This window comes from Aegilops tauschii, chromosome 6 (genome assembly GCF_002575655.3).
Source record: "Aegilops tauschii subsp. strangulata cultivar AL8/78 chromosome 6, Aet v6.0, whole genome shotgun sequence".
Lineage (NCBI taxonomy): Eukaryota > Viridiplantae > Streptophyta > Magnoliopsida > Poales > Poaceae > Aegilops > Aegilops tauschii.
This window is the reverse complement of record NC_053040.3, coordinates 375,448,548-375,520,636: the sequence shown is the minus strand read 5'-3', so window position 1 is coordinate 375,520,636 and position 72,089 is coordinate 375,448,548. Positions and strand designations below refer to the sequence as shown.

At 45.5% G+C, this 72,089-nt stretch overlaps 1 protein-coding gene across 4 annotated transcripts; it reads right to left on the bottom strand.

Moving 5' to 3' along the window:
* Nucleotides 1–35,595: 35,595 nt before the first annotated feature.
* Nucleotides 35,596–42,545, bottom strand: LOC109741488 (lysine-specific demethylase JMJ706). Of its 4 annotated transcripts, XM_045229976.2 has the most exons (13): nt 42,237–42,545; nt 40,600–40,958; nt 39,531–39,687; nt 39,235–39,454; nt 38,880–38,933; nt 38,727–38,806; nt 38,348–38,625; nt 37,835–38,239; nt 37,413–37,756; nt 37,247–37,329; nt 37,081–37,159; nt 36,672–36,758; nt 35,596–36,412 (listed from the first exon to the last, which is right to left on the bottom strand). In XM_045229976.2, exons 2-13 carry the CDS (start codon nt 40,853–40,855, stop codon nt 36,038–36,040), a joined length of 2,418 nt encoding a protein of 805 aa, XP_045085911.1. In that variant the 5' UTR covers nt 40,856–40,958; nt 42,237–42,545; the 3' UTR covers nt 35,596–36,037. The 4 variants fall into 4 exon arrangements, with proteins under 4 accessions (XP_045085911.1, XP_045085910.1, XP_020156169.1 ...); XM_045229975.2 differs by having other exon boundaries at nt 37,081–37,329; nt 42,237–42,541; XM_020300580.4 differs by lacking the exon at nt 36,672–36,758 and having other exon boundaries at nt 42,237–42,541.
* Between the last annotated feature and the right edge of the window lie 29,544 nt (nt 42,546–72,089).

The following is a 72,089-nucleotide window of genomic DNA, read 5'->3' as shown; positions in this document are numbered from 1 at the left end:
TCCCTTATTGCATATTCATGTCGTATATGAATAACCTGCTTGCGTGCATCATGGATTTTTATTTCGTGACTGACGTTGTGATCATAGAATATTTCAGAGCATGATTACCATTTGTTATGTTATACCTGTGTTCATAATGTTTGCAAGTACATTCAAAAGTACTCACTGGCTTGTCCCTGGCTATTGTCTTGGCCAGATTGCTTGCATGGAGAAGAGCGTTGCGATGATAGCCCCGGAACCCATGCAAAGGTGATAGCAGCCTCGCGAAGATAGGAGTTATCCTGGTCAGCTGTTCCTGTGGGAAATGAAGTCCCATAGACGCAGATGAACCACAAACCGCTTCCGCCATCAACCACTAGAAACCAATTGTTGTACTCATGGGCCACAATGGTCTTGTACTACATATCTTGTACTTTGCTTGGAATTTCTGTATCAAGTTGGTGCCTCATCAGCTAACAGAAATCCTGGGGCTGGTGAGCACAAGGATCATTTTCTGGGAAAATATATCCCGAAAACCCAGTCCTGACAAACTTGGTATCAGAGCCAGGCTGACCATTGGCTGATCCTATCTTAGCCAGGTCAATAAACCTAGGTTAACCAACCCACCAGACCTTAACCTAACCCCGGCCAAGCTTCCCGTGTAAGATAGCCACACAGTGACCCCGACGCTTTTGGCAGTCGGTGCCCAACCTATCAGCCTAGCCTGTCGATCACGCGCCAGTTACCGACACCTAATTTGTCTCATTCGCAAGCGTGCGAAGGAAGACTCCGTCCCCTTTTCTATAAAAAGGGCACGCTAGCCTCAACACAGCACAGCACAGCCTCTTCCCCCAACTCGAGGCATAATGCCTGGCCCTATTGTGCACAATGAGACCACAGCCACCAACCTTGGAGGTTTTGTGACCGTGCTCGCAAACCTCACCCGCCGTGCCTATGCATTAGAAGAGCCCCCAGAATATGTTGTGTACCAAGGACCCATGAGCGGTGAGAGCCGTCAATTCTGGGCCACTGTACACATCTATGGTAGGGGTCTATCGCCAGAACGCCCCTACAGGTTCACTGGAAGGACAACTTCCTTTGAGCCACAAGCCATCCAGCTAGCAGCTCGAGAGGCTATAGTTCAACTCCGGCACTTGTCGCCCAGAGTTAACTGTCGCTCGTTCTACTACTACCCTAGCCGTGACGGGTATGGTAGGCCGCCCCAGGTTACCAACGGAGATCACGAGACGGATCCTACATTGTTGCATCTGGTGCGCTATGTAAGTGCACTAGAGGAACTGTTCGATCAGATCACCCTTGATCTGATCGCAGCTCGTGGAGAACTGGTTCGCCGAGCCCCGGCAAGAAGAGAAGATGAGCCCGACGCCGACAACCCAGTCGTGCTGTTCGGACAACCGATCGAGTCCTTGAGGACTTCCCCAGCCATCGGCCAAAATGCTTTGGTGTCCCCAGAAGTGCTTCGTCGCCTTTTGGGAACACGCTCCAACGGGATTGTGGCCAACAACCCCCGCGATGGTCATCATCGCTACCCCGACCCTGCAGCCCCTCAACCTCATCTAGCTAATCCCGACGGTGAAACCCGTGGAGAAGCCTTGACGTCCACAAGGCAAGCCCGCTTAGATATTAACGAAGTAGACTAAGTCACTCGAGTAGTACCGAGCCTTAGTATTTCTACGCCTTGTAATTGTGTGATCCTGTATCACCATAATTAAATGATGTCTGCTTGTGCGCCCCTATTTTTGAATAATAGCCATGCATGAGTACGTTAGCGTACAGTTGCATTTTTAAACTCCGGGCGCAGCTACCAAAACCACCCCGACGACACCCACAGTAATGCGTCACTTTGTGAGATATGTATATCCGTAGCTTTGACCCCGACCCCCATAAGAGCAGAACTGACAAACTAGTTACCTTTCACCGCGATAAATGACCCCGCCCAGATGCTATATAAAAGGCCACCTCGTGACCTTGCCAAGTATCCCTCATCTGGTGCACAACTTTCACAGCCATTTCTTGCCATGCCGAGCCCTAGTTTTTAATCTGAGAACCCCAGATGCCACCCCAGGTAGTTTTGTCAAAATATTGTGGGACTTTACCTGCAGTACCATGAGTGCCATCCATCCACCCCAGTACGAGTTGCTCAAATCGAGGATCACCCCATCCACCTCGAAATATTGGGCAGTAGTGCACATCCCTCCCACAAACCCAAACCAAGACCCAACGGAAGTCTCCTTTGTGGGGAAATCTATGTCGACTCCGCAAATGGCCATAGAAGCTGCTGCATACGAAGCACTTGCTCGCCTTCGATTCGCGGTGCCCTATGCCAGCGAACGGGGGTATTATTATTTCCCGAGCCGTGCGGCACCCGGAGAAGTAGCATCTTTTCCCGGTGGACGAATTGAGAGAGACCCGGTACTGGCCAACCTTGCCCAGTATGTTATCACTCAAGAGCGTTTGACTGAGCGGGTAATGGGTTATCTCCAGAGCCTCGCTGATTTAAATCCTCAGATCGCTATTGGCAGACCACTGAGGCCCGACCAGGAGAGACGCATTCATCGGCTAGTCAATCCGCTTCCCCCGATAGAAGAGGAGTGTGCCCCAGTACCAGAGACGTATTCTCAGGACCCTATTGTTGGAAATATGCCCTAGAGGCAATAATAAAATGGTTATTATTAAATTTCCTTGTTCATGATAATTGTCTATTGTTCATGCTATAATTGTGTTATCCGGAAATCGTAATACATGTGTGAATACATAGACCACAACATGTCCCTAGTGAGCCTCTAGTTGACTAGCTCGTTGATCAATAGATAGTCATGGTTTCCTGACTATGGACATTGGATGTCATTGATAACGGGATCACATCATTAGGAGAATGATGTGATGGACAAGACCCAATCCTAAGCATAGCGCAAAGATCGTGTAGTTCGTTTGCTAGAGCTTTTCCAATGTCAAGTATCTTTTCCTTAGACCATGAGATCGTGTAACTTCCGGATGCCGTAGGAGTGCTTTGGGTGTACCAAACGTCACAACGTAACTGGGTGACTATAAAGGTACACTACAGGTATCTCTGAAAGTGTCTGTTGGGTTGACACGGATCGAGACTGGGATTTGTCACTCTGTATGACGGAGAGGTATCTCTGGGCCCACTTGGTAATGCATCATCATAATGAGCTCAATGTGACTAAGGAGTTAGCCACGGGATCATGCATTACGGTACGAGTAAAGAGACTTGCCGGTAACGAGATTGAACAAGGTATTGGGATACCGACGATCGAATCTCGGGCAAGTAACATACCGATTGACAAAGGGAATTGTATACGGGATTGATTGAATCCTCGACATCGTGGTTCATTCGATGAGATCATCGTGGAACATGTGGGGGCCAACATGGGTATCCAGATCCCGCTGTTGGTTATTGACCGGAGAGTCGTCTCGGTCATGTCTGCATGTCTCCCGAACCCGTAGGGTCTACACACTTAAGGTTCGATGATGCTAGGGTTGTAGAGATATTAGTATGCGGTAACCCGAAAGTTGTTTGGAGTCCCGGATGAGAACCCGGACGTCACGAGGAGTTCCGGAATGGTCCGGAGGTAAAGAATTGTATATAGGAAGTCCAGTTTCGGCCACCGGGAAAGTTTCGGGGGTCACCGGTATTGTACCGGGACCACCAGAAGGGTCCCGGGGGTCCACCGGGTGGGGCCACCTATCCCGGAGGGCCCCATGGGCTCAAGTGGGGAGGGGAACCAGCCACTGGTGGGCTGGTGCGCCCCCCTTGGGCCTCCCCTGCGCCTAGGTTTGGAAACCCTGGGGGTGGGGGGCGCCCCACTTGGCTTGGGGGGCAAGCCACCCCCCTTGGCCGCCGCCCCCTGGAGATTGGATCTCCCAGGGGCCGGCACCCCCCAGGGCCCCTATATATAGTGGGGGGAGGGAGGGCAGCAGCACCCTAGCCCCTGGCGCCTCCCTCTCCCTCCTATGACACCTCTCCCTCCTGCTAGCGCTTGGCGAAGCCCTGCCGGGATCCCGCTACTTCCACCACCACGCCGTCGTGCTGCTGGATCTCCATCAACCTCTCCTTTCCCCTTGCTGGATCAAGAAGGAGGAGACATCTTCCCAACCGTACCTGTGTTGAACACGGAGGTGCCGTCCGTTCGGCGCTCGGTCATCGGTGATTTGGATCACGACGAGTACGACTCCATCAACCCCGTTCACTTGAACGCTTCCGCTCGCGATCTACAAGGGTATGTAGATGCACTCCTCTCTCTCGTTGCTAGATGACTCCATAGATTGATCTTGGTGATGCGTAGAAAATTTTAAATTTCTGCTACGATCCCCAACAGTGGCATCATGAGCTAGGTCTATGCGTAGTTTCTATGCACGAGTAGAACACAAACTTGTTGTGGGCGTAGATGTTGTCAATTTTCTTGCCACTACTAGTCTTATCTTGTTTCGGCGGCATCGTGGGATGAAGCGGCTCGGACCGACCTTACACGTACGCTTACGTGAGACAGGTTCCACCGACTGACATGCACTAGTTGCATAAGGTGGCTAGCGGGTGTCTGTCTCTCCCACTTTAGTCGGAACGGATTCGATGAAAAGGGTCCTTATGAAGGGTAAATAGAAATTGGCATATCACGTTGTGGTTTTACGTAGGTAAGAAACGTTCTTGCTAGAAACCTATAGAAGCCACATAAAAACATGCAACAACAATTAGAGGACGTCTAACTTGTTTTTGCAGCATATGCCTTGTGATGTGATATGGCCAAATGGATGCGATGAATGAAATATATGTGATGTATGAGATTGATCATGTTCTTGTAATAGGAATCACGACTTGCATGTCGATGAGTATGACAACTGGCAGGAGCCATAGGAGTTGTCTTTATTTTTGTATGACCTGCATGTCATTGAATAACGCCATGTAAATTACTTTACTTTATTGCTAAACGTGTTAGCCATGGAAGTAGAAGTAATCGTTGGCGTGACAACTTCATGGACACACGATGATGGAGATCAAGATGATGGAGATCATGGTGTCATGCCGGTGACGAAGATGATCATGGCGCCCCGAAGATGGAGATCAAAAGGAGCAAAATGATATTGGCCATATCATGTCACTATTTGATTGCATGTGATGTTTATCATGTTTTACATCTTATTTGCTTAGAATGACGGTAGCTTAAATAAGATGATCCCTCGCAATAATTTCAAGAAAGTGTTCCCCCTAACTGTGCACCGTTGCGAAGGTTCGTTGTTTCGAAGCACCACGTGATGATCGGGTGTGATAGATTCTAACGTTCGCATACAACGGGTGTTGACGAGCCTAGCATGTACAGACATGGCCTCGGAACACACGCAATACACTTAGGTTGACTTGACAAGCCTAGCATGTACAGACATGGCCTCGGAACACGGAAGACGGAAAGGTCGAGCATGAGTCGTATAGAAGATACGATCAACATGAAGATGTTCACCGATGTTGACTAGTCCGTCTCACGTGATGATCGGACACGGCCTAGTTGACTCGGATCATGTTTCACTTAGATGACTAGAGGGAAGTCTATCTGAGTGGGAGTTCATTGAATAATTTGATTAGATGAACTTAATTATCATGAACTTAGTCTAAAATCTTTACAATATGTCTTGTAGATCAAATGGCCCATGTTGCCCTCAACTTCAACGCGTTCCTAGAGAAAACCAAGCTGAAAGATGATGGCAGCAACTATACGGACTGGGTCCGGAACCTGAGGATCATCCTCATAGCTGCCAAGAAAGATTATGTCCTAGAAGCACTGCTAGGTGACGCACCCATCCCAGAGAACCAAGACGTTATGAACACTTGGCAATCACGTGCTGATGATTACTCCCTCGTTCAGTGCGGCATGCTTTACAGCTTAGAACCGGGGCTCCAAAAGCGTTTTGAGAAACACGGAGCATATGAGATGTTCGAAGAGCTGAAAATGGTTTTCCAAGCTCATGCCCGAGTCGAGAGATATGAAGTCTCCGACAAGTTCTTCAGTTGTAAAATGGAGGAAAATAGTTCTGTCAGTGAGCACATACTCAAAATGTCTGGGTTACACAACCGCTTGTCTCAGCTGGGAGTTAATCTCCCGGATGATGCGGTCATTGACAGAATCCTTCAGTCGCTTCCACCGAGCTACAAGAGCTTTGTGATGAACTTCAATATGCAGGGGATGGAAAAGACCATTCCTGAGGTATATTCAATGCTGAAATCAGCGGAGGTGGAGATCAAAAAGGAACATCAAGTGTTGATGGTGAATAAAACCACTAAGTTCAAGAAAGGCAAGGGTAAGAAAAACTTCAAGAAAGACGGCAAGGGAGTTGCCGCGCCCGGTAAGCCAGTTGCCGGGAAGAAGCCAAGGAATGGACCCAAGCCTGAGACTGAGTGCTTTTATTGCAAGGGAAGTGGTCACTGGAAGCGGAACTGCCCCAAATACTTAGCGGACAAGAAGGCCGGCAACACCAAAGGTATATGTGATATACATGTAATTGATGTGTACCTTACCGGCACTCGTAGTAGCTCCTGGGTATTTGATACCGGTGCGGTTGCTCATATTTGTAACTCAAAACAGGAGCTGCGGAATAAGCGGAGACTGGCGAAGGACGAGGTGACGATGCGCGTCGGGAATGGTTCCAAGGTCGATGTGATCGCCGTCGGCACGCTACCTCCATTTACCTACGGGATTAGTTTTAAACCTCAATAATTGTTATTTAGTGCCAGCTTTGAGCATGAACATTGTATCAGGATCTCGTTTAATGCGAGATGGCTACTCATTTAAATCCGAGAATAATGGTTGTTCTATTTATATGAGAGATATGTTTTATGGTCATGCCCCGCTAGTCAATGGTTTATTCTTAATGAATCTCGAACGTGATGTTACACATATTGATAGTGTGAATACCAAAAGATGTAAAGTTGATAACGATAGTCCCACATACTTGTGGCATTGCCGCCTTGGTCACATTGGTGTCAAGCGCATGAAGAAGCTCCATGCTGATGGACTTTTGGAGTCTCTTGATTACGAATCATTTGACACGTGCGAACCATGCCTCATGGGTAAGATGACCAAGACTCCGTTCTCCGGAACAATGGAGCGAGTAACCAACTTATTGGAAATCATACATACCGATGTGTGCGGTCCAATGAGTGTTGAGGCTCGCGGTGGCTATCGTTATGTTCTCACTCTCACTGATGACTTGAGTAGATATGGGTATGTCTACCTAATGAAACACAAGTCTGAGACCTTTGAAAAGTTCAAGGAATTTCAGAATGAGGTGGAGAATCAACGTGACCGAAAGATAAAGTTCTTACGATCAGATCGTGGGGGGGGGGGTATTTAAGTCACGAATTTGGTACGCACTTAAGGAAATGTGGAATCGTTTCACAACTCACGCCGCCTGGAACACCTCAGCGAAATGGTGTGTCCGAACGTCGTAATCGCACTCTATTGGATATGGTGCGATCTATGATGTCTCTTACCGATCTACCGCTCTCATTTTGGGGCTATGCTTTAGAGACCGCCGCATTCACTTTAAATAGGGCTCCATCGAAATCCGTTGAGACGACACCGTATGAATTATGGTTTGGGAAGAAACCTAAGCTGTCGTTTCTGAAAGTTTGGGGATGCGATGCTTATGTCAAGAAACTTCAACCTGAAAAGCTCGAACCCAAATCGGAAAAATGCGTCTTCATAGGATACCCTAAGGAAACTATTGGGTATACCTTCTACCTCAGATCCGAAGGCAAGATCTTCGTTGCCTAGAACGGGTCCTTTCTGGAGAAAGAGTTTCTCTCGAAAGAAATAAGTCGGAGGAAAGTGGAACTTGATGAGGTGATAGTCACCCCTTCCGAACCGGAAAGTAGCGCAGCGCGGGAAGATGTTCCTGTGGTGCCTACACCGACTGGGGAGGAAGTTAATGATGATGATCATGAAGCTTCGGATCAAGTTACTGCTGAACTTCGTAGGTCCACAAGGACATGTTCCGCACCAGAGTGGTATGGCAACCCAGTCCTGGAAATCATGTTGTTAGACAACGGTGAACCTTCGAACTATGAAGAAGCAATGGCGGGCCCAGATTACGACAAATGGCTAGAAGCCGTGAAATCCGAGATAGGATCCATGTATGAAAACGAAGTATGAACTTTGACTGACTTGCTCGATGATCGGCGAGCCATAAAAAATAAATGCATCTTTAAGAAGAAGACAGACGCAGATGGTAATGTGACCATCTATAAGGCTCGACTTGTCGCTAAGGGTTATCGACAAGTTCAAGGGGTTGACTACGATGAGACTTTCTCACCCGTAGCGAAGCTGAAGTCCGTCCAAATCATGTTAGCAATTGCCGCATTCTATGATTATGAGATATGGCAAATGGACGTCAAAATGGCATTCCTCAATGGCTTCCTTAAGGACGAATTGTATATGATGCAGCCGGAAGGTTTTGTCGATCCTAAGAATGCTGACAAAGTATGCAAGCTCCAGCGCTCAATCTATGGGCTGGTGCAAGCATCTCGGAGTTGGAACATTCACTTTGATGAGATGATCAAAGCGTTTGGGTTTACACAGACTTATGGAGAAGCCTGTGTTTACAAGAAAGTGAGTGGGAGCTCTGTAGCATTTCTCATATTATATGTGGATGACATACTATTGATGGGAAATGATATAGAATTCTTGGAAAGTATAAAGGCCTATTTGAATAACTGTTTTTCAATGAAGGACCTTGGAGAAGCTGCTTATATATTAGGCATCAAGATCTATAGAGATAGATCAAGACACCTCATTGGTCTTTCACAGAGTACGTACCTTGACAAGATATTGAAGAAGTTCAATATGGATCAGTCCAAGAAGGGGTTCTTGCCTGTATTGCAAGGTGTGCAATTGAGCACGGCTCAATGCCCGACCACGGCAGAAGATAGAGCAAAGATGAGTGTCATCCCCTATGCCTCGGCCATAGGGTCTATTATGTATGCCATGCTGTGTACCAGACCTGATGTAAACCTTGCCGTAAGTTTGGTAGGAAGGTACCAAAGTAATCCCGGCATGGAACACAGGACAGCGGTCAAGAACATCCTGAAGTACCTGAAAAGGACTAAGCATATGTTTCTCGTGTATGGAGGTGACGAAGACCTCGTCGTAAAGGGTTACGTCGATGCTAGCTTCGACACAGATCTGGATGACTCAAAGTCACAAACCGGATACGTGTATATTTTCAATGAAGGGGCAGTAAGCTGGTGCAGTTGCAAGCAAAGCGTCGTGGCGGGATCTACATGTGAAGCAGAGTACATGGCGGCCACAGAGGCAGCACAAGAAGCAATCTGGATAAAGGAGTTCATTACCGACCTAGGGGTGATTCCCAATGCGTCGGGCCCGATGACTCTCTTCTGTGACAACACTGGAGCTATTGCCCTTGCCAAGGAGCCCAGGTTTCACAGGAAGACCAGGCATATCAAGCGTCGCTTCAACTCCATTCGTGAAAATGTTCAAAATGGAGACATAGATATTTGTAAAGTACATATGGACCTGAATGTAGCAGATCTGTTGACTAAACCTCTCCCTAGAGCAAAACATGATCAACACCAGAACTCTATGGGTGTTCGATTCATCACAATGTAATTAGATTATTGACTCTAGTGCAAGTGGGAGACTGTTGGAAATATGCCCTAGAGACAATAATAAAATGGTAATTATTATATTTCCTTGTTCATGATAATTGTCTATTGTTCATGCTATAATTGTGTTATCCGGAAATCGTAATACATGTGTGAATACATATACCACAACATGTCCCTAGTGATCCTCTAGTTGACTAGCTCGTTGATCAACAGATAGTCATGGTTTCCTGACTATGGACATTGGATGTCATTGATAACGGGATCACATCATTAGGAGAATGATGTGATGGACAAGACCCAATCCTAAGCATAGCGCAAAGATCGTGTAGTTCGTTTGCTAGAGCTTTTCCAATGTCAAGTATCTTTTCCTTAGACCATGAGATCGTGTAACTCCCGGATGCCGTAGGAGTGCTTTGGGTGTACCAAACGTCACAACGTAACTGGGTGACTATAAAGGTACACTACAGGTATCTCTGAAAGTGTCTATTGGGTTGACACGGATCGAGACTGGGATTTGTCACTCCGTATGACGTAGAGGGATCTCTGGGCCCACTCGGTAATGCATCATCATAATGAGCTCAATGTGACTAAGGAGTTAGCCACGGGATCATGCATTATGGTACGAGTAAAGAGACTTGCCGGTAACAAGATTGAACAAGGTATTGGGATACCGACGATCGAATCTCGGGCAAGTAACATACCGATTGACAAAGGGAATTGTATACGGGATTGATTGAATCCTCGACATCGTGGTTCATCCGATGAGATCATCGTGGAACATGTGGGAGCCAACATGGGTATCCAGATCCCGCTGTTGGTTATTGACCGGAGAGTCGTCTCGGTCATGTCTGCATGTCTCCCGAACCCGTAGGGTCTACACACTTAAGGTTCGGTGACGCTAGGGTTGTAGAGATATTAGTATGCGGTAACCCGAAAGTTGTTCGGAGTCCCAGATGAGATCCCGGACGTCACGAGTTCCGGAATGGTCCGGAAGTAAAGAATTGTATATAGGAAGTCCAGTTTCGGCCACCGGGAAAGTTTCGGGGGTCACCGGTATTGTACCGGGACCACCGGAAGGGTCCCGGGGGTCCACCGGGTGGGGCCACCTATCCCGGAGGGCCCCATGGGCTCAAGTGAGGAGGGGAACCAGCCATTGGTGGGCTGGTGCGCCCCCCTTGGGCCTCCCCTGCGCCTAGGGTTGGAAACCCTGGGGGTGGGGGGCGCCCCACTTGGCTTGGGGGCAAGCCACCCCCCTTGGCCGCCGCCCCCCCTGGAGATTGGATCTCCCAGGGGCCGGCGCCCCCCAGGGCCCCTATATATAGTGGGGGGAGGGAGGGCAGCAGCACCCTAGCCCCTGGCGCCTCCCTCTCCCTCCCGTGACACCTCTTCCTCCCGCTTGCGCTTGGCGAAGCCCTGCCGGGATCCCGCTACTTCCACCACCACGCCGTCGTGCTGCTGGATCTCCATCAACCTCTCCTTTCCCCTTGCTGGATCAAGAAGGAGGAGACGTCTTCCCAACCGTACGTGTGTTGAACACGGAGGTGCCGTCCGTTCGGCGCTCGGTCATCGGTGATTTGGATCACGACGAGTACGACTCCATCAACCCCGTTCACTTGAACGCTTCCGCTCGCGATCTACAAGGGTATGTAGATGCACTCCTCTCTCCCGTTGCTAGATGACTCCATAGATTGATCTTGGTGATGCGTAGAAAATTTTAAATTTCTGCTATGATCCCCAACACCTATCCATTTACCGTTATCATTGTAGACGTCACTGCTATGTTCATTGTCTCAGCATTTATTTCTATGTCGCAACTCATGCGTGGTATCCTAAAATTGTGCAATGAATTAAATTTTTAGTTTCAATTAATGTGAGTGGTTTTTTTCTTACTGCTGTTAATTTTTATTAACCGTTTTCACTCTCGGTAATTCTGAAGTGAGATTTTTCCCGGAATCGTTGCGGCATATATCTCTTCACGACGTAGATTTTTATTCACGCAGCACCACAGCAGACTCACAACCGCAACCACTCGACCTCGTGCACTAATTGCTAATGCACATACACATGTTACACCTAACTGATCACCTCTGAAGGAGAGGTTAGTGGGTAATCACTCGGGTACAAGCTGCCTCCAACACACTGACAACAGTTAGCGCCCGACACCACACTTAATTCTCATGATCACCGCCACCGCGAAGGGCTAACACTCGAGCGGCAGCATCACGACAATCATCGAGGATCATCACGCACAGGAGCACGGAGAACCCCAGCAACGCCGCCAACCCTCCGCACATCAGGACCACGTACCAGTCCGGCATCACCTCCGCCATTAGAGCCTCGTCTCGAGCTCCTGCAAACCGAAATGGAGGAGAAGGAAGGAGAAGGAGAAGCGAGGCCAGGTGTGAGGAAGAAGAAAGGAGCACCGCGATCATTTTATAGCTCGAGATCGGTGTACGGTGGGCGAGGTCCACCAGCGCCGCTCGTCGCTCGATCGCCGGTGTTCGAAGGCGAACCCGCGAGCAGTGCCGACAGTGCACTGGCCCACGAGGTGAGTGCACGCTGCACCGGCAGCTAGCACGCCGCGCACTACCGCAGTACGGCCTAGATGCCCTACGCGCTAGACGTCGCCGGTGGGGAAAGCGCGGGAAAGCACGCGGGAGAGAGGAAGAGGAGAGAGCCAGAGGTAGAAGAAGAGGCCGACAGTGGGCCCCGGGTCCACCTGTCAGCCAGAGGGAGCACTGTGCTCTCGGGTACGACCAGCGTATTTTAGAAATTTAGAATTTATTCTAAATTTACTATATCCAACGTAGAAATCTCTCGTTTTCCCCAAACCATGGATTTTTCCCACACAGCCCACACTGTAGTTTTACACCACTTATTGCCCTCTCACTGTAGATACATTTTATTGCATAAGTAGGATGATTTTTTTTTGGTAAGAGCAATGTTTGTTCAAAACAGCTTTTAGCAAATCTCGAGGACGAAATTTTTCTTAAGGGGGGTAGTGTTGTAATACCCCAAAATTTTGACCTTGTTTTATTAATTAAAATTTTGCCAGGAAATTTAATTTTTATTTTCGGGATTTATCTTTTGGTTGCAGAACCTCCCTTTTCTTGGATATTGTGGAGTTTTCCCCCCAAGTGAGAACTTTCCAAAAATATTATTGGACTTGTATACCCTCTCAAGAAAACATTTCTTTTATCTGTGGAATTATTTATATAATTATTATTTTTTTCTGAGCCTTATTTCTTTTGAAATGATTTTTATAAGTTTTAGAGGCTCCTTTGCACTACAACCCTTTTATAGATTCATTTAAAAATTTCACCAAAATTTGGGGATGACATTTGGAGTATATAATTCAACTATATGCATTAACCCACTGGTGTTCTTTGAAAAATTTGAGCAAAACGTCCTCTTTTGCTCTCTGGCTCAGTTTGGTATTTTCTACTGCAACCATATTTTAACTTGCCCTTTTACCCTTCATTCTTTCTCCTGCTTATAGTCCTCCCTGCAAAACCCTTAAGTCCAGGAGAATGGACCCATTGGAGTATTTTTGGTCCATGAAACTATGCCCTTTACTTTCTGTCCAGAATTGGTTTTCTCAAAAACTTGCACTAACAAGTTTTTGTTTCTAACAAACTAACCTTGCCACCCTCACCTATATCTAAAGAGACTTTGATCTGGAGGCTTTGGCCAGCAGAAGAGATGCCTAGATGCCCTTGGCATTTCATCAAGCAGGTTAAGGGCATGGCCAGTTTTGGCATGCTTTTAGACTTGCATTAGGAAGTTGCTCTAATGGCCTTACCAGCATGTCTATTAGCTCTCACATAATCATTAGCCTAGTTCTGTTTAGTTACAGGGGCATCAGAGAGGCCTAGAACGCGTTGGCATTGCGTCGAGCACCTGGCGTGCGTGCGCCGGGCGCGCCCAGAGCGCACGTTTTGCACGCGCGCGCACCGAGTCGCCGCGTCCCACTGCCGCCTCCCCGCGCTCGTTCTGGCCACTCCCCTCGCACAGCCTGCACGCCCGACCCCTCCCTCGCCGCAGAGCCGCCCTGGCCCCCTCCTGGCGCCCTATAGCGCCGCCGTCAGGTCGGCCATGGCAGCAAGCGGGCGGCCGCAGCAGCCCCTTCCATGGACGGCGCCGCCCGAGCCATACGCGTGCGCCAGCTGCCCTCTGGAGCAGTCCGAGCTTATCCAAGAACGCGTCCGCTAGAGCCCGTCGCCACCACGCACCCCCCTGCTGCAACAGAGTGGCGGTTCGCCGGTGTTCTTATCCACGGCCGCGGAACCGACCTAGTTGCGCTATAAATGGAGGCCCCGAGCTCATCCAAACACCCAGGCAGCCTCAGGCCATCTCTCTAGAGCCCCCCTCCCCCCCCCCCTGTAGGCCAGAAGCCCTTCCCTTCCCCGTCTCCGGCCAGTTCGGCCGCCGCTGCCCTCCGGTCCAGTTCGTCGCAAGTAGAGCTCCTCCCGTCCTTCTAGCACCACCACCCGACTCCCCTTGACCGTGCGGAGCTGCCCAGCACCTCAAACTCGCTCGAGAACCGCCGTAACCCAAAGCCCCAATTCACCCGAGGTCGCCGTCCGCCGCAGAACTCGCCGCCGGCGATTCCCTCCACCCCCGCCGACCTAGCGACCATCGGGAGGACCGCCCTAGACTGGCGGATCCATCCCCGCCCTCAGAACCCTGCGGGGAGCCGTCGTTCACCGGCGTCGATCGCCGGAGCCCCGCCTCTGTTCGGCCAGAGGAGGAAGGAGGCGGGGGGGCGACTGGTCAAACCTGACCAGTGGGCCCCCTGGACCCACTGTCAGTGACCACGGGCCGGTCCACGCTGGCGTAAGTGGAGGCGTAAAACTCAAAGTATGTCTCCTGCGTGTATCTATTCGAAACGTTTTTCCTCTTTTTCTGTTTTATTTTTAAAAACAGAAATTTGACTAAACTTTGACTGGCCATAACTTTTTAAATATAAGTCCAAATGACTTGATTCTTTTTTTGTTGTTTCTCAAATTCTGTCTAGTTTATTTTCATATTTATTTGAAAATTTTCCAGACACCTTTTTTTACTGTTTTAAAATTATGTGTTAATTGAAATTTCCTCAAAATAGGATTTTGGAGAGAGAAGAAAACTTTCAAAAAGTTTTTGGGATGCACCCTGCCTCTCCACAACTTGAAGGCAAGCATTCTGAACCCTGGCTTAATATGGTGTGTGTTGTTTGATACGGTTACAACACCACCTCAACACGAAGTATTCGTTATTTTATGTGATGATATGATCATACTCATGAGTGCATAATGAATATTCCTTACTGTTGGAATTTGATATACGTGTGATAGTAATCACCCTCGTATGCCTTTCATACCTATCGGAGGGAATCCGGGAAAGCCTCTGTCTTGGGTAGACACGAGCTTGTCTCCAGTCTCCGTCGAGACGGTTGTGTCCGGTATGGCATAGTAAGGTATGATGAGTGGGGATTCTGTCTGTTGGTTGAAACACATTTGCTATGCTAATCATGCAGGGAATACTTAAACCTCCTGAGTCGGCCGTAGATCGAGTCTTGTTCCAGTAACCCCCATACTTGTTTCGTACTACCACTTGTCCCTGCCATAGGTAGGGTACGGTTCAGTAAGTTGTCAACCCCTTACCCAGCACACACCGTACAGAGAGGCCATGGTGGAAGATACCGGAGGCATCCGGTAGGCATGCCACCTGGTCCGGGGGCATGGGTGTTTCGGTTGTAGCCGAAGGGGTAGCTCCCCTAGTTTGCGCGCGGTATAAATTTTGTGATCCCATGCTAAGTCGAGGTCGTAGCCTCCCCACTTAGAGTTTCGCTTAACGGGTGTCGTGGGTGATTCCAGACACCGGTAAGTTAGGCTGGTGTGTGCGGTTAGGTGTGTTCTCAATTAAAAGACCGTAGACGGAATTAGTCCCGATGGACTAAAGAAATCCGTTACCCGTGGGTAAAGAGTACACCCTCTGTAGAGATTATACATCTATTCGAATAGCCGTGTCCATGGGTAAGGACTACAGTCTGGGATGGGTCAAGTGTCGGTCTTCGGAGGAAAAAAATTGCTAAACCAGAACATGGATCATGACTTGTGACTCATGATGATTATGATCACTATTATTATGGACTAACCATTTACATTATTTGAATTATTGAGTATCCCTGGGACGGTTCTACCTCCTGGATATTCACTGTGATCATTCTCTTATAAGCCCTTTATGTGGCGTCGCTCAGACGCCCGACTGTGGCATGCTTATTATTTAAATTACTTATAAGCCCTTTATGTGGTGTCGCTCAGACGCCCGACTGTGGCATGCTTGTTATTTAAATTATTTATAAGCCCTTTATGTGGTGTCGCACAGACGCCCGACTGTGGCATGCTTGTTATTTCTATTATTTATAAGCCCTTTATGTGGTGTCGCATAGACGCCCGACTGTGGCATGCTTGTTATTTCTTTTATTTATAAGCCCTTTATGTGGTGTCGCTCAAACGCCCGACTGAGGCATGATTTATCTTATTATCCTTTCGAGGCGTCGCTTTAGACACCCGATCGGTGCATTCTATGTCTACTCCCTTATTGCATATTCATGTCGTATATGAATAACCTGCTTGCGTGCATCATGGATTTTTATTTCGTGACTGACGTTGTGATCATAGAATATTTCAGAGCATGATTACCATTTGTTATGTTATACCTGTGTTCATAATGTTTGCGAGTACATTCAAAAGTACTCACTGGCTTGTCCCTGGCTATTGTCTTGGCCAGATTGCTTGCATGGAGAAGAGCGTTGCGATGATAGCCCCGGAACCCATGCAAAGGTGATAGCAGCCTCGCGAAGATAGGAGTTATCCTGGTCAGCTATTCCTGTGGGAAATGGAGTCCCATAGACGCAGATGAACGACAAACCGCTTCCGCCATCAACCACTAGAAACCAATTGTTGTACTCATGGGCCACAATGGTCTTGTACTACATATCTTGTACTTTGCTTGGAATTTCTGTATCAAGTTGGTGCCTCATCAGCTAACAGAAATCCTGGGGCTGGTGAGCACAATGATCATTTTCTGGGAAAATATATCCCGAAAACCCGGTCCTGACAATAGATCACACCATATCTAATAAAGTACGGTTACGATGTTCGGACACACCATTACGCTGTGGTGTTCCAGGTGGTGTGAGTTGTGCAACTATTCCACATTGTTTTAAATGAAGGCCAAACTCGTAACTCAAATATTCGCCTCCGCGATCAGATCATAGAAACTTTATTTTCTTGTTACGATGATTCTCCACTTCACTCTAAAATTCTTTGAACTTTTCAAATGTTTTAGACTTGTGTTTCATTAAGTAGATATACCCATATCTGCTCAAATCATCTGTGAATGTCAGAAAATAACGATACCCGCCGCGAGCCTCAACACTCATTGGACCGTATACATCGGTATGTCTTATTTCCAATAAGTCGGTATCTCGCTCCATTGTTCCGCAGAACGGAGTTTTAGTCATCTTGCCCATGAGGCATGGTTCGTAAGCATCAAATGATTCATAATCAAGTGATTCCAAAAGTCCATCCGCATGGAGTTTCTTCATGCGCTTTACACCAATATGACCTAAACGGCAGTGCCACAAATATGTTGCACTATCATTATCAACTTTGCATCTTTTGGCATCAATATTATGAATATGTGTATCACCACGATCGAGATTTAATAAAAATAGACCACTCTTCAAGGGTGCATGACCATAAAAGATATTACTCATAAAAATAGAACAACCATTATTCTCTGATTTAAATGAATAACCGTCTCGCATTAAACAAGATCCAGATATAATGTTCATGCTCAACGCTGGCACCAAATAACAATTATTCGGGTCTAAAACTAATCCCGAAGGTAGATGTAGAGGTAGCGTGCCGACGGCGATCATGTCGACCTTGGAACCATTCCCGACGCGCATCATCACCTCGTCCTTAGCCAATCTTTGTTTAATCCGTAGTCCCTGTTTCGAGTTACAAATATGAGCAACCGAACCGGTATCAACTACCCAGGCACTACTACGAGCATTAGTAAGGTACACATCAATAATATGTATATAAAATATACCATTGTTCACTTTGCCATCCTTCTTATCCGCTAAATACTTGGGGCAGTTCCGCTTCTGGTGACCAATCCCTTTGCAGTAGAAGCACTTAGTTTCAGGCTTAGGTCCAGACTTGGGCTTCTTCCCGGGAATGGCAACTTGCTTGCCATTCTTCTTGAAGTTTCCCTTCTTTCCTTTGCCCTTTTTCTTGAAACTAGTGGTCTTGTTAACCATCGACACTTGATGCTCCTTCTTGATTTCTACCTCCGTAGCTTTGAGCATTGCAAAGAGCTGGGGAATAGTCTTCTCCATCCTTGCATATTATAGCTCATCACGAAGCCTTTATAGCTTGGTGGCAGTGATTGAAGAACTCTATCAATAACACTATCATCTGGAAGATTAACTCCCAGCTGAGTCAAGTGGTTATGATACCCAGACATTCTGAGTATGTGTTCACTGACAGAACTGTTCTCCTCCATCTTGCAGCTATAGAACTTGTTGGAGACTTCATATCTCTCAACTCGGGCATTTGCTTGAAATATTAACTTCAACTCCTGGAACATCACATATGTTCCATGACATTCAAAACGTCTTTGAAGTCCCGATTCTAAGCCGTAAAGCATGGCACACTGAACTATCGAGTAGTCCTCAGATCGAGCTTGCCAGACGTTCATAACATCAGCATCTGCTCCTGCAGCAGGCCTTTCACCTAGCGGTGCATCAAGGACATAATTCTTCTGTGCAGCAATGAGGATAATCCTCAAGTTATGGACCAAGTCCGTGTAGTTGCTACCATCATCTTTCAACTTAGTTTTCTCTAGGAACGCATTAAAATTCAAGGGAACGGTAGCACGGGACATTGATCTACAACATAGATATGCAAAAACTATCAGGACTAAGTTCATGACAAATTAAGTTCAATTAATCATATTACTTTAAGAACTCCCACTTAGATAGACATCCTCGAGTCATCTAAATGATCACGTGATCCAAATCAACTAAACCATGTCCAATCATCACATGAGATGGAGTAGTTTTCAATGGTGAACATCTCTATGTTGATCATATCTACTATATGATTCACGTTCGACCTTTCGGTCTCCAGTGTTCCGAGGCCATGTCTGTACATGCTAGGCTCGTCAAGTTTAACCCGAGTATTCCGCATGTGCAAAACTGTCTTGCACCCGTTGTATGTGAACGTAGAGCTTATCACACCCGATCATCACATAGTGTCTCGGCACGACGAACTGTCGCAACGGTGCATACTCAGGGAGAACACTTATACCTTGAAATTTTAGTAAGGGGTCATCTTATAATGTTACCGCCGTACTAAGCAAAATAAGATGCATAAAAGATAAACATCACATGCAATCAAAATATGTGACATGATATGGCCATCATCATCTTGTGCCTTTGATCTCCATCTCCAAAGCACCGTCATGATCTCCATCGTCACCGGCTTGACACCTTGATCTCCATCATAGCGTCGTGGTCGTCTCGCCAACTATTGCTTCTACAACTATCGCTAACGCATAGTGACAAAGTAAAGCAATTACATGGCGTTTGCATTTCATAGAATAAAGAGACAACCATAAGGCTCCTGCCAGTTGCCGATAACTTTTACAAACATCATCATCTCATACAACAACGTATATCACATCATGTCTTGACCATATCACATCCCAACATGCCCTGCAAAAACAAGTTAGACGTCCTCTACTTTGTTGTTGCAAGTTTTACGTGGCTGCTACGGGCTTCTAGCAAGAACCGTTCTTACCTACGCATCAAAACCACAACGGTGTTTCGTCAAGTTTGCTGTTTTAACCTTCAACAAGGACCGACCGCAGTCAAATTCGATTCAACTAAAGTTGGATAAACAGACACCCGCCAGCCACCTTTATGCAAAACTAGTTGCGTGTCTGTCGATGGAACCGGTCTCATGAACGTGGTCATGTAAGGTTGGTCCGGGCCGCTTCATCCAACAATACCGCCGAATCAAAATAAGACATTGGCGGTAAGCAGTATGACTATCACCGCCCACAACTCTTTGTGTTCTACTCGTGCATATCATCTACGCATAGACCTGGCTCGGATGCCACTGTTGGGAAACGTAGCATGCAATTTCAAAAAAAATCCTATGCTCAAGCAAGATCTATTTAGGAGATGCATAGCAACGAGAGGGGAAGAGTGTGTCCATGTACCCTCGTAGACCGAAAGCGGAAGCGTTTGACAACGCGGTTGATGTAGTCGAACTTCTTCTCGTTCCGACCGATCAAGCACCGAACGTACGTCACCTCCGAGTTCTGCACACGTTCAGCTCGATGACGTCCCTCGAACTCTTGATCCAGCAAAGTGTCGAGGGAGAGTTCCGTCAGCACGACAGCGTAGTGACGGTGATGGTGAAGTGATCCGCGCAGGGCTTCGCCTAAGCACTACGTGAATATGACTGGAGGCGTAAACTGTGGAGGGGGGCGCCGCACACGGTTAACAAACGTTGGTGTGTCTTCTAGGTGCCCCCTCCCCACGTATATAAAGGAGGGGGAGAGAGGCAGCCTAGGGCGCGCCCAAGTAGGAGGAATCCTACTTGGGCCCCTAGTCCAATTCGGCCTCCCCTTTTCCTTTTACTGGAGGGGGAAAAGAGGGAAGAGGGGAAGGAGGAAGGAAAGGGGGGCCAAACCCCCACCTCCTTCTCCTATTCGGCCTCCTACCATAAGGGGGGCGCCACCCCTTGTGGGCTAGTGTGCTCCCCTCCTATGGCCCATATGGCCCATATCTTCCCCCGGGGGGTTCCGGTAACCCCCCCCCCCCCCCCCCGGCCCCCCGGTACTCCAATATGTACCCGATACATCCCGGAACACTTCCGGTGTCCGAATAATATCATCCTATATATAAATCTTTACCTCTCGACCATTTCGAGACTCCTCGTCATGTCCGTGGTCTCATCTGGGACTCCGAACAACATTCGGTCACCAAATCACATAACTCATATAATACAAATCGTCATCGAACGTTAAGCATGCGGACCCTACGGGTTCGAGAACTATGTAGACATGACCGAGACACCTCTCCGGTCAATAACCAATAGCCGAAATTGGATGCTCATATTGGCTCCCACATATTCTATGAAGATCTTTATCGGTCGAACCGTTATGACAACATACGTTATTCCCTTTGTCATCGGTATGTTACTTGCCCGAGATTCGATCGTCGGTATCTTCATACCTAGTTCAATCTCGTTACCGGCAAGTCTATTTACTCGTTCTGTAATGCATCATCCCGCAACTAACTCATTAGCCACATTGCTTGCAAGGCTTCTTATGATGTGCATTACCGAGAGGGCCCAGAGATACCTCTCCGATACTCGGAGTGACAAATCCTAATCTCGATCTATGCTAACCCAACAAACACCTTCAAAGATACCTGTAGAGCATCTTTATAATCACCCAGTTACGTTGTGATGTTTGATAGCACACAAGGTATTCCTCCGGTATCCGAGAGTTGCATAATCTCATAGTCAAAGGAATATGTATATGTCATGAAAAAAGCAATAGCAATAAAACTTAACGATCATTATGCTAAGCTAATAGATGGGTATTGTCATCACATAATTCTCCTAATGATGTGATCCCGTTCATCAAATGACAACACATGTGTATGGTTAGGAAACTTAACCATCTTTGATTAACGAGCTAGTCTAGTAGAGGCTTACTAGGGACACTGTGTTTTGTCTATGTATCCACACATGTATCAACTTTCCGATTAATACAATTCTAGCATGAATAATAAACATTTATCATGATATAAGGAAATATAAATAACAACTTTATTATTGCCTCTAGGGCATATTTCCTTCAGCTTGAACCGTTCTTGCTCTAGAGGATCCTCAAGGACGATGAAGTCTTGGGCTCCAAGGCTCTCCTCATCTTCGGAAAGGGGGAGGTAGTTGCTGTCTTCAGAATCGCCGGGGTTCTTGGGATCACCATGGTCCTCGGGATCACCGTGGCGGTCGAGATCACCATGGTTGTTGTGACCCATAGTGTAACGCCCCGGATCCGTTGCGCCACGTGTCTGCCAGTTATTCGCTGTCATCGCCATGGTTTTTGCTTGCGTGTTGCATTTTGCCATGTCATCTTCTGCATTTCATATCATGTCATCATGTGCATTGCATTCGCATACGTGTTCGTCTCGAGCGTCCGAGCATTTTCCCCGTTGTTCGTTTTGCAATCCGGCGCTCCTATCTCCTCCGGTGCACCCCTCTTGTTTTCTTTCGTGTGCGTGTGTCAAACTTTCTCGGAATGGACCGAGGCTTGTCAAGTGGCCCTAGTATACCACCCGGAGACCACCCGTCAAGTTTCGTTCCATTTGGAGGTCGTTTGGTACTCCAACGGTTAACCGGGTAACCGCGAAGTCCGTTTTGACATTGCAGCAAAACCCCCCTTCTAACAGTACCAAAACTCCTCTAAGTCTCCGCCATGCTCTCGGTCGTTCGATCACGATCGCGTGGGCGAAAACCGCACCTTGTTTGGACTCTCCTAGCTCCCTCTACCTATATAAACACCCCCTCCCCCGAAATTCGCGGATGAATTCCATCCTAACCCTAGTATTTTTTTCCCCAGCGCCGCCGGACATGTCCATCTCGCCGCCGCCGCCGGGCGCGGCCAATCGGCACGCGCCACCTGTCCCGCCCGGCTCCCACGCGCCTCTCCCCGCCGCCGGCCCGCGGGGCCCGTTCCGCCGCCGCCTGGCCAGCTCCGCCCGCCGCCGCCCGGGTTCTCCGTCTTCCGCCGGCCGCCGCCACGCCCCTCCCGGCGACGAGCCTCGCCGCCCCGTAGCCGCTCCGTCAGGAGCTCGCCGGAGGGAGGCCCGCGCGCCGCCGCCCTCCCGAGCGGCGCCCGTGACCGCCCGACCCCGCCGCCGGTTCTCCTCGCCGCCGGCGCCCACCCTGCCGCCGGCCATCGCCCCGCCGCCGCCTGGCCTCGCCTCCCCTCCACTCCGGCCGCCGCTGCTTCGGATCCGGCGAGCCGGCGCCCGATCCAGTACGAGCCCGCCGAGGTTGACTTTTTCCCTTAGCCCCGAAAATATCTCTAAGTCCCTGATTTTTGTTAATATGTGTGCATGTTCAACTGTGTGTATTTTCTTGCATGTAGCTCCGATTCGCGCGTATAATATGTCAAATTGTTCATCTCGTGATGCTCTTCATTTTGTTCAATTGCGCCATGTTCATTAGGGGTCATCTTGATGCCCAAATCTCTGTTGGAACAGGGCTAGTTGCTGTTATTCTCTGGTTCTTATCAGAACTTGGAGATTTGTCATTTTTGTATCATTTAATCTGTGCATCTTTTGAGCATGAGCTCTACATATGTTTTGAAGTATGCCATGCCATCTTTCCAGTGGTGTATGTCATATATTTTTGTGATCTCTGTGGTGACTAGCACAAGCATGCAAAGTAGGCCCCGTAATATTTCTGATTTCAGGGACTTAGTGATTTCTCTAAGTCCTTGTCTGCTGTAATTTTGTTGCCATGTAAACTTGATGCTACAGAGAGATCCATGCATATTTTGGAGATGTTCAGTAAGGGTGTTGTGTAGTTATTGTTGTAATTGATCCATTCCTGCCCTTGTTTGCAATTGTGGGGTGCCATAGCATGACTCAATATTGCTCTACTTTTGCTATAGAATATTTCTGGCAGATTCTTAACATGATATGCTATTTTGCCAAGCTTATTGTAGTTGATCCATACATGCTATGCTATTATTCTTGCCATGGATAGCTTCTTAAACATGCCATCTTGCTGTAGGTATGCTTGGTTTGTCATGCATTGCTCTGTAGTGAGTGCATCAAGCTCACAAAGAGGCCTACATATTATTATTTCTGCCATGCTCTGTTTTCTGCCAAGTCTGAAACCTGATAACGAAACTTGTTATGTTTACAAGCTTGCCATCATATCTTCTGGTCCTTTTTGGCTTATGGTCAGTAAGGCACTTTCGTTATATGCTTTGAGTAGATTCATGCCATGCCTTGTTTTGCCATGTTAAGTTCCTGTAGCATGTTAATATCGTGCTCTGAACATTGCAACCTGATGTTATTTCTGTCATGTCTAGTAATTTCTCCAAGTCTGTGAACCTGTTATTATTTTGCAATCTTGCCATGTCCTTTTGAGCTTGTTCTAGTGATTTCTGGAGATAGCTCAGTGTTCATGTTTTGTTGTGCTTTACCTGTACATCATGCCCATGCCTTTTGTTTTTATGTTGAGTTGCTGTAGCATATTGTTTTGATGCTTGCATTATGCCTAGTTGCTGTTTTGGTCAGTTTGTTGCTATGTATTGTTTGGAGTGTATGTGTTGCACCGTTGCTCCGTTTTAAGCATGCTTTATATGGAACTTGCTTAGTTTTGCATGAAGTCTCATATTATCATGTTGCATCCTTGTTTTGAGGTGTTTGCTTGATGTTTGTATGCATTTTGCATCTATGCCATGTTTATCTTGTTTTGCTCATATCTTCTAGACCGTAGCTCCGAATCTAATAATCTTTATATGTAACTTGACTAGAATTTCGTGTAGATCATCATGGTGCTTTTTAACTTGCTGTTTAACAACTTCAACTTAATGCTTATTCAGTTCTGGACCAATTTCGAAATTTGCATATGAGGACTTACCGGAATTGTTATATGTTGTTTCCGGCCTCATTTAAACTTGCCTTGATGTGTTGTTCTTGTATGCATCATCTTTTGTCATGAGTAGCTTCGTTTAGCCGTGTCATGCACCATTCTTGGTTGAGCATCATGCCTTGTTCTTGTGTGGTGTGTTTACCTTGTTGTGTGCCTCTTCTCGATAGTTCCCGTATCGTTGCGATCGTGAGGATTCGTTCGTCTTCGTGGCTTCATCTTCTTCATGGATTCGTTCTTCTTCCTAGCGGGATTTCAGGCAAGATGATCGTCACCTTGGATCTCATTACTATCATTGCTATGTTAGTTGCTTCGTTCTATCGCCTTGCTGCGCTACCTATTCATTTGCTCCTCAAGCCTCCCAAATTGCCATGAACCTCTAACCTTTGTCTCCCTTCCTAGCAAACCGTTGTTTGGCTATGTTACCGCTTTGCTCAGCCCCTCTTATAGCGTTGCTAGCTGCAGGTGAAGATGAAGATTGCTCCATGTTGGATTATGTTTATGTTGGGATATCACAATATCTCTTATATTTGTAATGCATCTATATATTTGGTAAAGGGTGGAAGGCTCGGCCTTATGCCTGGTGTTTTGTTCCACTCTTGCCGCCCTAGTTTCCGTCATACCGGTGTTATGTTCCCGGATTTTGCGTTCCTTACATGGTTGGGTGATTTATGGGACCCCCTTGACAGTTCGCCTTGAATAAAACTCTTCCAGCAAGGCCCAACCTTGGTTTTACCATTTGCTCAGCCTATTTATTTTCCCTTGGGAGTCGCGCTCTCGAGGGTCATCTTATTTTAACCCCCCCCCCCCCGGGCCAGTGCTTCTCTAAGTGTTGGTCCGAACCGAGCAGCCTGCAGGGCCACCTCGGGGAAACTCGAGGTCTGGTTTTACTCGTAGCTTGACTTATCCGGTGTTGCCCTGAGAACGAGATATGTGCAGCTCCTATCGGGATGTCGGCGCATCGGGCGGCTTTGCTGGTTTTGTTTTACCATTGTCGAAATGTCTTGTAACCGGGATTCCGAGACTGATCGGGTCTTCCCGGGAGAAGGAATATCCTTCGTTGACCGTGAGAGCTTATCATGGGCTAAGTTGGGACACCCCTGCAGGGTATTATCTTTCGGAAGCCGTGCCCGCGGTTATGTGGCAGATGGGAATTTGTTAATATCCGGTAGTAGATAACTTGACACTTGACCTTAATTAAAACGCATCAACCGCGTGTGTAGCCGTGATGGTCTCTTCTCGGCGGAGTCCGGGAAGTGAACACGGTTTCTGGGTTATGTTTGACGTAAGTAGGAGTTCAGGATCACTTCTTGGTCATTGCTAGTTTCACGACCGTTCCTTTGCTTCTCTTCTCGCTCTTACTTGCGTAAGTTAGCCACCATATATGCTTAGCCGCTGCTGCAACCTCACCACTTTATCCTTCCCTTTCCCCTTAAGCTTTGCTAGTCTTGATACCCATGGTAATGGGATTGCTGAGTCCTCGTGGCTCACAGATTACTACACCACCAGTTGCAGGTACAGGTGTGCGATGATCATGACGTGAGAGCGATGTCTTGTTTTGGAGTTCTTCTTCTGCTTCTTCTTCGATCAGGGGATAGGTTCCAGGTCGGCAGCCTGGGCTAGCAGGGTGGATGTCGTTTGAGTTTCTGTTTATGTTTCATTCGTAGTCGGATGTTGTTCTTATGTATTGAAGTATTCTTGCGGCATTTGTATGCCTTGTATGTATCCCCAAATATTATGTAATGTTGATGTAATGATATCCACCTTGCAAAAGCGTTTCAAGATGCGGTTCTATCCTTGGTGGGGCCTTCGAGTCTCTTTAGGATAGTATCGCATATTGGGCGTGACACATAGGAGCGGCCAAGTGCTGTTCGGGGGTGGCGTTATCATCGTGCTCCTCCATGGTGTCCGGAGCAGCCTCGTCCCCGGTGTCATTTGTGTCCGTATTCAAGTTGTCTTCTCTGCCCCTTCCACGTCCCATGGAGCACTTTCGTTGGCGCCAACGTTTGGATGACTCTCTGGTGGGATCCTCGCCGTCCTCCTTACGGGTGTCGACCATGTAGACGTCGTAGGTGGAAGTGGCGGTCCAGTTTCCCATATTGGGAGTGGTTGGGGGCGTTGTCGTAGGGGTAATGGCATCGGCGTCGGCGTCCGTGTCCTCGACCTCCTCGGAGGCGTAGTCCAGCATATTGGTTAAGTCTTCGATAGTGGCTACTAAGTGGGTGGTGGGTCGGACGTAAAATTCTCCCTGGCCTGCCTCAAGTCCGATCGGATCGTAGACCGAGGACGGGCCATCCGTAACATTCATGGCTTGGATCCGATTTAACGTCTCGTTTAACAGCGAGAGGTCGGCCGGATTCATCTTCTAGCATCTTTGGAGTTGACCCCCGGCATACCAGTACATGGGGTGTGATCGGCCATGGTTAACCCATTATACAAAGTTGAGGTTAGATCCGGGCTCAAAGCCAGGTCCGAGGTAGAGGCCGACCTGAAGATTGGGTCGGGGTGAAGGTCCAAAGTTGAGGCTTCGAAATTTTCGTACTTCTCAGGTAAAGACGAGAACCGAGTAAAGATCAGATCGCCCCGGGCGTCGGCAACGTACTCCAGGTTGCCAAACCGGATTATCTGTCCGGGGGCGAGGCTATTGATCTGCTCAAGGTGACCAGTCGAGTTGGCGTGCAGAACAATGGCGCCAAATGCGAAGAGCTGGCCGGGTACGAAGTTGCCCCCAGTGCGGATGCCATCGCTGATGACTAAGTGAGCCATCGATCCTCCGATGATCCCACAATGGAACTCTCAATGAAAGCACCAATGTTGGTGTCAAAACCGGCAGATCTTGGGTAGGGGGTCCCGAGCTGTGGATCTTGGATCAATGGGCAACAAGAGAACGCACATATAGTATTTACCCAGGTTCGGGCCCGCTGAAAGAGGTAAAACCCTACGTCTTACTTGATTATATTGATGTGTGTATACGACAATTACAGAGTTGATCTACCACGAGATCGGATGAACTAAGCTCTAGATGAGTAGGATGGTGGTTCTACCCTTCTACGGACTAGCCCCCTGGTTTATATAGATACCAGGGGTACCTAGGGTTACATATGTCGATTACCAGCATGGGATGAGGACACGGGCTACGCGAAGTAAGTCTTGGATTACACGCCAAGCCTTTGAAGGTTTCCTTCTAGAACACAGGCTTGCCCGAAGTCCGGTCTAGTCATGTCGATCAATAAGCAGCCTACCAGTCCTGCCCATGAGAAATAGGCTGGCAGCCCGAGGACCCCTTATTAGCCTGGGAATCCCTCAGGAGGCGCATGAGGGCTTCCACCCCTTCACCCTGGCCCGTTCCCTATCCCAATTCCTCCCACGTCCCTCCGGTATGCGCTTGGCGAAGCCCTGCCGAAATTCCGCTGCTGCCACCACCACCATACTGCCATGCTGGTTCCGATCTCATCTACCTCCTCTCCCTCGCTTGCTAGATCAATAAGGAGAGGACGCCATCGAGCTGAACGTGTGCTATATCGAAGGTGCCGTCCGTTCGGCACTAGATCGGATTGGATCGCGATTGGATCATGAAGAGTACGACTACATCAACCACGTTACGACGCTAACGCTTTCAGTCTACAAGGGTATGTAGACACACTCCCCTCTTGTAGGGTTTTGTTCTTCTTTCTCGTTGAAGTGTTCTGGTATCCCCATGACATAGTCACCCGTGTCTTGCCAGATGATGATGGACGTCATCACACTGAGAGGGCCCTAAGAATACCTCTCCATCATCAGAGGAGCAAATCCCACTCTCGAGCTATCGAGTCCCTTGTCAAACTTTCCGATGAACCTATAAGTTGTCGTTATGATCACCTGGTTACAAATGACGTTTGAGCAACCCCAAAGCTCATCGTACAGTAAGAAGTGACTACGATACTCTCATGGTCTAAGGAACTAAAACACATGTTAGCACCCCGTGTTATAACAATTGACTTGTGACAACATATCAGAGTATAACAAACAAGTTTGGGTCGATTCAATATGATCGTTCTTCTAACGTCATACCCTCAATGTTGTGTTACGACTATCGTTACAGTTAGTGATATCCTAAGGTCCGGAAAACGTGATCACCAACAACACTTGAGTTGGTCTTAGAGGCAAGACTAGGAATCTTATTTTACCGTTTATCATTCCACACGTGCATATGAGTTTTCCACTGAATTGCATATTCCAGGATCATAGCAATTATAGCATAGAATATAAACTCTTAATTATGAACATTGAAATATAATAATAAAATATTATTGCCTTTAGGGCATATTTCCAACAGGTTTCAACCGAGAAGGAATGCATTGGGAGCAACAAGTGCAACTTCATTGGTTAAGATTACATCAGTCGTGCGAGTCCTCGCTTATGGATGCCTCAACGATGCCATTGATGACTATGTTTGCATTAGGGAAGATATCATGCTAAATGTGTGAGACAATTCTAAGCAGTTGTGATCAAGATCTATGTATTGGAGTACTTGAGGGTTCCCACTGAAGAACATACCGAGAGGATAATGGCAAAAAGTGAAGAGTGAAGTTGGCCAGGGATGCTTTTATCAATTAACTGTATCCGTTGGACATGGAAGAATTATCATGTGGCATGGGAAGGACGGTACAGAGGGCATTGCCACGACCCAACCATCATTCTTGAGGCTGTTGCATCACATGATCTTTGGATTTGGCACACATACTTTGGGATGCTTGGCTCTCACAATGATCTCATTGTCCTCCAGCGACCTACAAGCCTTGTTGCCGGTGACAATCCACCTTGCAACTATGTTGTCACTGGACACGAGTACAACATGGTTACCACCTTGGTGATGGCATCTATCCTCCATGGGCCACATTTATGAAGAGTATGGACAAACCTAAAGGTAACAAGAAATTTCACTTTGTAGCTTGCCAAGAATCTACTAAAAAGATGTCGAGAGAGCTTTTAGTGTGCTAAAAAACGCTTCACGGTTGTCAATGGCCCTTTTGAGTATTTGAAACCTAAGACCCTATGGCAGATCATGACAACATGTGTTATCTTGCACAACATGATCATTGAGGATGAGAGAGAGGACCCAGATGACTTTCGGTATTTCTTCAATGGGCACTTGGTGAAGTCGGAACAGAACCCAAAAAGGATTGAGGCCTTCCCCCAAGCACACCAAACAATCGGGAACCGTCAAGCTCGCAATCGACTTCAAGAAGATTTTATTGAGCGTCATTGGCGCCTTTACAACACATCATGTTTATTTAGATTCTTAGTTCATTTGGACCGTATGTTGTGTTTCATTTGAATGGTTTTGTTTGGGAACATTAAATTCTTATGTATTTGAATTGTGTGTACATAAACATCCAAGGTTATTAACGAATATGTTATAATAAGTTTGAAAAGGTTTGAAAAAATTGGAAAATGAGATTGGGAAAAGGTTTTGATCTTTTAGGATAGGGGATCTGCTAGAGATGCCCTTATCTTGTTTAGCTTACTTATTTTTGAATTGTTTAGTTTGTTAGCTAGTTGCTTCTATTGTATAGGGTGATTCACCTTAGTTGCATCTCTACGAAACTATACTAACTTAAACTCTGTGGTCATCTATTCACTCTTTGATCTTTGATCCTTCAGTTATTATCGGCAGATCCTACCGAGAACCATTGGGATGTCAGAGCCAACTGCTTTGACCATGTCCGTAGTTGTTGAGATTGTAATGTGTAGTACTTACGAAACAATTGATGGGTGGAGCAGTAAGGTTCATTTTTCCTCACTTTGATGTAATGAATCCATAGTGGTACTCGCCTGATATTTGTGTATTCAGTTAAGCTTCACAATTCATTAGCGGTTTATTGCCATCTCAGTAGTACTGCCTACCAAGTTATATTGAGAATTTGGTTTCCACGTGACAAATGTGGAGGCTCCATGGCATATAACTTACCACTCAACCTTGATGGTATTACCCCAACCTCATGGTTCGGGCAGAGGAAGCTGGGCTGGGGCTTCAGTTACCGCAGCCCCTGGTGAGTCCACCACACTACAGTGAGGTACAGTCGTACAGATAAGTGATAGTACCCCAAATGCTCAACCCACGTTTGACCGAGCCCTGCCTTCATATTCTATGCTCCAGAATGAAATCTAGCTACAAGAAGCAACGTACCCCAAGCACACAATATTTACTTGCAATTTTCATGAAGAGCCAAAACACACACCAAACCAGTTGAATGCGTGCTGAAACCAGGTACCTGAAGACGGGAGTACCAAAAACCACGCACACTCAACTCAACCGTTGGGAGAGGTTTTTACTCTCCAAGAACTCAATCTCCCAAAGCAGCAAGCAAGCAGTTGACGACTACTAGAAGGAAAGCTACTCATGTTCCAAACTTATGAGATCGTGGCCAGTACCGCGTTCCGTTCAGCGTGGAATCTTCGTAGGCACACGCGGACGCCGCAGGCGGAGCAAATGCGCGCGTCAGGGAGGGTACGTGAGGTGATTCTCCGTAGGAAGGAGGTTTAGCAATTCTGGCGGATGCGCCTGCGCATCGATCCGTCTGGGGATTTCCTTCTCCCCCTCTCGTCGAGGACGTAGTACATTCGTTTAATCCGCCGCGCGGAGAAAGCACCTCACTGTCGGTCTCCGGGGCACGCCCGCGCACATGCCGCACGCGACGCAGGACGGTGCGTAAATTGGGTCCGCCGTACGCATCGCATGGATCGTTTACCAGCTGCATGCATGCTGCGCGCAGCTTCCGGCAGGACTTATTAAGAACTCGACCCCCCCTCCCCAGGATCCATCCATCCAAGTACCGCCACCGCCGATCAAGTTAAAGTGAGGCATTGTGAACATTCCAGCGCGGTTTGATGCGTGGACGGTCGCCGGATCTCGCACAGCAAGGTGACAGGTACTTTCTGCGGCACGATACAGTGATCGATCGATAGATGGACGCACGTACGTACTTAAGCTCGACCGAACCGGGGCCAGGCCGTTTGAATGCACGCGCGCGAGCGAGCGATCGGACTTACAGCACTGTCGCGTGCAGTGCAGTGATAGTTAGCCATCGTACAGCTACAGCTAATAACTCGGCCCCATCATTCATTTGGCAAAATCGATGAATACTGCACACCTGCTAATGTAATGAGATCGCCAGACACCGGAAGTAATAGGGCGGTGCGTATTTATTCGTCCATTCGTCGCTGTCACGGCGCTGTGACGTTGTTCGTCGTATGCGCTTGTTACGCATGCACGGAGAGGAACAAGCATGCACGCATGGGTCCTCTGATCTTGAGCCTACAGGGGAATTGTTGCTTTCGTGGATCCATCTGCCAGCGACGATCTGGCCTCGCGCGCGGCCATATCGCCCGGAACCAACACGCCCATCTGTTTCTGGGCGCTAAACTGCCCGGACAGCGAAAGCAGCTCACCAGCAAGCAAATAGCTAGCTGCCTGCCTGCTTGCGCGTGAAATGCTCAAAGAAAGAAAGGCCTGTATTGCATGGAGACATGGTTCTGCACGCATTATTTGCGCTGCATTGCCTCGCTGAGGCATGAGCAGTCGCGCTCTTGGTCGCACACTGGAGCGGAAGAGAGAAAAGAAAAATCCACAGGAACAATCTCCAACATCGCGCCATGTGCATGGATGTGGACAGGACGGAGACCAACCCCTCGGGCGCAGTTGCAAATGTGTTAAGTGGATGCACACATAATGCCCAAGGAGCGGGTGACCTGCATACTACAGTACAACTTAGATTGCGAACGCCCACCACACCACTAGCCATGCACTGTGCATGCATGGCTCGTGGCCGGCTGGCCCCGCCTATCTCATATGGCCCCCGCCGTTTCCGTGGCCTGGTCTGGTCCAACTACCGACAGTCACAATTGCACCTTGCCCACGGATTGACCACCATATTACCCACCCAGTCCTTCTCTCTTTACTTTTCAGAAGGAAAACCTATCTATCCATCCCTGTTAGTTAATACTATACCACTACCAGTACTTCAGTACAGTACAGTACAGTACAGTACTGGCGTACAGCAGTACTAGACTACATGTTGTTACCCCGTGCTCACTGTGGCGCACACGCATACCTAGGGGCATCTACGCCAGTATTGAGGATTTGATAATCGGAGCGCCAGATTCCGTGTACAGACAAGGATGGTTTCTAAATTAATGTTGTGGACATGGGGAAATGACCGGTGAGTCAAAGGGTGGTACTGAATTCAGCAATTGATAAAATCTGACAATGGAAGCCACTACGGAACAAACCTGATTTGATCTAGCAGGCGGAATAAAATAGCACGATGCCGACAGGGAATGTGATTGTATAATGATTATGCTAACAAGCCCTGTTTATACTTGGACCAATAGAGGTTTTGTTTGAGGAGAATATGGATGACTAAGCAGTCACTGAATTCAGAATGAGCTAACACGGGAGAAGAATATCATCATTGTTTTTGTATATATGTATGACTGACAGGCCAATTGGGATGCCACAGCAAGACTACATGCGGTAAACCAGGGGCCTCTTTGGTTGGCGAGATTTCAAAAGGCATTACTAGGGGGTTGAAGGGGGGAAATATGGCATAGCATTTTAGAATTCTAATGAAAGAAAGTTTCTATGACATTTGACTTGATTGAAAATTTTCTATGGAATTTGCATGTTGAAGTAGATAAAACGGGCGGGTGGGCGGGTTTTGCCACTGTGAACACCAGCCATTGAGCTAGCGCTCAGTTCTCACATGTTGAGATAGATCATATAGGAAAAATTCCTTTAGTTTTCAACCATACAAATCAAATAAGGTTTATATAGAAGAAGAAGAAGAAGAAGAAAAATTCTTGAACATGTAAGAAATAGTATCTCTGAAATGTCTATGAAATCTCTGAACCAAAGAGGCCCCAGATCGGTTCAAACACAAGGTTTTGGTCTCACTTGACTTTGCAAAGCCTAGATCGGACCATGTGAAGTGCACTATTCAAAGATTAGTTCGGCAATATCTATATTGGATCCTCAAAACTTTCAGGCTTAGCATACTTGACCAAGAAGAGTTACCCTGCTTCCTGCTCACAAAGTCACAAGTCACAGCCTCGTAAACAATGATGCCCCGTCTCCTAGATTTCATACTTAACACGCTATCGGCTGATGGCCTGATTCCACTACTATGTCACTACTGCTTGAAATGCAAGAGCAGTGAGCATGTAAGTCATGGCATTAGACATGGAGGCCTTGAACTCTGTGGCCTTTAATGCTTTGTCCCCGCTCAGAGTGTGGTCACATCCTGTTGAGGATTTTGAGAGCCATTCGTGGCAAGGCAGAGGCAGAGGGCCATCCAACAACAATTTACTCATCATGGTACAAAAAACCAGTGGCCATTGTCTGCATTGCATGGTATGGCCATGGACCCTCTATGGCGAGACTACACAGGACTAGATGGATTGGAACGAAGCAGCTGGTGTCCACATGGAGGCACTCCAGCAATTTCTGCCATGAACATAAACTGAGCTTGATGTGCATGCAAGGGGAAACTGTGGGAAGCCAAGATTTGACTCAACACGCCCACTCTACTCCGGCCACTCACGGCTTTCAGACACCACATGTAAGCTAGCGCCGGACACAAGACCATGTCAGCATGCGCAGCATGAGCCATTACTTATTAGCATGTTGAAAAATAAGAACATGCATGACGAGATAACAGGCAGTACCCTGTCCTAAAGGGCCTTCACACTACGACCATAGTATCAACTATCAACTGTATGGCGAGGGATCATATGATCGAATTTTCAAGCTAGTTGGGCAGATGAGAATGTCTTTCAGGAGTGTCTGATGGGCAGACATCAAGGCGATAGGTGGATTCCTACCAGAAGATTATTTTCTTGAATTAGGCGACATAACAAGTTGGAGGTTGGAACCAATGGTCTTTTCCTCGTTAGGACACGGAATATTTATCTTTCAATAAGACTCACTGATAAGGGGTGACATGAATCTAAAGGAACTTTATAGTTTATGCGCACTTACATTTTGTATGAAGCGTACCTTCGCCTCAAGGCTGAGCACTTGCAAGTTAGGAAACTGGATCTTCATCATTGGGACGACTGACATGGTAGCCGAATTGAAAACAGAAGAGGTGGGCGCAAGTGCAGTATTGGGTCTTGACAAAGCTTCAGTCAGCAGTCAGCACTCGCCAGTTAATCATCATGGACACCAAAGAGTGGCAGCAAAGAGAATCCTTCTTTTTAACTTGTCTTTAAAGACATGCCATGATTTGATGGCATGTATTTTTTCTTTGAGAACATACACAAAAGAATGAAAAGAGAATTGAAAAGGTTAGAAAAGATCTCAAATCTTTCCTCTGGAACCCATCATCAACTTTCCATGGAGGAATGGCCTCTTTGCCAATGCAAAGCCATAATACCCGTGAAAAATCATGCCAAACTGTCCTGCTAATGGTTCATCTAGGCTTTCACTGTGTTCTCAGAAACTCAACAGGTGGAGCGAGATGATGGCGGCAGGGTGGGTGAAAGTATGTAGCCAGTGCACTGGGCTATTTTGCGTGTCCCGCCGTCACAGCATAATTTATTGTACTATATGTAAACCGAATGATACCTAATTTGCATATTTTGTCAAAGCATAAAGACAAGAAACAGCACGCCACTCTCCCTGGAGTCTTGCTGGGAATTTGCAAAGATAACTTTACTTCCACAAATAGAAGCCACTCACCAGACAATTAGTCAAATTACCTACTTGGCTAACCAACCACTACTTCAAAACCAACTATCATTAGCTAAGCAAATATTGTATTTCCACGCAGTTAAAGGAGAAAGTAAATCTTATATGCCAGATTTTAGTAGATCGGGATCTAACAACTATCATTTGTGACTGAATTGTTCATCTTTATTCCTTCTGTTACACCCACTTCCGATAAAATACGATTGATTCGAGCATTTGGGCTTCGATATACATTATCACAAAGAATCTACTTTGTTGCATATGAAACATAACAAGTAGTTATGCTAGTGATTTCTAGTCAGCATCAAGTTATTAACTCATCTGGAAACAAATGTATGTCTTTGATATTAATTTCCTGTCAGCATCAATCGATTCATTGCTGTTCAAGTTATAATTTATAAACACACTGGAGACAAATAATATTGGGAACAATACTGACATAAAATAAGAAGTTTGATGGCCTTGATGACGAGAGATTACACAAAGTGTGAAGACAAGTAGAAAGTAGAATGGCTTGTCAGGAGATATACAGTAATTTCATATTTGCATCTATTTAAGCATTCTAGGTACATGTGTGTCTGTGGAAAAAGAATGAAAGAAACTGTAAAAGTTATAGACTAACCTCTTTACAGTGGAAAGCCTAGAAAAAAGGAGATAAGTGAAGATGTACAACTAAACAACATCAGAAACTGTCTGCCTACTCTTTTCAGGTCCCCTACCACAAAGGTAACCTGGCAAATGCAATCAAGAATCCAGCCAAGACAGTGCCTCTATTGGAGGCCTGCGGAAAGAATTGCTTCTGAACCATCCATTACCGACTGACCTACCAACAAACAGGAAACCTTGGCTCGAAGGAGTTGTCAGCTTCCAGAAGTTAAGACTGATGTTTGTTAACATATGTGGTGTTAGCACCAATTGCCTTGTTATACTTCATCGAGCATGGTGACTAGCCAAGTCACTGTCCTCCTGGAATCTACAAGAGATTTCCAGCTCATGATTCCCTCTGGGAAATGATGGGCCAAGAATTTTCAAGCGCTTTGGCCCAAGCTCTACAGATGGAGATAGGTAGTTGCAGCCATTATGTTTTTGGCTGGAGGCAAATTCATCCTCCATGATATTTGCATCTAGTTGATGTAACATCTTCAATTTGGTTGGATGTACTGAGTCATCTCCATTTCCAGAAATAAAGTCAAGACAATGTCTAGAATGATGGGTATGGACAGGATCAGTTGTGCCACATGATACTTCCACTAACTTCTGTTGTTGTCTGTCATCTGCATGGATTTTCTTCAACCGTTTTAATACCTGGAGTTGGTAACAGGGAGATGCCCTTAGTAAAGACAAAGCAGTCAATGTGAAGGTAAATATTGGATATTCTGGGTAAAAATTATTGTTCATTGGTGCAATCAATCCATGAAATGAACTTGCCGTTCACTAACTAGGTCTAGTTACGAATCAAGAACAAATACCCTTATTATCATGTCCCTTCAGATTTATGCAATGATCATAAGTTGTGGAATGCAAATCATAATTTACTCTTTGAGGTTCAGTAACATTTTAGTACATGCTGGATTGAAGCTAAGCACTTAGGCCCATTTATGGAAATAAGGTCATAGTTTTGATTGCCCCATTCGCACAGCACCTTCCTATCCTGTGAAGGTGAAATAGAATAAACAGTTGGTGTAAAATGTTAAATATATAAGAATAATCAAAAAATATATAGATGAACTGAGGATTCCAGCAAGGCTATCGCAACTGAATAAGATATAGATAGCAAAAGGTCTCCAGGTACACTGCAAATTAAGTCCAAAATAACACCACTCTACACATTTTATACACTGACAAATCCTCTGAGATTAACCTCTCACCAAGTCACCATTAGTTTCTAGTGTTACCGAAGTTATAGTGCAATATAAATATAAAAATGCAGTGGGAAGAAATATACATGAGTGGCGTCACAGAAATATCTGTACCTGATTCCCAGTGAAAGTTGTTATGGTTGAATCTTCTGTATGCCTTCTCTCAGGAGTTATGCCAGACCTTCTCTTCACCCTAAATACCTCACAGTCAGAATCATCAGCATCTTCTGCAGCCAATTTTTCAGAAGAGCATGTTTGATCAGGTGCAGACGAAGCGTACGCATTAATGATTGTAGTTTGAGGAGTAAATCCATTCTCAGGACAAGAGCTGGAGAAGATCCTTCTGTTGGTACTTGTGCACTCCTACAAATATAAAGTAATATGAACATATTTTAGTTGCTGCAATACAGTACAGCAACATAAAGAAACACAGGACTGAGCCTTACATCACTTTGTGTAGAATACTCATGGGGTCCAAAACAAAATGTTATTGTTGATGCATCAGGATATGGCTTGTTCAGATCATATCCAAAAACACGTGTCTCTGAAATGCTATGAACTTCAGGTGGTGTATCTATGTGAATCTTGCAGTATGGGAAGTATTCAGCATTGTGATTAATGCGGTTGAAATAAGAATGTGTGCTAGAGCCACAAGACATTTGCTTTTTGACAGCATCGACTATTCCATTTTCCTCTTCAAACTTTTTTGACAGTGTCTCCAACTCAATAATGTCTTTTCTCACAAATACAGCACGATCATGGCTGCAAGGGCACTTCCTAATCTCTTCCTCTTCAAAAACAAGGTAAACAAGTAAAAAAATGCCTCAAGAAAGGTTGCTATCTGTGCTTAATGTTAAAAAGTTCTTACCATGACAAAGGCAAATTGCATCAACTCTGCAGTTACACATAACATGAGCTACGTAGCAGTCACGTTTACATATGCTACAGAGAACTGTGGCATCAATATCTGCTTTATAGTGCGTGCGAGCACCCATTTTCATAAGTGACCAACGGACACAATGCTGGAGCCGCATCAACTGCACAAAAGGGACTTTCATACAATGCTGAATGTGCGTATCTCCAGTTGATGTTGTCAAATCTTTATAACTAGATGTAGAAAATTCATGATCAAGAAGTGCTGCCTCTTTACAAAGAAGCTCCTCATAAGGCAGTAATGGTATCCTCTTTAGAAGTGCATAACGTTGACTAGCAATTGCTCCAAGAGGAAACCATTCACCAACAGCGAAATTCACTGCCTCGCCGCAGTTAAAACCTGACATTGGTTGTAAACATTTCTTGATGTTCATAAATTATCCAATGAGATAGATGTTAGAGGATGCTGGAAGATTACTTACAGCACAAAGTTGCAAGAGAATCTCACCATGGCTGAAACCTGAATGATATGCTCGAGGAAACGTGATCACAAACTCTCCCGGTTTCTGTATAGCTCTATAAACTGGAACGTGATGATGCAGCAGAATATTTGGAGGGAACATTGTTGTCTTCCCCAAAAGGATATCAAATGCTGCAGTTTCCCCTTCACCTGATAAAATTTCATGATCATATACATGCTCGCGTACCACTTTCTCAAAATCTGGAGCAGCTTTTCCTGGGATCCCATACCATGTTTTTGAAGCACCACAGTGATGATAGTTAATGCTGCAAAGTGTTAAATCAGATTAGAATAAACAGAAGGTTCAGTCTGCACCATGCTGGAAAGTGTAGGAAGTGGAAACATGACAAAATTACTAATCATGCACCTGTACAAGTAATGGTCTTCCACGTGCCAGGCAAACATACTAAAGAGCATTCCGATATACAGCATAGGGTCAGTTACTCCCTGGAAATATACGAAAATAAACAGTTAGTTCTCGACAATGAAGGATGTGAATTCATCGATTCAGCATACTCACTGGAATTGCTGTTCTGAGAAGGCGCAGGATTGATTTGGACAACCGAGAAAGTTTCTGGATCAAAGCACAAGATATTTTAACATACCATAAATAAATGTACCACATGCAACAGATAAGATCATCTAATGATTGAAATATTAATGTATCAGGATAAGTAAACTTGAGAAAACATATAATTGCAAGTGTGACGACTATCTAACCAGGCTACACTCAACTCATACAGCGAAAGGAAATGCAGAGCAATCATATATTGTTGCCGTTGCGTAACTTCACAAAATAAAGAAATGCCAAATAAAGTGTTACCGAGTGAGGTTGGCACATAAATATCTCTAAATATGGTAGATAAAAGACATACCTTCAAGTTCCATTTGCTTCTCCCAAGTTGGTCATTAGGAGAAGAAGAGAATGCACTACCATCAATATCGCATGCATACTCAACGGATTCCATCTTGCCAAATGCTATTTCATGCCAAAATTCTTCTTCCATATACCTTGCTGGAAGACAGGCAGCACTAGAGTATCTTCGAACAAATCCTTTATTTGCTATCTTCTCAAAATCTCGAAATGTGTACTTTCTGTTGACACAGACTCATAAATTATGCAATGTACATGACAAACACAGCTCTGGGGCAGGTCAATAGATTAACAGACCTTCCGCTCATGAAGAAAGCAAACTTGTCATCCATGGACCATTCAGCAAGACGGAGAGGCTGCACTCTGGTAGTGAACTTCAGCCCACCTTGTTCCTTCATAAGTACAGTGCCAACAGGTACAGAAGCACATATAGGTGAAACAATCTTGCATATACCTGGGAAAGCACACATTTTCTCAGCGATTTGAAGAAAAAACACAAATGACAGACGATTTGGTTCAAGACATTCACTACTTCCAAAAGGTTTGCTACGTCAATGCTTGTTTTTGTGCGTGGTCAACTATTTCATGCAAGAGCACAAAACTCAGAAATAATCATGATATATTTCACATTTACAGTCATCATGAACATACACAAGCTAAATTGGAGGTGCAGCGTGATTTGGATGTGATATTCCAAGAATTAAAAAAAGGTGAAGAGAATATGCCAAAAGGGCCATTTCATTGGATTTGTTTTTATATTAGAGAAAATTTTACCAGAAGCTCCTAAACTTGTGCAGTGAAATCACTTGGGTCTAAAAGCTTGTTTTGTGTATGGTCAACTATTTCATGCAAGTGCACAAAACTCGCAAATAAACTAATTAAAATCCCTATTCTCCCAAAGTCCCAATGCATCAAACAAGAGATCAGAACAATCTAATATTTTTTGATTGGAAAGGTATCTTCTAATCTCCACCTTTAATCTGCATCGAAGTCTGTAAACTTTTCTAGGGGAGTGTACCAGAGCAAAACTCTAAAAAAATGTAAAGAGAATACCCCAAAATAGCCACTTCAATTGCTTAGTTTTATATTAGAGAAAATTGTACCATAAGCTCTGAAACTTGTGCAGTAGCATCACTTAGGTCTAAAAGTTTAAAACCATATTGGTGGGTCCCTAAATTTGAACATTTGCCACTTAATACGACTTTGAAGTAGCAGGGACTGTTACCACCCCCACGCAAATTAATCTTTATTAAATTTCATGAGATCATATTTGGCAATCATTAATTCTCTGTCTGTATAATATTTGTCATGTCCTTGCCTTAAGAGAAGAAAATAATCGCGGAGCAACATAGAGAAGAACTTATACCATATTTTGCCGCAACAGGGGCAATTTTACTGAGATAAACAAATGGATCCTCGAACTCCTCCACCGATGGAGAAAACACGGGGCATTCTGGAATCTGATCAATCCAATCTAGGCTAGATAGATCAAACTTCTTCACTCTGTGCTTCAAGAAAGGGTCCCTCATGGACACTTCCTCTCTTAGTGATGCATCATGACTCCTACGTAACCTTGCCCCACATGATACAGGTTTCAGAGCAGCTTCCTCCTTCCCTGCCATTATCCTGAAGACATCAACCCCTTGACCCACAAATCCTGAGATTACTGGCTGATGGCACCCATGCTTTATATCCCCAGCTCAATAACATGTGCCTCCTCTCGACCTGTATAAACAAAAGGATATGACTACTTATCCAACTAGAACACTGTATGTATACTTCACATTACTAAATAATAGCTGCCTAACTAAAGCAAAGTGGACGGGATTTAAAGGTTCTTCTCCAGCGAACTCATGCAAAAGGAATATTACATCAAAAAGTGGAGGCTACATGCAGAAATTTAAACATGTGCGTGTCAATTGTGCCATTGTGTGCTACTTTTCCAGATCATTCTATATGCTTTAAGGCACTATCTCACTGGATTGTTCACACACACGACATGTCGTAGGGTGCAAATAAGTCACCCTCCTGTTGATCCCAGGAATCCAACAGTTAAGTGCCATCTCAATCACAAAACACCACATGAAAAAGTTAAGACCAAATCACACAGGTCAAATTCCTAAGGAAAACACTTCTGAATCTGTTCATTTAAAGATGCCCAATTAAGCACCTAGAGTTGTCGCCCGCGAATTCACATGGTATAGTCATTAGTTCCCACCACGTGCTAGTGGAGCAGAAACTCACAACAAGAACAAGCGCAAAAATAGCAAGCTCAGGTGGTCAAATATATTTCCCACCCAGGAAAACTGGTCAAAACTATGGAACAGTTAGAATTTGGAAACACATCAAACATGACACGAAATTTTCTACCATTTTAAACTCAATTCTACCGTTCTACCACAACATACGAAGAGAATTCTCGAAAATAGAACGATCTAGTACGAAATCAACCCAGTGCGCTCGGAGAATGATGAATATTACGCGGCAAGCAGGTATATTCACGAACTTGGTTACTCAAAAGTCAAAACACATCTAAAATCACGCGCTCGCGCATAAAATCGTGGAATTATCGCCTACAACCACCAGCAGTCGAGCGCAGTTTAACCAAACTGTTGGAACAACAAAAATTATCACCAACAACTCCAGCTACGAGAAGAAATCCAGACGATTGGTCGTCGGAACCGCGGAATTAGCCCCTCGTGGCAACTACACTCCCGGTTAAACACGATCCAACGGCTACGTGCATCGCTCCACACGATAGAAGTGGTCTCCGCAGCCTCAAACCAAAACAGAAAATCGCCAACAGCAAAAGGGCCAGAGCAGAGCAGAGCAAGCGCGCCCAGGCGATTACAGCTAATGATCGAAGAGCTCCACTAATTCACCTAGCGAAGACGAACCGAATTTTTTGAACGCCCGCCCCTGAAACAAATCCACCCACCCGCACCGCAGGAGCGCACCCGCCCGGGTCCCCGATTCGCAGTTCACAGCCCGGAAATCACTCACCGTGGCCTCCCGTCCGGCGACAGCTTCAAGCCGGGAGCCACATTCCCCTCCGGGGCCTTCTGCCGGATCCCCCGCGCTTGGATCCGAGCCCGCCACTGCCCTGAACCGCCGCGGCGCCGAGGGGCACGAGGCTCGTTCCGCGCGAGGCGTGGGCGCGGCAGCCACGGGCCGAGGCGGAGCTAAGGACGCCGAGCACCGCGGCGGCGCTCCTCCGAGACGCGGCGAGGGGTGGGAGGAGTAGGAGGAGGGGCAGGAGGCGAGGTGCGGAAACGAAGGGAAGGAAAAGTGCGGGTGATATTAATACGGGATAACTGCCGGTACTGCGTCTCTATTGCGTTTGGGCTTCTCTAATCCGCGCTTATTACGGGGCTAATCTGTATTAGATTAGAGTTGAATTTTGTGTGCTTATATAAAGAAATATTGTCATGTAATTTTCTGGTAGATGGGGTGGTTGCGAACGAACGTTGTGATTGCAGGCCGTCGTCATGGGTCCGTCTGTCTTCTCCAGCGCAGCGGTGCCAGCCAATGGCTTTTCTGGCCCCCGTTGCCTCACTCTGGTGTGTGCACGGGTTTTTTGAGTAGTGGAAGTGTAAATTGCATTACGGACTGGCAGAGGGTGCTAACCGAAGCTGCAACACCTGAGTAAAAGCTGAATTGTAAACTGCGTTCAGTACCGGAGAGTGTTTGCAAGTGTTTTTTTTAATAAAACTTATAATATATTCATCTTCAATCATGACAGTACAACCAATACTAAAAATAATAAAAATTACATTCAGATCCGTAGAACCCTTTAATGACGACTACAAGCACTAAAGCAAGCCGAAGGAGCACCGCCGCCCCTCCCTTGCCGGAGCCAGGCAAAACTTGTTGTAGTAGACAGTCGGAAAGTTGTCGTGCTAAGGCCCATAGGACCAACGCACCAGAATAGCAACCGCCTCCGTTGAAGAATAGCATAGATCGAAAGGATCTAATCTGAAGACACATAAACATAGACGAACTACGACAAGATCCGAGCAAATCCACCGAGGACAGCTTCGCCGGAGACACACCTCCACACGTCCACCGACAAATGCTTGACACACCACCGAGACGGGGAATAGGCAGGGAGTATCACATTCGGGAGCCGCCGTCGTCTCATCTTTCTGAGCAGGACACAAATCCTAACCAAAGACGATGCCCTCCCGTGGGCAAGGGTCGGGATCCACCGCGCCGCCATAGCCCTAAGGCCACCGAAGACACCGGCGGCGGCGGCGGGAGACAGAGAAAACCTAGCCTTTTCTTTTCTTGGGGAGAAGGCGTACAGTGTTTGCAAGTGTTAGGTGCAACATTGACGAGGCCTAAATTTTAGTGGGTATTTGGTACTATCTTAGGGCATCTACAACTTTGACCAGCAATTTTGCTCCCACATCTGTTCACGGATAGGGGGACCAGTCCGTGGACACGGATGCGGGAACCGGTCATCTAATGTTTTTTTTAAACATCAGTACAGACGTAAGCGCTCATACATACGCGCATACAGTCATCCCTATGAACGCACACGCGCACACCCTATCCCTATGAGTACCTCCGAGAGACTGAGCCGGCATGTCATCTTGAAATTTACGAAGTCACTGTAGGCGAATAATGCGAGCACCAGTACTTGAACCCTGGTGGGCTGGGGATACCACTATCCCTCTAACCATCCAACCACAGGTTGGTTTGCTCATCCAATGTTATCATATATGAACATGAAGGCACGCTTTGCCGCGTCCGCTCATATTGACAACAAATACTTAGACTATTTTTGAAAAATCCAAGCAGTAATTGAGAAAAATTGAATAGTTTGTATGGGTCCAAATATATGTGAGAGATATTTTCCCTAAGACCGTAACAAATTACAACCCATGATATAGAAGGACCATAAGTTGAATTTTATCACATATAACTTAGCTTTTTGGATCTAACTCCTAACCATGATATATTCGAATTGACTCAAGCGCATCTTTAATCCTCAAGATGTGTCAGGTACACATAAAAACATCAGATCCGAATGTCATGCTACGGATTTTATTCATGCCACACCGACCACTCATTTTAGCAGCAAGAGATCTTACAACTGATGGACTGTTTTTCTTAGACAACCTGGGCGCAGGAATAGAAAGATACCTTTACAATTTCATAGCATCTACAGAAGTAAAAGGAAGATTAGGTTCAGATGTGTTGGAGATATGGCCTAGAAGCAATCATGTATGATGATATTTCCTATGTGTTTATGAATAAAGATAGTCCTTGGACATTAACAATGATGTGTATCAGTAAGTACGTGACTTGTTTGTGGGACTATGCATTGTATGATAACTGTCCCGAAAGGTCCCTAGTCGAAAGGGTTGTGTGGACGCGCAGCCAACTAGACTAGCATATGACACGGTCGATGGCTTGGTCTCACTAGCCATGGAGCATTGGATGCTAACCGGATAATATGGACTTGGAAGGATCAGGTCGGATTCGACGTAGTCGGATCCGAGTCGAGATAAGGTCCGAGTCGGACAGACCCAACTATGAGACCCAGCGATATGTCATCTGTGAGTCTCTAGTACAACATACGTTCTATGTCCTAAGACCTGAGCTGGCACATGTACTCGGGATGGTGACAGACTTGCTTTGGGCCGACCAAACGCTACTCCGTGACTGGGTAGTTACAAAGGTAGGTTTCGGGCTTGTCCAGACCCATGCTGCGAGACGTGGTTGGTAAGATGGGATTTGCCCCTCTGATCAGGAGAGATATACTCTGGGCCCCTCGTGTGATCCGATCAGAATAAGCATGGCCATGCGACATGGATTATGAGATAATCCGGTTTGTGGTCGGCATCACTGGAACGAGAAACAGGTCGGGCTAACACAAGGATGACAGACTCGCCTTGAGCCCGACAACATATATCGTGTGGCAAAAGGAATGGAAGTGTGATGTACAGGTTCGCTAACCAGCTTCATAGTCTGCTTGGTGTTCGGCATGCCTTGCTAGAGGCCGCTACCAACCGTGCAGTTCGGAGGTGATCCGAACTGCGACCAAGCCGACTTGAACCTAAGGGGTCGCGCGCTTAAGGGAAGGAACCTACGAGGTTGGATCCGAGGACACTGGTCGGATGTGATCCGAGCTGTATTCGGATTGTGGCCGAGTAGACTTATGGGCTTTAGCGTCCGTGCGAGGCCCAAGTGTTGAGCCCGCGATGGACGCCTATATCAAGTGGAGGTGCAGCACACTCATGCGATTGATCGCTTCGGCGCTGTCACTAGGGTTTGCATGTGTTGCGAATAGCCACCTCCACTCGCCGCTGACTGTGTGATCGGACCTAGCAGTCCAGCGCACGGTGTTCCTCCTGCACGCGCGGATACCGTTAGAGCCGGTGCACCTGCGCCGCTCCGGTGAACTTGTACGTGGGATCGGACGACCGGCTGTTCGAGGGAGATCGCACGAGGAGGAGACGATCCACGCGGACGCGCTGTCCCAACTCTTCTTCCGCTGCACGGCACTGCGCGTCTAGTGGTAACGAACTGTGATCCATCGCTCATAGCATGTTCCTGGTTGTTCTGCGCGTAGGAAAAATTTAATTTGCAGTCGACGCACCCTACCGTAGAACCCAACAGTGGTATCAGAGCCTCTGCTATAGGATTTGGATTCAGATCGTATGCATATTAGATATGTGGGAGGCGGCAGATGAGATCTGTCATCGTTTATTAGATTGGCTATGTGCACAGCTGATGAGATCAACTGCACATGGGGATCGATGAGGCTATGTTTTCTGTCAATCGGGATCGATGAGGTCGTGACATGATCTACCCCTACCGGTCGGTTATCCGCCATCGGGATTAACAGTGAAACGTAAATCCGAATCGGATTCGCGATGGTCGATGAGATCGGTCAGATCAGAAAAATCGGCGTGATCGGAGTGCAGATGGGACCGTCGTGTGCGTAGCGCCTTGTATTTCGTACCCGACACACAAACCGGTAGAATGCGATTCTATGCATAACTTTGTTTTGCAGGTTTGATGTGAATAGTATGGCTCATGTGTATGTGATGCATGTGTGTAAATTATACATGGCCCGCGTGTCATGTTTGTCAGCCAGCAGGAGCCAAAGTGTTGTCATTATATTGTATAACGACCTGCGGGTCGACTTGTGACTCTATGTAAAATTCATTACTAGTTGTAGTAGTTGGATAATAGAGATCGGGTTGGTGGCTTGGCATCCCGGCGTGACAAACAAGATGGAGTTCCTAGATGGTCATCGGAGTCGGAGCCGACCTGGAAGAACGTCCATGAAGGAGCCATACTATTTCACAATATATGTTTATTTGTGATTGTTATGCTTCTTGTTTTCTATGCATGTTAGAATGGTAGAAAGATCCCTCATGAATATCAAGCGAATTGCCATCCCGATGTTGCACCTTCGCACGTCAAGTACATCTAGTAGTGGGCTCATAAAATTGGGGTGCTGCTGGGTGTCCTTGAACTGAAGTGTTCGTGTCGGACACGGACATGCACTGCATCACGTTAACTTGACAAGGCTATCAAAACTATTTTGGGCCTTGTGGCAAAGAAGGTTGGGAGCCGGGGTATAAGATACCTACCCGACCGACAGGAGTCATATAGAGATACGATTAGCAAGGAGTTGCTTACCAGATAGGCATGTTGTCTAGCAGTGATGCTAAAGCTCACTAGTCGCATGTGCTAGTCGGATCCTGAATCACTGAGAGTTTGCGGAGGGATGCCAACTTCAGTGGGAGTATTTCTGTTTAGGCTTGAATTACTCTACATAAACACATTGCTTAGTGATTGCATATTTTCTGTTGTAGATCAATGGCACCACCTGCTCAACCCAACTTTGCATTGAAATCAATTCTGGAAACGGATAAACTGAATGGAACAAACTTTACCACCTGGTATAGAAATTTGAGAATTGTTCTCAAGCATGATAAAAAGGAACATGTTCTAGAGGATCCACTTCCAGAGGAACCTGCCGATAATGCTAGTGCCACAACTAAGAATGCCTACCAGAAACTCGTTGATGAATCAACGGAGATCAGCTGTCTGATGCTGGCTTGTATGGAGCCCGATTTGCAACAACATTTCAAAAATGTTGAGGCTTACGATATGATCGAGAGTCCCAAGAGCATGTTTCAGACACAGGCTAGGACCGAAAGGTTCAACGTCTGGCGATCCTTGATGGATTGCAAGCTGAAGGAAGGTGATCCACCGAGCCCACATGTGATCAAGATGATCGGATATGTGCAAGCTTTGGATAGGTTGGGCTTCCCGCTCTTGGATGAGCTGGCTACAGATGCAGTTCTGGGTTCTCTTCCGCCTAGCTATGGGACGTTCATCTCGAACTATCATATGCACGGCATGGATAAGAAGCTCACTGAATTGCATGGGATGCTCAAAGTGGCAGAGCAAGATATTAAGAAAGGCACGCATCAAGTGTTGATGGTGCAGAAATCGGCTAAGTTCAAGAAGAGTTGGTCTAAGAAGAAGGCTAAGGCAAAGGGCACGGAGATGGTAACCTCCGCCGCTGCGCTGAAGTCTGGACCGGACTCAAAGACCATTTGCTATCATTGCAAGGAAACTGGTCACTGGAAGAGGAACTGTAGCAAGTGGCTTGCAGAGCATGGCAAGAAGGCCGGGAATGCTTCTTCAGGCAAAGGTACACTTGTTGCATATGTTATAGACATTTACCTTGCCGACATACCTAGTAGCTCTTGGGTATTTGATACCGAATCGGTTGTTCATATTTGCAACTCGATGCAGGGGCTGGTAAGAACTAAGCGTGTGGCACAAGGGGAGATTGACATCAGGGTCGGCAACAAAGCAAGAGTTGCTGCGTTAGAGGTCGGCACGATGCAGCTCCAGCTTCCTTCTGGATTTATTTTGGAATTGAATAATTGTTATTACATTCCTGCACTTAGTCGGAACATTATTTCTGCCTCATGTTTGATGAGTCAGGGTTATGAATTCAATTTAAAGGACAATGGTTGTTCGTTTTATTTGAATGGTATGTTCCACGGCTATGCACCCATTGTTGATGGTTTATTTATATTGAATCTGGAACAGGAACCGGTCTATAACGTGAATGTCAAGAGGCATAAGCCTAATGAGATAAATCCGACATACTTCTGGCATTGCCGGCTTGGACACATTAGTCTAAAATGCATGAAGAAGCTCCATGATGATGGGCACCTAACTTCGTCCGACTTCGGGTCGTTCGAGGCATGTGAATCATGCTTGCTCGGCAAGATGACTAAGTCTCCTTTCGCAAAGAGTTGCGAGAGGGCGTCCGAGCTGTTGGAGCTTATACACAGTGATGTGTGTGGTCCAATGAGCACAACCGCCAGAGGTGGCTATCAGTACTTCGTGACTTTTACCGACGACTTGAGTAGATATGGATATATCTATTTGATGAGGCACAAGTCGGAAACTTTTGAAAAGTTCAAAGAGTTTCAGAATGAGGTTGAGAATCAGCTCGGCAAGACTATAAAGCTTCTACGATCTGATCGTGGAGGTGAGTACATGAGCCAGGATTTTGATGATCATCTGAAAAGCCGAGGTATAGTACCTCAGCTCACACCTCCGGGTACGCCACAGAGAAATGGCGTGTCAGAACGGAGGAATAGGACCTTGTTGGACATGGTCCAGTCAATGATGAGCAAATCGGATTTACCCTTGTCATTCTGGGGATACGCTCTAGAAACTGCAGCTTTCACACTTAACAGGGTACCATCAAAATCCGTAGACAAGACACCACATGAGATGTGGACCGCGAAGAGTCCCAGTTTGTCTTTTCTAAAGATTTGGGGCTGTGAAGCATTTGTCAAGCGACTTATGTCGGACAAGCTTACACCCAAGTTGTATAAATGCATAGTCGTGGGATATCCGAGGGAAACCTTGGGATATAGCTTCTACAACCGGGAAGAGAACAAAGTGTTTGTTGCTCGGAACGGGGTTTCCTTGAGAAAGAGTTTCTCAGTCGGGAGGCCAGTGGGAGGACGGTCCGACTCGAAGAAATTCGAGGACCACTCGGGGACGGCTCTGCTGGTGATGAGATCATACCGGAGTCAGTTAGGGAACCCGTAGTGGAAGCGGCACTGGAACCATGGAGGTCGGAGAGATTGCGCAGAGTGTGTGATGTATTGTTGCTAGAAAGCGACGAGCCGGCCACGTATGCGAAAGCGATGGTGAGCCCAGATTCCAAGGCATGGCTTGAGGCCATGAGATCCGAGTTAAAGTCCATGGATGAGAATCAAGTCTGGGACTTGGTTGATCCGCCGCCTGGCGTAACAGCCATTGGTTGCAAATGGGTCTTTAAGAAGAAAACCGATGTGATGGAAATGTTCAGATCCATAAAGCTCGGCTTGTCACTAAGGGTTATGGACAAGTTCAAGGAATTGACTACGATGAGACTTACTCTCCGGTAGCAATGCTGAAGTCGGTGAGGATCGTACTAGCTATAACTGCATATTTCGATTACGAGATATGACAAAAGGATGTCAAGACGGGTTTCCTTCACGGAAATTTAACCGAGGACGTGTATATGATACAGCCCGAGGGTTTTGTCGATCCGACTAGCACTAGTAAGGTATGCAAGCTTAAGAGATCCATTTATGGGTTGAGGCAAGCATCTCGGAGCTGGAATATTCGTTTTGATGAGGTCGTCACTGGTCTCGGTTTCATAAAAAGTGAAGAGGACTCTTGTTTATACAAGAAGTTAAGTGGGAGCTCGATAGTGTTTCTGATCTTGTATGTGGATGACATACTACTGATCGGAAATGATGTTTCAATGTTGAACTCGGTCAAGGAATCATTGAATGGCAAGTTTTCGATGAAAGACCTTGGTGAGGCAGTGTATATTTTAGGCATTAAGATCTATAGAGATAGATCGAGGAGGCTACTCGGCTTAAGCCAGAGCACGTACATAGATAAAGTATTGAAGCAGTTCAACATGAGTGAGGCGAAGAAAGGGTTCTTGCCACTCTCACATGGTATAAGGCTAAGCGAGACTCAGAGTCCTTCGACATCTGATGAGCGAAGCAGGATGAGTAGGATTCCGTATGCCTCGGCAATCGGATCCATCATGTATGCCATGATATGTACAAGGCCTGATGTTGCTTTTGCAATAAGCCTAACAAGTAGATACCAGGGCAACCCAGGTGAGAGTCACTGGGCAGCGGTAAAAGACTATTTTGAAGTACCTGAGAAGGACTAAAGAGATGTTCCTAGTTTATGGAGGTGAGGAAGAGCTCGTCGTAAGGGGTTACGCCGACGCTAGTTTCCAAACCGACAGAGATGATTGTTGATCACAGTCCGGATTCGTGTACGTCATGAACGGAGGAGCGGTGAGCTGGATGAGCTCCAAGCAAGATACGGTGGCCGATTCTACCACAGAAGCCGAATACATTGCGGCTTGTGAAGCTGCAAAGGAAGGTATCTGGATCCGGAATTTTCTGGATGATCTTGGTATTTTCCCAGCCTCGGTAAAACCGTTGGACCTTTATTGTGATAATTCTGGTGCCATCGCACAAGCCAAGGAGCCGAGGAATCACCACAAGACCAAACACATAGATCGGAAATATCACCTGATACGAAAGATCGTAAAGAATGGTGATGTAGAGTTATGCAAAATTCACACGGATGCAAATGTTGCAGATCCGTTGACTAAGCCGCTTCCACAACCCAAGCATGAGGGGCACGTTAGAGCTATGGGCATTCGATGTCTATTTGATTGACTCTAGTGCAAGTGGGAGACTGTTGGAGATATGCCCTAGAGGCAATCATGTATGATGATATTTCCTATGTGTTTATGAATAAAGATAGTCCTTGGACATTATCAATGATGTGTATCAGCAAGTACGTGACTTGTTTGTGGGACTGTGCATTGTATGATAACTATCCTAAAAGGTCCCTAGTCGAAAGGGTTGTGTGGACGCGCAGCCAACTAGACTAGCATATGACACGTTCGATGGCTTGGTCTCACTAGCCATGGAGCATTGGACGCTAACCGGATAATATGGACTTGGAAGGATCTGGTCGGATTCGACGTAGTCGGATCCGAGTCGAGATAAGGTCCGAGTCGGACAGACCCAACTATGAGACGCAGCGATATGTCATCTGTGAATCTCTAGTACAACATACGTTCTATGTCCTAAGACCTGAGCTGGCACATGTACTCGGGATGGTGACAGACTTGCTTTGGGCCGACCAAACGCTACTCCGTGACTGGGTAGTTACAAAGGTAGGTTTCGGGCTTGTCCAGACCCATGCTGCGAGACGTGGTCGATCAAGATGGGATTTGCCGCTCCGATCAGGAGAGATATACTCTGGGCCCCTCGTGTGATCCGGTCAAGATAAGCATGGCCATGCGACATGGATTATGAGATAATCCGATTTGTGGTCGGCATCACTGCAACGAGAAAGAGGTCGGGCTAACACAAGGATGACAGACTCGCCTTGAGCCCGACAACATATATCGTGTGGCAAAAGGAATGGAAGTGTGATGTATAGGTTCGCTAACCAGCTTCATAGTTTGCTTGGTGTTCGGCATGCCTTGCTAGAGGCCGCTACCAACCGTGCAGTTCGGAGGTGATCCGAACTGCGACCAAGCCGACTTGAACCTAAGGGGTCGCCCGCTTAAGGGAAGGAACCTACGAGGTCGGATCCGAGGACACTGGTCGGATGTGATCCGAGCTGTATTCGGATTGTGGCCGAGTAGACTTATGGGCTTTAGGGTCCGTGCGAGGCCCAAGTGTTGAGCCCGCGATGGACGCCTATATAAAGTGGAGGTGCGGCACACTCATGCGATTGATCGCTTCGGCGCTGTCACTAGGGTTTGCATGTGTTGCGAATAGCCACCTCCACTCTCCGCCGACTGTGTGATCGGACCTAGCAGTCCAACACACGGTGTTCCTCCTGCACGCGCGGATACTGTTAGAGGCGGTGCACCTGCGCCGCTCCGGGGAACTTGTACATGGGATCGGACGACCGACTGTTCGAGGGAGATTGCACAAGGAGGAGACGATCCACGCGGACGCACTACCCCAACTCTTCTTCCGCTGCACGACACTGCGCGTCTAGTGGTAACGAACTGTGATCCATCACCCGTAGCATGTTCCTGGTTGTTCTGCGTGTAGGAAAATTTTAATTTGCAGTCGACGCACCCTACCGTAGAACCCAACAAGATGTGCAATCTTGGGCAACTCATTCAGCTGAAAATTTAAGCTTCTCATATAATCATAAAACATACTTAATAGTCTGTCTGCCTTGCATTCACAAATGGCTTCGCCTTCACCGGTTGCCTGCAATACTTGCCAAAGAGAGGATCTAGGTCTCAAAAGCTTACAAACCATAGATCAAGCAGTGTTAATACAGTGCAACAAGCTTTCTTTTTCCCGCAAAAAAAAAGCTTTCTTAACCAAACTAAACCCTAAATCTTGAAAAAGGAACACAAGATTGTTAACATGGGCACTCACCCTGCGCTCCACGTGCCATGTAATACTTTTTCGATAAAGGGCGATTTTATTAACTCAAAATGTAGCATCAAGTGGATACAAAGCATTATGAGCAACACCCGGCCTCTGCATAACTAGGATGGACACAGCCAAACACCAAAAGTCTGACCACCAGAAGAAAACAAAAACCGACAAATCGGCAATAGTAGAGTCCTATAGACCGACATTATGCCTATGTCGAAAGGTGAGATGGACCGATCCGGAGGTTATGTTTGCCACCCATGTTGGGTAAAAGCCTCCATAGCCACCTGCTCCAACCGCGTACACACCTCGAACAACGGTTGGACCTCCGCTCGTTGTAGCATAGACCATGTATGAAGCTGAGTGCGTACAACGGAAAATAGCCTGCAAAGGAGAAGCATTTTTGTCATTAAAAACGAAATCATTTCTACATAGCCAAAGCGACCATAGTAAGGCATACGCTCCCACCCTCAATAGCATTTTGAACCTATTTGAAATACCGTCCAACCAATGACCAAAAATATTGGCAACACTTGCGGCCGGATATAAACTTGACGCTATTTAGATGAATGACCACATAGAACGTGCAAAGTTGCATTGGAAAAAGAGGTGTCTGATTGTCTCATCATGAGTACAAAAACAACACTTCTTACTCCCTTGCCAATTGCGCCGTGCGAGGTTGTCTTTGGTTAGCACAACTCCCCTACAAAGATACCACATGAAGACTTTAACTTTTAGTGGTATCTTCGACCTCCAAATTTTCTTATTATTACTCACCGGTACCTCGGAATGCGTGAGCGCACAATACATAGAGTCTACGGTGAAAGACCCTGATGTAGTAAGGTTCCAGCGAAACACATCCCAGCCTTCTGTCAGGCTAATCGCATCCAAACGGAACAAAATATTATGCCATGACATAAGTCGGGGGCCAGTCAAATCCCGCCTGAACGAAATATTCAGGGGGGGATGAACTGAGCACCTGCGCAATAGTATTATTCTTATCGCGAGCAATGTTGTACAAGGCTGGATATTGTTCTCGGAGACTGGCACCGCCTAGCCAGATGTCTTCCCAAAAATGAATCTCTGACCCGTCCTTTATCGCAAAAGACCCAAAGCGAAAGAGATATTTCTTTGCCGCCATTAGGCCAGCCCAAAAATGCGAGTCGCCTGGTTTCCAATATGCCTGAGACACCGCCTTGTGGCCTAGATACTTGTTGCGCAGTATGGTTTGCCAAACACCATCCTCGGTAAGAAGTTTGAACAACCATTTACTAAGGAGAGCCTCATTCTTGACCTGCACGTCATGAATTCCAAGGGCACCTTGGTCTTTCGGCCTACAAACCACACTCCACTTAGCTAGTTTGTATTTTTTCTTTTCCCCGTCTCCTTGTCAAAAGAATCTGGATCTTAAATAGTCCAGTCTTTGCAGGACCCCTTTTGGGAGTTGGAAGAAAGAAAGCATATAGAGAACCATATTTGTGAGGATAGAGTTAATCAAAACCAGCCGTCCTCCAACAGAGAGCAGCTTGCCTTTCCAACTGCTCAACCGTTTCTCTAACCGCTCCTCTACATGCTTCCACTCTGCAATGGTGAGACATCGATAATGAATCGGTATTCCCAGATATTTAATCGGGAAATGGCCATGTGCGCAACCAAACATGTCAACATAATCGGTCGTCGCCTCAACAGCTTCTCCAAAGCAGAAAAGTTCGCTTTTATGGAAGTTAATTTTAAGACTCGACATTTGCTCAAACGTTGAAAGCAAGAGTTTCAGGTTTCGAGCCTTGTCCAGGTCATGTTCCATAAAAAGAACTGTGTCATCGGCATATTGTAGAATAGAGAGGCCATCATCCACAAGGTGTCGCACTACTCCTGCAATCTGTACGTCCTGCTTGGCGCGCTCAATCAGAATGGCCAACATGTCAGCAACAATGTTAAATAACATTGGGGACATGGAGTCACCCTGTCGTATTCCTTTTTTGTGTCTGAATGTAATGGCCTACATCATCATTGACTTTGATGGCCACGCTACCTCCAGTTACAAAATTGTGGTTCCATTGACGCCATTTATCGAAGAAACCTTTCATCCTTAAGGACTGTTGGAGGAAAGACCATTTAACCTTATCATAGGCTTTTTCAAAGTCAATTTTGAATACTACTCCACTCATGTTTTTTCGGTGCATCTCGTGGACGGTCTCATGCAGGATTGCTACGCCATCGAGTATATTCCTTCCTTGCATGAACGCCGTTTGAGATGGCTGGACACCATGGTCAGCTATCGAGTTTAACCTATTCGTAGCTACTTTGGTGAAAATCTTGAAGCTGACATTAAGTAGGCATATGGGTCTATATTGTTGGATCCGTTCAGCCTCCTTAATCTTCGGCAACAAAACAATCTCGCCAAAATTCAGCCTGAATAGGTCAAGTCGATCGGCATGAAGACAATTGAACAACTCCAAAAGGTCAGACTTGATGATATCCCAGAAATTCCGATAGAATTCTGCGGGGAAGCCATCTGGTCCTGGAGATTATTTATGTTCCATTTGGAAAACCGCTGCTCTTACCTCCTCTTCTGAGAAAGGTGTCGTGAGGAAGTCATTCTCTTCTGTCGTGACTTGAGGAATATCATCTGTTCGGTTCTCGTCAAGGGTGAAATTCCCTTCATCTGGCGACCCGAACAACGATTTGTAGTAGCTGGTGATATACCTTTTGAGCTCCTCATGACCTTCGATCCACCCTTCATATTATTGGAGACTATAAATACGTTTCTTCCCATGTCGACCATTGGCGACCAATTGGAAGTATCTTGTATTACTATCTCCCATCAAGATGAAATCAGCTTTGGATCTTTGGTAATATTTGATTTCCTCTTCTGGCAAAAGACGTGCAACCTTCATTGGATTGATTTTTCAAATCAATCTCTTGTTGAGATAAGATGCGCGTCTCTGCAATTTTATCGAGGTCATCAATAATGGTAGAGAGGCGCTGTTTTTATTTTTTATACATCCCATTGGTGTGTTTAGCCCATCCAGAGAGGTGTCGCCTCATGGCCCTTATTTTAAAGTTCCATCTCCGAATGAGTGTACGACCAACAACGGACTTCTCCCAATTGTTCTTGACCATGTCTACAAAACCTTCCCGATGCAACCATCCCAATTCAAACTTGAAAGGGCGACCGGCCGATGTGTTCGTAGAGTTAGAGTCAAGAATGATTGGCGCATATGATCCGATAGTGCCTCGATACGCTCTAGGGCTCGAACGGTTACCAGAGGAAATTTTAGCTCCCATTCGGTATCCATGAGTACCCTATCGAGCTTCTCGTATGTCAGCACATAATGGTTATTAGCCCAAGTGAATTGTCGTCCTGACATACTGACCTCCCGCAGATCCAAGCGGTCAATCACAACATTGAATAGGAACGGCCAGTGAGTATCGAAGCGATCATTATTTTCCTCTTCCTGGTACCTTAGGATATTGAAGTCTCCTCCAATAAGCATTGGGTACGGGTTATCCTTAGCCAGGTTCACCAATTCCCGAAGGAAAGCGGATTTATGCTCATCTTGGGTAGCCCCATAGACTGCAATGAGGCTCCGTGTAAATTATCCGCTCTGTTTCGTAGGTGAAATTTGATATGAAATTCACCTAACAAAAAAGCCAATAAATCCATGGTTGCGGTCTGAATCCCAAGAAGGATTCCTCCAGACCTTCCACGAGCTGGTAAACTATGCCATGAATAGTCGAAACCACCGGATAGGTGACGAGGACATGCGGGCAAAAGTCACCTTTACCAGCCTCAGAAATTGCCACAAAATCCAAACCGTGTTCACGCACACAATCACCGACGTGTTTATGCTTAGCCAAGTTTGAAAGACCTCTGCTATTCCAAAACATGCCTCTCATGTGGAAACCCGAATCGGTGTGGAAATCTTCGCCTTCTTGGGCATTTTTTGTTTCTTTTTCGAGGAAAGTGATTTAGATTTACGTGAAGTCGCTGTGAAGTCACAAAACATGGACCCAGGTCTTGCATCATCCAATCCAACCTTGGTAACCTCACCAACCAAGTGGGAGATATGCGGACCATCATACGTGGCATCCGTTTCATCCTCGTCCTCGGTTTTGGTGTTTGGTGGGGTGCTAATACGCTTTGGAGAAACCTTTAATCGGTCAATATCCATATGTTTAAGTACCCCAACCGACAAATTAATTTCAAAATTATTCTTTCCAATAGAGACACCGACGTTCTTCAAGCTAGTAGAAATGCGAGTTTCTGAAAAGGAAAGAAAGGATTTTATGGAAGATGTACCTGGTGAGTAGTCCAAATTCCACGAGGCATGACGACGCATTGCCTTCGACAGAGAATGATCATCAGTTGGATAAGAACCATCAGCGGAGACGGCGTGATGGCTACTACGTCGAAGGGGTGAAGCCATCCCTCCACACAAGGTACCCTCCGGAGTCGTCGGTTGAGTTGTAGTTGTCTGTGGAATCGGCGGGGGCGTGCTACCTCTTGAGCTTGCATTGGTTTTTCCCTTGAAGAGGAAAGGGTGATGCAGCAAAGTAGCGTAAGTATTTCCCTTAGTTTTGAGAACCAGGGTATCAATCCAGTAGGAGACAATGCAACAAGGCACCGAATACCTGCACAAACAAACACCAACTTGCAACCAACGCGACAAAGGGGTTGTCAATCCCTTCACGGTTATTCGCAAAGTGAGATTTGATAGAGATGGATAAATGGTAAAGTAATATTTTTGGTATTTTTGGTTTATGGAACCGAAAGTAAATATTGAAAAATAAGGGAACGACGACAGAAATTGGAAAGTTAACAGAAAACTAATATGATGGAAAATAGACCCGAGGGCCATAGGTTTCACTAGAGGCTTCTCTCAAGATAGAAATTAATTACGGTGGGTGAACAAATTACTGCTGAGCAATTGATAGAAAAGCGCAAAGTTATGACGATATCTAAGGCAATGATCATGATTTAGGCAATACGTCCGTGTCAACTAGACCGAAACAATTCTGCATCTACTACTATTACTCCACACATCGAACGCTATCCAGCATGCATCTAGAGTATTAAGTTCATAAAGAACGGAGTAACGCTTTAAGCAAGATGACATGATGTAGAGGAATTAACTCAAGAAATATGATGAAAACCCCATCTTTTTATCCTCGATGGCAACAATACAATATGTGCCTTGCTGCCCCCGCTGTCACTGGGAAAGGACACTGCAAGATTGAACCCAAAGCTAAGCACTTCTCCCATTGCAGGAAAAACCAATCTAGTTGGCCAAACCAAATCGATAGTTCGAAGAGACTTGCAAAGATATCAAATCATGCATATGAGAATTCAGAGGAGATTCAAATAATATTCATAGGTAAGCTGATCATAAATCCACAATTCATCGGATCTCGGCAAACACACCGCAAAAGAGTATTACATCAAATAGATCTCCGAGAACATCGAGGAGAACTTTGTATTGGGAATAAAAGAGAGAGAGAAGAAGCCATCTAGCTACTAGCTATGGACACGTAGGTCTGAAGTAAACTACTCATGCTTCATCGGAGAGGCAATGGTGTTGACGTACAAGCCCTCCGTGATCGAATCCCCCTCCGGCAGGATGCCGGAAAAGGCCCCAAGATGGGATCTCATGGGTACAGAAGGTTGGGGCGGTGGAAAAGTGGTTTCGTGGCTCCCCTGGATGTTTTCGGGGTATAAGAGTATATATAGGAGGAAGATCTAGGTTAGGGGGTCTACGAGGGGCCCACAAGGTCGGGGGCGCGCCCTACCCCGTGGGCGCGCCCTCCACCCTTGTGGCCACCTCGTGGCTCTTCTGACTTGCACTCCAAGTCTCCTGGGTGTCTTCTGGTCCAAGAAAAATCATCGCGAAAGCTTTATTCCGTTTGGACTCTGTATGGTATTCCTTTTCTGCGAAATTCTAAAGCAAGGAAAAAACAGAAACTGGCACTGGGCTCTAGGTTAATAGGTTAGTCCCAAAAATCATATAAAATAGCATATTAATGCATATAAAACATCCAAAATAGATAATATAATAGCATGGAACAATCAGAAATTATAGATACATTGGAGACGTATCAAGCATCCCCAAGCTTAATTCCTGCTCGTCCTCGAGTAAGTAAATGATAAAAACAGAATTTTTGATGTGGAATGCTACCTAACATATTTATCCATGTAATTCTCTTTATTGTGGCATGAATGTTCAGATCCGTAAGTTTCAAAACAAAGTTTATATTGACATAAAAACAATAATACTTCAAGAATACTAACAAAATAAGTATGTCTTCTCAAAATAACATGGCCAAAGAAAGCTTATCCCTACAAAATCATATAGTCTGGCTATGCTCAATCTTCATCACACAAAAATATTTAAATCATGCACAACCCCCATGACAAGCCAAACAATTGTTTCATACTTTTGACGTTCTCAAACTTTTTCAACTTTCACAGAATACATGAGCGTGAGCCATGGACATAGCACTATAGGTGGAATAAACGGTGGTTGTGGAGAAGACAAAAAGAAGGAGATAGTCTCACATCAACTAGGTGTATCAACGGGCTATGAAGATGCCCATTAATAGATATCAATGTGAGTGAGTAGGGATTGCCATGCAACGGATGCACTAGAGCTATAAGTTTGTGAAAGCTCAAAAAGAGAAACTAAGTGGGTGTGCATCCAACTCGCTTGCTCACGAAGACCTAGGGCAATTTGAGGAAGCCTATCATTGGAATATACAAGCCAAGTTCTATAATGAAAAATTGCCACTAGTATATGAAACTGATATCATAGGAGACTCTCTATCATGAAGGTCATGGTGCTACCTTGAAGCACAAGTGTGGCAAAAAGGATAGTAACATTGTCCCTTCTCTCTTTTTCTCTCATTTTCTATTATTTGGGCCTTCTCTCATTTTTTGGCCTCTTTTTTTCACCCGGAGTCTCATCCCGACTTGTGGGGGAATCATAGTCTCCATTGTCCTTTCCTCACATGGGATAATGCTCTAATAATGAAGATCATCACACTTTTATTTACATACAACTCAAGAATTACAACTCGATGCAAGAACAAAATATGACTCTATGAATGCCTCCGGCGGTGTACCTGGATGTGGAATGAATCAAGAGTGACATGTGTTGGGGAACGTAGTAATAATTCAAAATTTTCCTACGTGTCACCAAGATCAATCTAGGAGATGCTAGCAACGAGAGAGAGGGAGTGCATCTTCATGACCTTGAAGATCGCTAAGCGGAAGCGTTACAAAGAACGCGGTTGATGGAGTCGTACTCGCGGCGATTCAAATCGCGGTAGATCCGATCTAGCGCCGAACGGACGGCGCCTCCGCGTTCAACACACGTACAGCCCGGCGACGTCTCCTCCTTCTTGATCCAGCAAGGGGAGAGGAGAAGTTGAGGGAGAACTCCAGCAGCACGACGTCATGGTGGCGATGGAGCTCGTGGTTCACTGGCAGAGCTTCGCTAAGCACTACGGAGGAGGAGGAGGAGTTGGAGGAGGAGAGGGCTGCGCCAGGGAAGGGGTGCAGCTGCCCTCTATCTCCCTCACTATATATAGGGGGAAGGGGGTGGAGGAGGCGCCCTAGGGTTCCCTAGGGGAGGGGCGGCGGCCACAGGGGAAACCCTAGATGGGTTTGGGCGCCCCCACCCCTAGGAAACTTGCCCCCCCAAGCCGGGAGGGGTGGCTGCCCTAGGGGAGGCGCCCCCACCTCTCCAGGTTACATGAGACGGGTTGGGAGGGGCACACAGCCCCTTAGTGGGCTGGTGTGCCCCCTCCCCTTGGCCCATAAGGCCCCCCAACACTTGCCGGGGCCTCCGAAACACCTTTCGGTCACGCTGGTCGTCACCCGGTACTCCTAGAACAATTCCGGACTCCAATACCCTTCGTCCGATATATCGATCTTCACCTCCGGACCATTCCGGAGTTCCTTGTTACGTCCGGGATCTCATCCGGGACTCCGAACAACCTTTGGTAACCACATACTATTTCCCATAACAACTCTAGCGTCACCGAACCTTAAGTGTGTAGACCCTGCGGGTTCGGGAACCATGCAGACATGACCGAGACACCTCTCCGGCCAATAACCAATAGCGGGTCTGGATACCCATATTGGCTCCCACATGTTCCACGATGATCTCATCGGATGAACCACGATGTCGGGGATTCAATCAATCTCGTATACAATTCCCTTTGTCCATCGGTATGTTACTTGCCCGAGATTCGATCGTCGGTATCCCCATACCTCGTTCAATCTTGTTACCGGCAAGTCTCTTTACTCATTCCGTAATGCATGATCCCGTGGCTAACTCATTAGTCACACTGAGCTCATTATGATGATGCATTACCGAGTGGGCACAGAGATACCTCTCCGTCATATGGAGTGACAAATCCCAGTCTCGATTCGTGCCAACCCAACAGACACTTTAAGAGATACCTGTAGTGCACCTTTATAGCCACCCAGTTACGTTGTGACGTTTGGTACACCCAAAGCATTCCTACGGTATCTGGGAGTTGCACAATCTCATGGTCTAAGGAAATGATACTTGACATTAGAAAAGCTCTTAGCAAACGAACTACATGATCTTGTGCTATGCTTAGGATTGGGTCTTGTCCATCACATCATTCTCCTAACAATGTGATCCCGTTATCAATGACATCCAATGTCCATGGTCAGGAAACCATAACCATCTATTGATCAACGAGCTAGTCAACTAGAGGCTCACTAGGGACATGTTGTGATCTATGTATTCACACATGTATTACGGTTTCCAGTTAATACAATTATAGCATGAACAATAGACAATTATCATGAACAAGGAAATACAATAATAACCATTTTATTATTGCCTCTAGGGCATATTTCCAACAGTCTCCCACTTGCACTAGAGTCAATAATCTGGTTCACATCATTATGTGATTGTAACGAATCCAACACCCATGGGGTTTGTTCATATCTCACTTGTGAGAGAGGTTATTAGTCAACGGGTCTGAACCTTTCAGATCCGTGTGTGCTTTACAAATCTCTATGTCATCTTGTAGATGCAGCTACCACGCGCTACTTGGAGCTATTCCAAATAACTGCTCTACTATACGAATCCAGTTTACTACTCAGAGTCATCCGGATTAGTGTCAAAGTTTGCATCGACGTAACCCTTTGCGACGAACTCTTTTACCACCTCCATAATCGAGAAAATTCCTTAGTCCACTAGTTACTAAGGATAAGTTCGACCGCTGTCATGTGATCCATTCCTGGATCACTCTTGTACCCCTTGACTTACTCATGGCAAGGCACATTTCAGGTGCGGTACACAGCATAGCATACTATAGAGCCTACGTCCAAAGCATAGGGGACGACCTTCGTCCTTTCTCTCCCTTCTGCCGTGGTCAGGTCTTGAGTCTTACTCAATACTCACACCTTGTAACACAGCCAAGAACTCCTTCTTTGCTGATCTATTTTGAACTCCTTCAAAATCTTGTCACGGTATGTATTCATTTGAAAGTACTATTAAGCGTTTTTGATCTATCCTTATAGATCTTGATGCTCAATGTTCAAGTAGCTTAATCCAGGTTTTCCATTGAAAAACACTTTTCAAATAACCCTGTATGCTTTCCAGAAATTCTACATCATTTCTGATCAACAATATGTTAACAACATATACTCATCAAAAATTCTATAGTGCTCCCACTCACTTCTTTGGAAATACAAGTTTCTCATAAACTTTGTATAAACCCAAAATCTTTGATCATCTCATCAAAGCGTACATTCCAACTCCGAGATGCTTACTCCAGTCCTTAGAAGGGTTGCTGGAGCTTTGCATACTTGTTAGCATCTTTCAGGATTGACAAAACCTTCTGGTTGTATCACATACAACCTTTCCTCAAGAAAAACGTTGAGGAAACAATGTTTTGACATCCTATCTGCAAGATTTCATAAATAAGCTGCTAATATAATTCCAACAGACTCTTAGAATCGCTACGAGTGAGAAAGTCTCATCGTAGTCAACTCCTTGAACTTGTCGGAAAACATCTTAACGACAAGTCGAGCTTTCTTAATGGTGACACTTACCATCATTGTCCGTCTTCCTTTTAAAATCCATCTGCACCCAACAGCCTTACGACCATCAAGTAGTTCTTCCAAAGTCTATACTTTGCTTTTATACATGGATCCTTTCTCGGATTTTATGGCCTCGAGCCATTCGTCGGAATCCGGGCCCACCATCGCTTCTTCATAGCTCGTAGGTTCATTGTTGTCTAGCAACATGACTTCCAAGACAGGATTACCGTACCACTCTGAAGTAGTACGCATCCTTGTCGACCTACGAGGTTTGGTAGTGACTTGATCGGAAGTTTCATTATCACTATCATCAGCTTCCACTTCAATTGGTGTAGGCGCCACAGGAACAACTTCCTGTGCCCTGCTACACACTAGTTGAAAAGTGACGGTTCAACACCCTCATCAAGTCTCCACCATCCTCCCACTCAATTCTTTCGAGAGAAACTTTTCCTCGAGAAAGGACCCGATTCTAGAAACAATCTCTTTTGCTTCCGGATCTGAGATAGGAGGTATACCCAACTATTTTTTGGGTGTCCTATGAAGATGCACTTATCCGCTTTGGGTTCGAGCTTATCAGCCTGAAACTTTTTCACATAAGCGTCGCAGCCCCAAACTTTTAAGAAACGACAGCTTAGGTTTCTCTAAACCATAGTTCATACGGTGTCGTCTCAACGGAATTGCGTGGTGCCCTATTTAAAGTGAATGCGGTTGTCTCTAATGCCTAGCCCATAAACGATAGTGGTAATTCGATAAGAGACATCATGGTATGCACCATATCCAATAGGTGCAGTTATGATGTTCGGACACACCATCACACTATTGTGTTCCAGGCGGTATTAGTTGTGAAACAATTTCCACAATGTCTTAATTGTGTGCCAAACTCGTAACTCAGATATTCATCTCTATGATCATAACATAGACATTTTATCCTCTTGTCACGACGATCTTCAACTTCACTCTGAAATTACTTAAACCTGTCAATAATTCAGACTTGTGTTTCATCAAGTAAATATACTCAGCATCTACTCAAATCATCTGTGAAGTAAGAACATAACGATATCCACTGCGTGCCTCAACACTCATTGGATTGCACACATCAAAATGTATTACTTCCAACAAGTTGCTTTCTTGTTCCATCTTACTGAAAACGAGGCCTTTCAGTCATCTTGCCCATGTGGTATGATTTGCATGTCTCAAGTGAGTCCAAATGATTCATCTGTATGGAGTTTCTTCATGCATATATTCCAATAGACATGGTTCGCATGTCTCAATCTTTTCAAAATGAGTGAGTCCAAAGATCCATCAACATGGAGCTTCTTCATGCGTTTTATACCAATATGACTCAAATGGCAGTGCCACAAGTATGTGGTACTATCATTACTATCTTATATCTTTTGGCATGAACATGTGTATCACTATGATCGAGATTCAATAAACCATTCATTTTAGGTGCAAGACCATTGAAGGTATTATTCAAATAAACAGAGTAACCATTATTCTCCTTAAATGAATAACCGTATTGCGATAAACATAATCCAATCATGTCTATGCTCAATGCAAACACCAAATAACAATTATTTAGGTTTAACACCAATCCCGATGGTAGAGGGAGCGTGCGATGTTTGATCATATCAACCTTGGAAACACTTCCAACACATATCGTCATCTCACCTTTAGCTAGTCTCTGTAGCCTTTTATTTCGAGTTACTAACACTTAGCAACTGAACCGGTATTTACTACCCTAGTGCTACTAGGAGTACTAGTAAAGTACACATTAATATAAAGTATATCCAAAATACTTCTGTCGACCTTGCCAGCCTTCTCATCTACCAAGTATCTAGGGTAGTTCTGCTTCAGTGACCGTTCCCCTCATTACAGAAGCACTTAGTCTCGGGTTTGGGTTCAACCTTGGGTTTCTTCACTAGAGTAGCAACTGATTTGTCGTTTCATGAAATATCCCTTCTTTCCCTTGCCCTTCTTGAAACTAGTGGTTTTACTAACCATCAACAATTGATGCTCCTACTTGATTTCTACTTTCGCGGTGTCAAACATCGCGAATTGCTCAAGGATCATCATGTCTATCCATGATATGTTATAGTTCATCACGAAGCTCTAATAGCTTGGTGGCAGTGACTATGGAGAACCATCACTATCTCATCTGGAAGATTAACTCCCACTCGATTCAAGCGATTGTAGTACTCAGACAATCTGAGCACATGCTCAACGACCGAGCTTTTCTCCCTTAGTTTGCAGGCTTAAGAAACTTGTCAGAGGTCTCATACCTCTTGACGTGGGCACTAGTCTGAAATCCCAATTTCAGTCTTGGAAACATCTCATATGTTCTGCGACGTTTCAAAAACGTCTTTGGCACCTCAATTCTAAACCGTTAGCATTACGCACTAAACTATCACGTAGTCATCAAAACGTGTATGTCAGATGTTCGCAACATCCACAGACGACGCTCGAGGTTCAGCACACCGAGCGGTGCATTAAGGACATAAGCCTTCTGCGCAGCAATGAGGATAATCCTTAGCTTACGGACCCAGTCCGCATAATTTTCTACTATCAACTTTCAACTAAATTTTCTCTAGGAACATATCTTAAACAGTAGAACTAAAGTGTAAGCTACGACATAATTTGCAAAGACCTTTTGACTATGTTCATGATAATTAAGTTCATGTGATTATTTAATGAACTCCCACTTAGATAGACATCCCTCTAGTCATCTAAGTGACATGATCCGAATCGACTAGACCGTGTCCGATCATCACGTGAGACGGACTAATCATCAACGGTGAACATCTCCATGTTGATCGTATCTACTATACGACTCATGTTCGACCTTTCGGTCTCTTGTGTTCCGAGGCCATGTCTGTACATGCTAGGCTCGTCAAGTCAACCTAAGTGTTTCACATGTGTAAATCTGGCTTACACCCGTTGTATGCGAACGTTAGAATCTATCACACCCGATCATCACATGGTGCTTCGAAACAACGAACCTTCGCAACGGTGCACAGTTAGGGGAACACTTTCTTGAAATTTTAGCGAGGGATCATCTTATTTATGCTACCATCGTTCTAAGCAAATAAGATGTAACCATGACAAACATCACATGCAAATCATAAAGTGACATGATATGGCCAGTATCATCTTGCGCCTTTTGATCTCCATCTTCGAGGCGCGGCATGATCACCTTCGTCACCGGCATGACACCATGATCTCCATCATCGTGTCTTCATGAAGTTATCTTGCCAACTATTACTTCTACTACTATGGCTAATGGTTAGCAATAAAGTAAAGTAATTACATGGCGCTTTCAATGACACGCAGGTCATACAATAAATTAAGACAACTCCTATGGCTCCTGCCGGTTGTCATACTCATCGACATGCAAGTCGTGATTCCTATTACAAGAACATGATCAATCTCATACATCACATATATATAATTCATCACATCCTTTTGGCCATATCACATCACATAGCATACCCTGCAAAAACAAGTTAGACGTCCTCTAATTGTTATTGCATGTTTTACGTGGCTGCTATGGGTTTCTAGCAAGAACGTTTCTTACCTACGCAAAAGCCACAACGGTGATATGCCAATTGCTATTTACCCTTCATAAGGACTCTCTGCATCGAATCTTATCCGACTAAAGTGGGAGAGACAGACACCCGCTAGCCACCTTATGCATCAAGTGCATGTCAGTCGGTGGAACCTGTCTCACGTAAGAGTACGTGTAAGGTCGGTCTGGGCCGCTTCATCCCACAATGCCGCCGAATCAAGATAAGACTAGTAACGGTAAGCAAATTGAACAAATCATTGCCCACAACTACTTTGTGTTCTACTCGTGCATAGAATCTACGCATAGACCTAGCTCTGATACCACTGTTGGGGAACGTCATAATAATTCAAAATTTTCCTACGTGTCACCAAGATCAATCTAGGAGATGCTAGCAACGAGAGAGAGGGAGTGCATCTTCATAACCTTGAAGATCGCTAAGCGGAAGCGTTGCAAAGAATGCGGTTGATGGAGTCGTACTCGCGGCGATTCAAATCGCGGTAGATCCGATCTAGCGCCGAACGGACGGCGCCTCCGCGTTCAACACACGTACAGCCCGGGGACATCTCCTCCTTGTTGATCCAGCAAGGGGAGAGGAGATGTTGAGGGAGAACTCCAGCAGCACGATGGCATGGTGGCCATGGAGCTCGTGGTTCACCGGCAGAGCTTCGCTAAGCACTATGGAGGAGGAGGAGTTGGAGGAGGAGAGGGTTGCGCCAAGGAAGGGGTGCGGCTGCCCTCTATCTCCCTCACTATATATAGGGGGAAGGGGGTGGAGGAGGCGCCCTAGGGTTCTCTAGGGGAGGGGGCGGCCACAGGGGAAACCCTAGATGGGTTTGGGCGCCCCCACCCCTAGGAAACTTGCCCCCAAGCCGGGAGGGGTGGCTGCCCTAGGGGAGGCGCCCCCACCTCTCCAGGTTACGTGAGAGGGGTTGGGAGGGGCGCACAGCCCCTTAGTGGGCTGGTGTGCCCCCTCCCCTTGGCCCATAAGGCCCCCCAACACTTGCCGGGGCCTCCGAAACACCTTTCGGTCACGCTGGTCGTCACCCGGTACTCCTAGAACAATTCCGGACTCCAATACCCTTCGTCCGATATATCGATCTTCACCTCCGGACCATTCCGGAGTTCCTCGTTACGTCCGGGATCTCATCCGGGACTCCGAACAACCTTTGGTAACCACATACTATTTCCCATAACAACTCTAGCGTCACCGAACCTTAAGTGTGTAGACCCTGCGGGTTCGGGAACCATGCAGACATGACCGAGACACCTCTCCGGCCAATAACCAATAGCGGGTCTGGATACCCATATTGGCTCCCACATGTTCCACGATGATCTCATCGGATGAACCACGATGTCGGGGATTCAATCAATCTCGTATACAATTCCCTTTGTCCATCGGTATGTTACTTGCCCGAGATTCGATCGTCGGTATCCCCATACCTCGTTCAATCTTGTTACCGGCAAGTCTCTTTACTCATTCCGTAATGCATGATCCCGTGGCTAACTCATTAGTCACACTGAGCTCATTATGATGATGCATTACCGAGTGGGCACAGAGATACCTCTCCGTCATATGGAGTGACAAATCCCAGTCTCGATTCGTGCCAACCCAACAGACACTTTCGGAGATACCTGTAGTGCACCTTTATAGCCACCCAGTTACGTTGTGACGTTTGGTACACCCAAAGCATTCCTACAGTATCCGGGAGTTGCACAATCTCATGGTCTAAGGAAATGATACTTGACATTAGAAAAGCTCTTAGCAAACGAACTACATGATCTTGTGCTATGCTTAGGATTGGGTCTTGTCCATCACATCATTCTCCTAACAATGTGATCCCATTATCAATGACATCCAATGTCCATGGTCAGGAAACCATAACCATCTATTAATCAATGAGCTAGTCAACTAGAGGCTCACTAGGGACATGTTGTGGTCTATGTATTCACACATGTATTACGGTTTCCAGTTAATACAATTATAGCATGAACAATAGACAATTATCATGAACAAGGAAATACAATAATAACCATTTTATTATTGCCTCTAGGGCATATTTCCAACAACATGTAAAAAATGATGAACGGTGGCTTTGCCACAAATATGATGTCAACTACATGATCATGCAAAGCAATATGACAACGATGGAGCGTGTCATAATAGGCGGAACGGTGGAAAGTTGCATGGCAATATATCTCGGAATGGCTATGGAAATGCCATAATAGGTAGGTATGGTGGCTGTTTTGAGGAAGGATATGTGGTGGGTTTATGGTACCGGCGAAAGTTGCGCGATACTAGAGAGGCTAGCAATGGCGGAAATGTGAGAGTGCGTATAATCCATGGACTCAACATTAGTCATAAAGAACTCACATACTTATTGCAAAAATCTATTAGTCATCGAAACAAAGTACTATGCGCATGCTCATAGGGGGATAGATTGGTAGGAAAAGACCATCGCTCGTCCCTGACCGCCACTCATAAGGAAGACAATCAAAAAATAAATCATGCTCCGACTTCATCACATAACGGTTCACCATACGTGCATGCTACGGGACTCACAAACTTTGACACAAGTATTTCTCAAATTCACAACTACTTACTAGCATGACTCTAATATCACCATCTTCATATCTCAAAACAATCATAAGGAATCAAACTTCTCATAGTATTCAATGCACTTTATATGAAAGTTCTTATTATATCCCTCTTGGATGCCTATCATATTAGGACTAATTTTATAGCCAAAGCAAATTACCATGCTGTTTAGAGACTCTCAAAATAATATAAGTGAAGTACGAGAGTTCATCAATTTCTATAAAATAAAATCACCGTCGTGCTCTAAAAGGATATAAGTGAAGCACTAGAGCAAAATTGCCTAGCTCAAAAGATATAAGTGAAGCACATAGAGCATTCTAATAAATCACGATTCATGCATGTATCTCTCAAAAGGTGTGTACAGAAAGGATGATTGTGGAAAAATAAAAAGCAAAGACTCAAATCATACAAGACGCTCCAAGCAAAACACATATCATGTGGTGAATAAAAATATAGCCTCAAGTAAAGTTACCGATAGACGAAGACAAAAGAGGGGATGCCTTCCCGGGGCAACCCCAAGCTTAGGCTTTTTGACATCCTTGAATATTACCTTGGGGTTCCTTGGGAATCCCCAAGCTTAGGCTCTTGCAGCTCCTTATTCCATAGTCCATCAAATCCTTACCCAAAACTTGAAAACTTCACAACACAAAACTCCAACAGAAAATCTCGTAAGCTCCGTTAGTATAAGAAAATAAATCACCACTTTTGGTACTGTTGCGAACTCATTCTTTATTTATATTGGTGTAATATCTACTGTATTCCAACTTTTCCATGGTTCATACCCCCGATACTAGCCATAGATGCATCAAAATAAGCAAACAACACGCGAAAAACAGAATCTGTCATAAACAGAACAGTCTGTAGCAATCTGAATAGTTCGCATAATTCTGTAACTCCAAAAATCCTGAAAAATTAGGACGTCCTAGGCAATTTGTATATAAACCTACTGTAAAATTTTTGGATTTTATCACACTTCTGTGATTTTAAACAATTCTGGGACTGAGCGCAAAGTTTCTATTTTTTTCAGCAAGATCAAATCAACTATTACCATAAGCTATCCCAAAGGTCTTACTTGGCACAAACACTAATTAAAACACAAAACCACATATAACCAGAGGCTAGATGATTTATTCAAAGCAAAACAGGACCTAAAAAGCAAGAACAAAAATAAAATTGGGTTGCCTCCCAACAAGCGCTATTGTTTAACGCCCTTAGCTAGGCATAAAACGCGAATAGATCTAAGTGTAATCATCTTTAGCATGAAATCCATAAGTGGCTCTCATAATACATTCATAAGGCAATTTAATTTTCTTTCTTGGAAAGTGTTCCGTGCCTTTCCTTAACGGAAATTGAAATCTAATGTTTCCTTTTTTCATATTAATAATTGCACCAATTGTTCTAAGGAAAGGTCTACCAAGAATAATGGGACATGTAGGATTGCAATCTATACCAAGAACAATGAAATCTATGGGCACATAATTCCTATTTGCAACAATAAGAACATCATTAATTCTTCCCATAGGTTTCTTAATAGTGGAATCCGCAAGATGCAAATTTAAGGAACAATCATCAAATTCACGGAAACCTAACACATAACATAAAGTTTTCGGAATCGTGGAAATACTAGCACCCAAATCACACAAAGCATAACATTCATAATCTTTAATCTTAATCTTAATAGTAGGTTCCCACTCATCATAAAGTTTTCTAGGAATAGAAACTTCCAAATTAAGCTTTTCTTCATAAGATTGCATCATAGCATCAACGATATGTTTAGTAAAAGCTTTGTTTTGATTATAAGCATGAGGGGAATTCAACATGGATTGCAACAAGGTAATACAATCTATTAAAGAGCAATTATCATAATTAAAATCCTTGAAATCCAAATTAGTGGGTTCATTGCTATCTAAAATTTTGACCTCTTCAATCCCACTTTTATCAATTTTTGCATCAAGATCTAAAAACTCCGAATCATTGGGACGCCTTCTAACTAAAGTTGACTCATCTCCAGTCCCATATTTATCAAGATTACATTAGAAAACAAAGATTCAATAGGAGTCACATCAATCACTTTAAGATCTTCATCATTATTTTCACGGAAACTAGAAGAACACGCTTTTATAAACCAATCTTTCTTAGCACGCATCTTAGCGGTTCTTTCTTTGCACTCATCAATGGCAATTCTCATGGCTTTGAGAGACTCATTGATATCATGCTTAGGTGGAATAGATCTAAGTTTCAAAGAATCAACATCAAGAGAAATTATATCCATGTTCATAGTCAAATCATCAATCTTAAGCAATTTTTCTTCAATCAAGGCATTGAAATTCTTTTGTGAACTAATAAATTATTTAACACTATTCTCAAATTCAGAGGGCATCTTATTATAATTTCCTTAAGAATTGTTGTAGAATTACCATAATTATTAGAGGAATTACTAGGAAACGGCCTAGGATTAAAATTACCTCTATACGCGTTATTACCAAAATTGTTCCTACCAACAAAGTTCACATCCATAGATTTATTATTGTTTTCAATCAAAGTAGACAAAGGCATATCATTAGGATCAATAGGAGCACTCTTATTAGCAAACAATTTCATAAGCTCGTCCATCTTTCCCCTCAAAAAATTTATTTCTTCAATCGCATGCACTTTTTTACCAGTGGAAGATCTTTCGGTATGCCATTGAGAATAATTAACCATAATATTATCTAGGAGTTTAGTAGCTTCTCCTAAAGTAATTTCCATAAAAGTGCCTCCCGCGGCCAAATCTACAAGATTTCTAGAAGCAAAATTTAGTCCGACATAAATTTTTTGTATAATCATCCATAAATTCAAACCATGAGTAGGGAAATTTTTTATCATCAATTTCATCCTCTCCGAAGATTGTGCAACATGTTCATGATCAAGTTGCTTAAAATTCATAATATCGTTCCTAAGGGAGATGATCTTAGCGGGAGGAAAATACTTGGAAATAAAAGCATCTTTACACTTATTCCATGAATCAATACTATTTTTAGGCAAAGATGAAAACCAAGTTTTAGCGCGATCCCTAAGCGAGAATGGAAATAGCTTCAACTTAACAATATCATTATCCACATATCTTTTCTTT

What these genes read in the sequence shown, in the direction of transcription:
- LOC109741488 (XM_045229975.2), bottom strand. Translation starts at nt 40,855, where the DNA reads ATGGCAGGGAAGGAGGAAGCTGCTCTGAAACCTGTATCATGTGGGGCA. An exon ending in TTCTCAGAACAGCAATTCCA is followed by an intron (nt 38,807 to 38,879) that starts GTGAGTATGCTG and finishes GTATATTTCCAG; the next exon opens with GGAGTAACTGACCCTATGCT. An exon ending in TCATTCAGGTTTCAGCCATG is followed by an intron (nt 38,240 to 38,347) that starts GTGAGATTCTCT and finishes AACCAATGTCAG; the next exon opens with GTTTTAACTGCGGCGAGGCA.